Source organism: Staurois parvus, unplaced genomic scaffold, assembly GCF_062004578.1.
Source record: "Staurois parvus isolate SC_StPar_1 unplaced genomic scaffold, SC_StPar_1.0 ptg000474l, whole genome shotgun sequence".
In the NCBI taxonomy this organism is placed as follows: Eukaryota; Metazoa; Chordata; class Amphibia; order Anura; family Ranidae; genus Staurois; species Staurois parvus.
The window spans coordinates 98186-170274 of record NW_028318270.1 but is presented as its reverse complement, the minus strand read 5'-3'; the positions used below and the strand labels follow the sequence as shown (position 1 = coordinate 170274).

The 72089-nt window shown below is 43.4% G+C and overlaps 1 protein-coding gene across 1 annotated transcript; it reads right to left on the bottom strand.

Annotated features, from left to right (window-relative positions):
- Positions 1–38547: 38547 nt before the first annotated feature.
- PTGS2 (prostaglandin-endoperoxide synthase 2) lies at positions 38548–47406 on the bottom strand. The gene is made up of 10 exons (XM_089689414.1): positions 47204–47406; positions 46579–46695; positions 46348–46491; positions 45576–45719; positions 44559–44740; positions 44363–44446; positions 44010–44256; positions 42868–43154; positions 41926–42073; positions 38548–40545 (listed from the first exon to the last, which is right to left on the bottom strand). Exons 1-10 carry the CDS (start codon positions 47277–47279, stop codon positions 40142–40144), a joined length of 1833 nt encoding a protein of 610 aa, XP_089545540.1. The 5' UTR covers positions 47280–47406; the 3' UTR covers positions 38548–40141.
- Positions 47407–72089: the final 24683 nt, after the last annotated feature.

Here is a 72089-nt window from a genome sequence, read left to right as displayed (position 1 = left end):
TTGCTGAGCTTTGCTCTTTCACCTAGTACCAACATTTGGAAAGAGGAAGGAACAATGGGCTTATTGTACTAACCATCAGTAATGCATTCTGCACAGGCCCAGATCTAGGGGGGTGCTGGGGTGGCCTATATTTTAGTTGTGCCCCTCCAGACCTCTGAGAGGGCTTCCACAAATCCATGAAACCTGATAGGGACAGTTGATGTAAGGGGGCACTCTGATGGGGACAGTTGATGTAAAGGGGGCACTCTGAAGGGGGCAATTGATGTAAGGGGGCACTCTGATGAGGCAACTGATGTAAGGGGAATCTCTGATGGGGACAGTTGATGTAAAGGGGGCAATCTGATGTGGACATTTTATGTAAGGGGCACTCTGGTAAGGACACCTGATGTAGGGAGGGACTCTTATAGGAGCCTTGATGTAAGGAGAAACTCTGAGAAGACTTCCTGATATGAGGAAAGACTCTGTTAGAGACACCTGATATAAGAAGGCACAGGTTCACCCTAAACTAATGACAGCATTCCCAGTTCACTCCTGCACCACCTCTGCACTACCTGTCAGACATTATTTCCGGGTTATGACTCTGTGGTGCACAAGTGTACCAAGTGAACAGGGAATACTGGTTCCAAGCATCCCTGTCACACTGCTGACATTATGCCCCCTGACATTTTTTTTACTGCACCCCCAGATCAGATAGGCTAGATCTGGCCCTGATTCTGCACAGGTAAAATGACGACACAAGATATCACTAACATTTGATTCATTACAGAAAAACTTTTTATACATTAATAACATTTAGCATTTTGACATGTGCTTTATTAACAAAAACCTATACGGATAAGCTATAGATGGTGGTGTTGAAGACTATTTCACAAATGCTAGTTGGTTGGCAGTCTCTGGCTTTAATATATACTGCCTGAAAACAGATCAATAGGAATGCCAGCACAACCCAGATGTATTATAAATGCAGAAAGAGTTTTCTTTTTCAACGATATAATATAAAAATAAAATTCAATAATTCAAATCAATAATAAAAATGAAGTTCTGGGGTCACATGAGGTGGCAGACATGTGAACATTACAACACTATGGCTTGAAACCCAAATGAACCTTCTTTGATTATTACTTCAGTACAGTTGGGCTGCATATACAGTGATAAATATGCTTCTACTTTGGCTCCTATTTACAGAGTAAAAATTAACTTTAAAAAAGCAAAAATGACATTGCAGCCCTTTTTTTGGAGGGGTCATGAGAAATGGCCCTTACCAAATAGGATATTGCGCTAAACCTGTAGCTAATAAGAGAACTAGAACCTTCTTCAGTGGCAGAGTGGGTTTGATAATAAAGTTGGCAGTGCCTCCACCCAGGACAGGACCTCTGTGAACAGAGGGCGTTCCCTTCTTGGAAATTAACCAGTAATGTAATTATGTAAGTAATTGAGAGCAGAAGAATTACTGCAACCAGCATATGACATTAACCATTAGTATATAGGTGCAAACCGGTATGGAAATAATACAAGTTTCATATAGTAAAGGATTAAACACAGTACATACATTCAATGTGGAAACAAGTATTATCAGCAAAGGGCCTGGTAGGAGTCATGGTGGAATTATTTACTTATACCTGGGTACACATAGATATTAATAGAGATACCTCCAAATAAATGTTGCAGAAAAGTCCAATTGCAGGAGCCCCTGATGATATTCATGATTCAGTGTCTGTCTTTGTGTTGGAGAATTAAAGGCAAGATCTGCAGTGATGGGGATCTGTTGTCCAACCAGCCTGGAAGGCAGCTTGTCACACACAGAAACTGTGGTGTGGCAATGGAACGCAGAAGCAGCCTATCTATTATGTGCTTTAGTCCCTCCCTAGTAGTTTTTAATCTTATGTGTATCTGGACCTCTGACTTACAGAAGTGGCCATCGCATGCCATAACCTATGCTGTTTATCAAACACTAAGCTAAAAATTGCTATAGGATGCCAGACCAGACAGAGACTTTAGGAGGAGACTGTAGGCTAGCCTGTTTCGGAGAGACATGGACTTGAATCCAAAGTAAAATTACTCCAAAAATTCTCCCAGGCCAGGCACACACCTCCCAAAGATTAAAGGCCACTCAAATGCCAGAGCCCATAGTCAGTAGGCAAGAGGCTAGTCTGCAGTCTCCTCCAAAAGCCCCTGTCCTGGTTTGGTCTTTTAGAGACATGGTTAACTAAAATAACAAGATCTACATATAACTAAAATAACAGGAGCTGCATATAAATGCTATTACAATACACAGACTCACATACTAATGTAACTCGAAGGTGACCACTGCATACATACAGTAGCACAGACCTTGCTACTGTATCTGGCACTGTGCATGCGACGTAAAAACAACAGGACACACAGACTTGTTTGTCTGCCACAGTCAGAGGTCAGGCTCAGAGGTCAGTAGCTATACTAGTGGAAAGGCTTACACAGAAACTAGCAGGATATATACACAAGCAGATCTCCCTAGCAGATGATGCAGAATAACCAGAAGCATTGGGTCTAAGCACTAACTTGTCTTCAACAGAGCTCCTGATGGTGAAAATGGGTTTTGCTGCTAGTGCCGAGTCATGGTCTTCAGAATTGCCCCATCAGGAGGTGAGCAGGCTGGGAAGTGGTAGCAGAAGTAGCAGATGTAGCAAGTAGGGATCGAGCAGACGTGTAGTCAATAAGCAAGCCAAAGGTCGGTAACAAGTGGTTACAGGTTGAGATGAAGTGGAAGCATAGTCAAGGCACAAGCCAAAGGTTGGTAACAGGGGCAGACTGACAACTCATGGGGCCCCAGGGCAATAGGGGATCATAGGGCCCCTGTGTCCTTGCCCAAACTCAAAAAAGCCTATGAAAAAGGTACCAGGGGCATCTCATGGGGCCCCCTACTGACACCGGGCCCTCGGGCAGTGCCCGAGTTTCCAAATGGTCAGTCTGCCCCTGGTTGGTAATGAGTGGTAGTGAAGATACAGATGGAAGCAGGAGCGCAAGGAGCAATATATTAGCTGGAGAAGAGCACAATAATCTGCCAAACAAGAAATGCAAAGACATGGCTTAAATAGGAAGTTCATGGAAGGAGCAAAAAGTTCAAGGTTTACTACAAACAAGATAGAAGTTAAAGTTGTCCAAGGCATCAGGCAGGGAGCTGCCCAGCATCTCATGTGACTCAGGAAGAAGAGCTGTCGCTGTCACTAGGATTCAGATCAAGAAGTTGTGGGCAGATACAGTTAAACAGCTAAACTACAAAAACAATTACCCAACAGTCTCTGCTTCTGGTCTGGATAAAATACAGTAATAGAGCTCTGGATATGTGGTGTCAGCTCCACATCCACCTTATGGGGCTTTTAAGATAGGAAGTGCTAATACATAATTATAGCAGCTAACAATAGAGGCCAGCAGATCCCTACAACTTCTTTAGCACGCTGCCTGTGAATCAACAAGTCATAGAAAGTCTTAGCAAATTCAGAACTTCAGTTTTGCATCATGTTCCTGGACAGTACTGCAGAAAGTATTGCAGCCATGGGGTTATCATGGCAGCCAGGTAGCTAGTATTTGCCAATAAATAGGTAAGCAACAAAAGCCTCCACATTCACTCTCGATACAATTTTAACATCTGAACCAGTTTCCTTGCAATATTACTAGATCAATTCACAAAGCTGTTCAATGTGTGAACAGGATAATCGTACACATTAACATTGACGTAACCTTTTATAAGGTACATCCTGAAGATCTACAGTATGTGTTTAAATGTATTGTTAGAAAATGTTTTAAAATGTGGTTGCTTTCTTTGCAAGAACTAAATATAGGCCGATATCCCTCTAGCTAGAGCATCTTGAGCATGAGGGCCTGATGCTATGCTAAGGATGCCCAGTATGTGCATCAATATTGAGCTTCTGTTTGCAACTTAACTAGATAGGGAATCTTCTGAACATTAAGGCCTCATGCACTGGATGTTTGTAATGCTGCTCGTAGGGGCATCTGGTGTGTGTTTGTTATTTCTGCCTCTAAACGCCCCTGCATGTTAGCCTATGGGGTTAATTTACTAAAACTGGAGAGTGCAAAATCTGGTGCAGCTGTGCATGGTAGCCAATCAGTTTCTAACTTCAACTTGTTGAATTTGGTTTGACAAAAAAAATGGAAGCTGATTGGTTTCTATGCACAGCTGCACCAGATTTTGCACTCTCCAGTATTAAATCAATCCCTTTGTGTCCATGCACACATAGGTGTTTAGAGGTGTTTAGAGGCAGGGGCGTTTAGAGGCAGAAAAAAAAACACTGCCAGTGCATCCAGGAGCAGTGGCATTTTAGGCAGATAAAAATGCTCGAGGCATGTAAAATCATCTAAATGTGTGTAGATGGGTGTTAATGCCAGGTGCATTTAGTGCTTGAATGTTATAATAAATTATTATTCTGGCCAATGAACTGAAATAATGCCAAAGCACTTGATGTGTCTAAAGCGTACCTAAATGCATTATATAAATTTAGGTAAAGGCATCTAAGAGAGATGGATAAGCTTCCGGTGTGCATGAGGCCTAAATGTTTGATTTTTTCTTTTTCTTGTTCAAATTTTTATTGAAGGATTAACATACATGCCTTTGGGAAAAGTATATAGTTGCTACAAATGAATTGTATCTCCACACAGGGAGGATCATACATTGTCAAGTAGGAACATGACAGTGGCAATTACAGGTCTTGAATCAGAGGATGCCCAGGGGCACACAAAACAAAGTATAAGCTCCAGCTAATGAGCAAATGTATTGAACTAGAATGTAATAAAAGTGTATGAACCATAGTAGCCAGGTGTCTACCTCAGCCATAGCTTGAGGTTTTGGCAGACTACTAGGCACCAAGAGAGTGTACCGTAAGGGAAGAGGAAGAGAAGTAAGGGAAGAGGAATAAGGAAAACAAGAAAAAAAAAGAAGAGGGGAGTGGGGTGGGGTCCCAAGGGTTGTTGCAACAGGGGCGCCACAAGAATTTCCGAGAGGTAGTAAATGTCCATAGGAAAGAAATTGCTTATTCAGAGGTGCCAAACTTTAGTGTTGTTCCTGCTTCAATTCCGGAGGGTTGCTTCAAATTTGGCGTGAATTATTGCCTGTGTAATTTGAGGCTTCCTAGCAAGGATACAAAATGCAGGTATTTTTCATGATCATGCTATTGTCTGTTTAGCAGCAGCAGGGACTTGAAGGAGGAGTCAAAATGTGGAAGTGGCCAGCTCCAATGGATTATTATTTAACAATGCAATCCAAGGATCGGGCTGTATATCAGTATTAATGTGTGGAGATGACCACCTTGGCGTGGGGGTCTGATTTACATAACCGCACGAATATGCTTGTAGAGCCCAGGTTCAAGTGTATGTTTGGGGCATAAGAGTCTAATCTGGATATACCTAAAAAATTTCTAAGCTCGGGAATTTATAGTGCTCTTGTAGGTAGAAAAAGGACTTGAAACCAGCTCAGTTAACCATGTGGTGTATTCACATTAAACTCAGGCATGACCAGTGGTGAAAGGTGGAAGGCAATTCAAATGCCGGGTAAAATGCTGGATTGTGAAGGAAGGATAATAATGATTCAATTTACATTTTATCCTATGCTCATAAGCCAAGAGATGTTAGAAAAAGGGGTTCAAGTATGGTCTGTCTTGAGCAGGGAATCAAAGCAAGTTGTCCATAGTGTGAGGATTAGCATATACAGCTTCCAAGCTAACCAACAGGGGCACTTCTTGGGTTGCATGGCATTTGAAGAGAGGGGCCAATGGGCTGCTTGGTAATATTTTGCAAAATGTGGGAAGCCTAGGCCACTGCCTAATTTAGAAGGCAATAACACCAATTTTGGGAGGCAGGGATGGGTTGACCCTCAAATAAAACTGGAGACTTTGCACTGTAGAATACGAAGAAAATAAGAGGGAACTGTGGTCAGTAAAACTCTAAACTAAGTTAAGAATTTTTGGTGATAGGATCATCTTGGCTGCAGAGATTTTAACTAACCAAGAGATTTGGAGGGATGACCACTTGGACATGGGATAAGTGAATTGGCATTGGAGGGTGGTTTGCTCTGTGCAGAGAATCAGGGTGACTGTTGAGCTGGATGCTTAGGTATTTCATGCTCTGGTCTGACGAATGAAAAGGAAAAGACGCTCATAACACATGGCATTCTACAACGATTAGAGTGACATTTAACGTTCTGGACCTGGAGCTGTTAAGCTCCAATCCAGAGATTTGTGTGAAGTTATCCAGTAGAGAAAGTAGGTTTGGGGTGGAAATAAGTGGAGCTGTGAAAAGAGAAGAACATTATCCACAAACATACAAAGTTTATGGTGGATACCTGAAACCTCAATTAGATTTTATCATTTACCACCTTGCTTTACTTAAAAAGTGTTGAGAAAAAGTAATTGCCTCCAGGGAATTCCTATTCACATTGCAATGATGTTACAAAAAAAAAAAAATCTTTTGCGCTGAAAACAAGACTGAAAAAAAATTAGACAAATTTAGGTGCGCTTACCTTTTAAAAGTGCTAAATCAGTAATGTCCCTTTCTCTGTTTCAAAAGTAAAACATCAGGGGTCTGTTTAGATCCCTGATATTCCACCAAGGCCCCCCCAATGGGGCTCCTAAAAAATGTAAACTGACACCATCCACTGCCCTACTGACACCAATTTCTGCCCTACTGACACTGTCCACTGCTCTACTGACACTGTCCATGGCTCTACTGACACCGCCCTCTGCCCTGCTGACAAAGTCTACTGCCCTACTGACACCATTCACCGTCTTACTGACACAAACCTCTTCCGTACTGACACCATCCACTGCTCTACTGACTGACACTATCCACTGCTCTACTGACACTGTCTACTGTTCTACTAACACCGTTCACTCCCCTACTGACAATGTCCATGTTTTAATATATTTTAAAATGTTTGTTTACATTTATGTGTGTGTGTGTACACACACGTGCATGTGTGTTTGAGTTTTTGAGTGCACCCCCTAATGCAATTGACTGCACCAGATATGTGCAATTTGTTTTGTTTGGGTTTGTTTTTCGGTCGAAAATGTCATTTTTTCAGAGATTCAGTTGTATCTGAATTGGCGAATGAACATAGAAAGGAAAAATAAGTTATAATGAAAAATAACAAATGCATTTGTTTCATTTGGATGAAGTCACATTATTGAATTTGATAACATGCAAATACATTGTGGGTGCCCGCAGCGGCATTAACAACCATGACTCATCTGCTGTCAGCGGGATTCCCCGCTGACAGCAGAATGTAAACAAGCAAGTGCCGGCATTAAGAAAAACATTATGGGGTCCCCCCCCAATCCATACCAGGTTCTTTTGGTCTGGAATGGATTTTGAGGGGAACCTAATGCCAAAATAAAAAAATTGGTTTTGGGCCCCCCCAGAAGGCATATGAGAGCTTTATGTGAGCATTCAGCACTGCAGGCCAGGAAAGAGGGGGACGAGGGAGTGCCCTCAATATGGGGGGTTCTTTTGGGGACAGGGGCTCCCCCCAAAGCACCTTGTCCCCGGGCAGTGGTTATGAGGGTTTGCGGGTGGGGGACTTATCAGAATCTGGAAGCCTCCTTTAACAAGGACAGGACCAACCCCCAAAAATTCTTCAAATATATTAATAGTAAAAATGTTCGCTCCGAGCATGTAGGCCCTTTGCAAAATAATCTAGAGTGGTTGACTGGGGACAAGGAGAAGGCAAATTTATTAAACACCTTTTTCAGCTCTGTGTATACAAAGGAGCATGAGCGAGCTCTTGTCCATAATGGGCATGGTATTGACACAGCTCCAGATGATCCACATTGGCTCACCATTGATATGATCCAGATTTATTTAGACAGAATAAAGGTGAATAAAGCACCTGGACCGGATGGCATACACCCACGGGTCCTTAAAGAATTGAGCTCTGTCATTTCAAAGCCATTGTTTCTAATTTTTAGGGACTCTTTAATGACTGGCATAGTACCACTGGATTGGCGTAAGGCCAATGTGGCGCCTATATTTAAAAAGGGGTCAAAATCTTTACCAAGTGTTGGAAGGCAACACGTTTCTATATCAGACATTTATGGATTCTTAGTTATCTTGGATTGTAAAGAAAAGCAAGTATTTACGACAGGATGTGTGTAACAAAAGGCTGCATACCAAAATCCTTGTTCTGGGTGTTCATACATAGCCCCTAGCGGTAGGGCATGGAGATAACAGAGCCTCAGCTCAGACCCAAACCCCCCCCCGGGACATGCTTAATAAATGAACAGATTACATGGCTTCTAGCCAGAAGGAAGGACCCAGATGTGATTGACCACCGGGGTCCGAACATTGTTGGCAATACAGCAGTGCCCCCTGGTGGAGATGACCTACTTCCGGGAGGATGACTGGGGTAATTCTACACTTCCTGATCAATATGGAGGACAGCCCCTTATGAGTTATGGACATTTGCTCATTGGATGGAGAAGTACATCTGGTGGGTCAAGGGTGTGTGTGTGGGCAGTGCTTGAGAGGGTTTTAAATATAGTGTTGGCCATGCTTCTGTCTTTTTTTTTTCTCTCTCTCTGACGTGGGACTAGCTAAAGACACTTAGCTTTGAGGACGAACTTACGTAACGTATCATCTTTACTATTCCTATATATTCTGTAATATTGGTTTAGATTTCTCTGTTAGGGTTTTACTTTCTTTATATATAAATAAGACCTTGCTTCTTTGGGCATTGTGTTTGTTATTATAGCTAAAATTGCATTGTATTACGTCCTTCAATATTGTCAAAGCTTATATATTTACTAATTAATGATAGGAACATACAAATAGTACATACTTGTATAATAAATAGGGGGATTCCAGAAAACCAGCCCCTTTTATTTATTTCACCAAGTAATTATAGACCTGTTAGTTTAACATCTATAGTTGGAAAGATACTGGAGAGTCTAATAAAATACCACATAGATGAGTTCTTGCTGGAAAACAATATTTTAAGCAACAGACAGCATGGATTCATGAAAGACAGAAGTTGTCAAACAAATCTGATTTCTTTTTATGAGGAGGTGAGCAAAACCTTGGACAGAGGGGTGGTGGTGGACGTGGTATACTTGGATTTTACAAAAGTGTTTGACACAGTTCCCCACACATGGCTAATGTGTAAGGTAAAGTCTACAGGCTTGGAAAAATCTGTATGTAAATGGATAGAAAACTGGCTAAAAGATCGTATTCAAAGAGTAGTGGTTAATGATTCACACTCAGAATGGTCTAGGGTTGTCAGTGGTGTACCTAGTGGTGTATTTTGGTTTTGTGCTGCCCTAGGCAAAACTAATATCGGGCACCCCCCTATCTAAATTCATCCCACCCGTTCCTGTTTAAGATCTACCCATTCATATGTAAATTCCACCCTTCCTCTATAGGCTCCACCTCTTCCTATTAGAGCTCCACCTTTTATTGTATTCAATTATCGGTGTCATTTGGAGGAATAGTGCCCCATCATTAGTGTCGGTGGAAGAATAGTGCCCCATCATTGGTGTCAGTGGGAGGAATAGTGCCCCATCATTAGTGTCAGTGGAAGAATAGTGCCCCATCATTGGTGTCAGTGAGAGCAACAGTGCCCCATCATGGGTGTCAGTGGGAGAAATAGTGCCCTATCATTGGTGTCAGTGGAAGGAATAATGCCCCATCACTGGTGTCAGTGGGAGGAATAGTGCCCCATCATTGGTGTCAGTGGAAGGAATAATGCCCTATCATTGGTGTCAGTGGAAGGAATAATGCCCCATCATTGGTATCAGTGGAAGGAATAATGCCTCATTATTGGTGTCAGTGGGAGGAATAGTGCCCCATCACTGGTGCCAGTGGGAGGAATAGTGCCCCATCACTGGCGCCAGTGAGAGGAATAGTGCCCCATCACTGGTGTCAGTGGGAGGAATAGTGCCCCATCACTGGTGTCAGTGGGAGGAATTGTGTCCCATCATTGGTGTCAGTGGGAGGAATAGTGTCCCATCATTGATGTCAGTGGAAGGAGGAATAGTGTCCCATCATTGGTGTCAGTGGAAGGAGGAATAGTGCCCCATCATTGGTGTCAGTGGAAGGAATAGTGCCCCATCACTGGTATCAGTGGAAGGAATAGTGCCCCATCATTGTTGTCAGTGGGAGGAATAGTGCCTCATCACTGGTGTCAGTGTGAGGAATAGTGCCCCATCACTGGTGTCAGTGGGAGGAATAGTGCCCCATCATTGGTGTCAGTGGGAGGAATAGTGCCCCATCATTGGTGTCAGTGGGAAGAATAGTGCCCCATCATTGGAGTCAGTGGGAGGAATAGTGCCTCATCATTGATGTCAGTGGGAGGAATACTGCCCCATCACTGGTGTCAGTGGGAGGAATACTGCCCCATCACTGGTGTCAGTGGGAGGAATACTGCCCCATCACTGGTGTCAGTGGGAGGAATAGTGTCCCATTATTGGTGTCAGTGGGAGGAATAGTGCCCCATCATTGGTGTCAGTGGAGGGAATAGTGCCCCATTATTGGTGTCAGTGGGAGGAATTGGATCCCATCATTGGTGTCAGTGTAATGAGGAATAGTGCTCTATCATTGGTGTCAGTAGGAGGAATAGTGCCCCATCATTGGTGTAGGTGGGAGGAATAGTGCCCCATCATTGGTGTCAGTGACACCAATGATGGGGCACTATTCCTCCCACTGACACCAATGATGCTTACATTGCTGAACTCTGCTCCAGCCCGGCTCCCTCCCTCTTCCATCCACAGCCAGCATACCTGGCTACAGCAGCACCATCTGCTCTGCCCAGATCCTGGCCGAACACACTTACCTTACCGATCAGCTGTCTTCCTTCTCCAACCACTCTCCTTCTCTTCACCGGCTCCAGCTGGTCCCGCACTCTGATCAGCTTCTTCAATCTTCGCGCTGCCGCTCGGCTTCTGCTCTCCAAGATCTGCCTCCTCGCCGGTGATTGGCCGCCTATGTGCTTTTTCAGAGCTACAGATCTGGCAGCCAATCACCAGCGAGGAAGTAGAGCTTAGAGAGGGAGGGACAGGCTGCCATAGGCTGCACAGTGATCCTGGGGGTGTGGCGAGATGAGAGGGGCAGCATGTCATCCCGCCCACATCACGATCCAAGAAGATGAAGACACCGGACCGGACCCCTCCTTCAACATTGCCTCGTGGACCGGATCGAAGTGGGACATGGAGTCGCGGAGACAGGTAAGACACAGCAGCCCCTGTCCCTTTCCCACGAAAGTGTCCCTTCCATGGGAAAGGGGGAGGGGCGTCCCACCACCACGCCACCCCCCTGAAAAGTGCCACCCTAGGCAAACGCCTTGTTTGCCTCACAACAATGAGGCCCCTGGGTGTACCCCAATGTTCAGTGTTGGGACCCTTACTTTTTAATATATTTATAAACAATATAGAGTCTGCGATTAAGAATCCCATTTCAGTCTTTGCAGATGACACCAAGCTGTGCAGTGGAATAACGTCCTTACAGGATGTCTTCAACTTACAAGCCAACCTCAATGCACTGCTTAATTGGGCAACTATGTGGCAAATGAGGTTTAATGTTGATAAATGTACGGCTATGCACTTGGGGGGCTAAGAATATGCATGCATCATACATACTAGGGGTGGAGAAGGATCTGGGAGTTCTGGTAGATCAAAAGCTTAATAATGGCATGCAAAGCCAACCTGCGGTTTCTAAAGCGAGCAAAATCCTCTCTTGTATTAAAAGAGGTATAGACTCCAGAGAGAGATATCATATTACCCCGGTACAAATCATTAGTAATACCTCATTTGGAATCTGCAGTTCAGTTTTGGGCACCAATTCACAAAAAGGACATTGGGGAACTGGAGAAAGTACAGAGAAGGGCAACCAAACTGATAAGAGTCATGGAGGAGCTCAGCTATGAGGAAAGATTAGAGGGACTGAATTTATTCTTTCTTGAGAAGAGGAGATTAAGGGGGGATATGACCAACATGTATAAATACATCAGTGGTTCAGATAGTGAACTCGGTGTAGAGCTATTCACCCTGAGGTCAACACAGAGGACAAGGGGGCACTCTTTATGTCTGGAGGAAAACAGATTTAATCTCCAAATATGGAAAGGGTTCTTCACAGTAAGAGCTGTGAAAATGTGGAATAGATTCCCTCAAGAGTTGGTTCTGGCTAGCTCAGTAGATTGCTTTAAAAAAGGCCTGGATTATTTCCTATATACACAGAATATAACTGGTCACTAACATTTATATGTAAAGTTGATCCAGGAAATATCCGATTGCCTCTCGGGGATCAGGAAGGAATTTTTTCTCCTGCAGGAGCAAATTGGATCATGCTTTGCTGGGGTTTTTTTTTGCCTTCCTCTGGATCAACTGTGGGTATAGGATTATAACTGGATATGAACTGGATGGACTTTTGTCTTTTTTCAGGCAGACTAACTATGTAACTATGTAACAAGGGGGCTTCTCGAGTCCCGGCCCCCTCATGCGATTGAGTAATTCACCAAAAAAGTGTCAAAAGTACATAAAACCACAAATGCAGTCTTTGACAAGTCCTTCATTTTAAAAAAAACCCCAAAAAATAAATGTCTCATAAGGTAGATCCAACGTCCAACCCACATCGAAAAAAAAAAATCTGCCCGCTGAACATGACTTGTCCCGCCCAGGGAAACTTGCCAAATGACAGGTAGACATGGGGTTGGGGTCAACGGGTTTCCCAGAATAGGTTTCCATTTATTCAGGAGATTAGATGAGATGTACAGTCTAGGTGTAAGGCAAAAAGCATATTATGATGTATACAAACAACATATCATAGTAAAAAAACATATTAGTGCGCTAGGGCATCCCACCTAAGGGTAGGTCCTAGGTCACATTACGTGAAATACATACAGGTAATAAAATGTGTAGGGATGCTGGAATATCTACTCTATAATAATAATATCAGGCCCTGCTACCATAACATTGTCTACTGGCCAGACTCTAGGACACACCAATACATAATGGAGGAAAGCCATAAAGATATATAAAAGTAAGAATATGAAAGAGCAAACTGTAAATTCTACATGAGTGATATCATCAGCATTGAGGGGCAGTACCATCTCACTGACCAAATGTTTGTGCATATTTGCATGCTTTAAATACATTTTTGACTATGTATTAAGCAAGGTGCAGAAAATACATTGATTACAGAAATATTCATTTGTTTTTGGTCATTTGCCAGTCATTTCAAGGGGCCTCACTTTTATGAATACACAAAAATGTCCTATTTATGGCTTCAGGTACAAAATATTTCTTTGAAATCAGCCACTGCAAACATTGGATATCTTCCGTTGTCTTCTTTAGAACCCCTAACGCATGCATTAAACCTGACCACCTGGGTTTCTGCTGGCATCCTTATCATAGGCCACCTAATGGAACACTCAACAATGCGCTCATTTACGGTACTACAAAGCATCTGCTACCTTACCAACACTGATTTTTACCGATACCTTCGACTAAGGTCCATCCTTGAAACCCTCAGCAAATCTAAGCTCCGGATTCCATCAGACATCATAACCCACTTCAGCTCCACCACACAAAAAAGCAAAGGAATCTCATTCTCCTAGATTGTAAGCTCCAAGGAGCAGGGCCCTCCTATCCCTCTTGTATTGAACTGTATTGTTGCTGTATTCTCTCCCATTATATTGTAAAGCGCTGAGCAAACTGTTGGCGCTATATAAATCCTGTATAATAATAAGTCTTCTATCACCTCCTCCATTATAGCTCCTTCTTGGATAAAACTCCATCTATGATATCTGGGGAAACATCGCTATCTCAAAATTTCAAAACCCAATGGCAAAAAGCCTCCCAACTAATTCTGGACTCTTCAAGATGCATCACTCAGAGGGAATCCTCTTTAAAAATACTACACAAGTGGTACTACACTCCGATGAGACTCTCAAAAATCTTCCTGACTGTTGGAGAAACTGCGGAAACCTTACTACATATCTGGTGGTCTTGCCCCTTGATCATTAAGTTCTGGGAAGTATTCTCATTCATCTCAATTGTTTCCCAACACAATATAACCTGTGACCCTGACACAGCATTACTCCTACTGAGCCATGACCCCTGGGCCTCACAATCTTCCTCAAAGAGTTATAGCGTCATCCTGGAAAAGTCCTGACCCCCATGATTGGACACTATTCCTACAATACCTCAACACACAAACACAGTTTGAGCTAATGTTCTCAATCAAAATGGAAAACGCACCAAGTTCTGGAAGCAATGGCATCTTTGGTTGAACCACTCTTACTGCATAGCAAGAATTTGAAACTTTTCCATTTCCTTTTCCCCTTCTCACAGCAATAACTTAGGAATCCTGTATGTACACAGGTATCTTGTAGAGGTTGTAAGCTATATGTGTGGTTAGAATCTATAATATATTTTCAAGTTTCACCCTTCTCAATTATACCATCTCTAGTTAAGAATAATCGTCCTATTCTCTTTTTAGTTTCTGCTATGTTGAAATGCTATATGCTATACTTAACAACTCAACACATTTTGTTACTTATCTCAATCCCCTCATGTTTTGCATTGTATTGGTATTGTTCTGTCACATGTTCTGTCCCCCTTTGTAATGTACAGCGCTGAGCGAACTATTGGCGCTTTATAAATACTGTATAATAATAATAATAATTTTGTGCCTGTGGTATCCTACTCTTCCACACCTGTCATTTATGCATACGCATTGTTTTCTATTGTCTTTGAAAATCTTCAATAAAATTTATTATTAAAAAAAAATGTCCTATTTAAAACAAAAAAAAAACACAATGCAAGTCATGGGGGTGAACTAGAATGGGATTTCAACTTGAAAGCAGCATTAATCTACATAATCAGTCCTAAATGTTTATGATAATTGTGCAAATGTACTTATTAACCTTTGTTTTATCTGAGCATTGCTAATCAGCTTGTGTCAGAGGTGATCTGATTATAGTTGGGTGCCTTTTAATAGGCTTGCCCTCCCACACAATTCCCCAGCTCTAGCTTCCTAAAAACATGAAATACCAGAGCCCTCTAGTCATTTACATTCCTCCTAACCAAACTGAACCTATCAGTAATTGTAGGAGTCTGCAAGAAAGCATTCCTGTCATGTCACAAAATACAGCAATAGCATATATTTTTCAAATAAGCTGTGCCATTTATACCATCAGTCTGCTGACTTCAGTAGGAAAGATTTTCTTATGCAGGCCATAGATGGGTCAAAAATTGGCTGATTTCTCTGCCGAAAAAAAAAAATCGGCCGATTTTCGCACCGTTAATGGGTTAATTGGTCGGCCGTTTTTCTGGATTTTGGCACATTTTTTTGTTCGGTAAAGTTGGAAAAAAATCAGCCGATTTTGCCGATTGGCCGATTTTCGTGGCAATGATGGGCAAATCGGCCGATCTTTTTACAGATAAAAAATCTGCGCATGAGCCGTGACCTGCAAGAAAAAGAAAAAGAAGAAAAAGAATTATTATTATTATTATACAGTATTATTATTATACAGTATTTATATAGCGCTAAAAGGTTTGCTCAGCGCTGTACATTATAGTGGGGGACAGTACATGAGACAATACAGTAACAAAACACGAGGGGTTCAAGGGCCCTGCTCTTTCGAGCTTACAATCTAGGAGAATGGCCTGCATTGGTCTTTGCTACATCAGTAATCTGATCAATCTAACAGTAATATGGAAGTCACAAAGTGAGGCACTAGGTGGTGGTCTGTGTAGCTGCTGTAGAGGCATCAGGATTTACACTGTAACATAAAACAAAAAAGAAGTATATGCTAACCCTGGAAGCATTAGCCTCTCTGCAGAGGTGCAACTCACTATACAATTTTCTCACAATTTTCTGTCCAATTTCTGCCCAATTTCCATTAGATTTACCTTCAACTATGTAGTGCAAGAGCCTGCCTAATTGTATACAATTGAAAGTGTTGTTTAGATTTGACCTCCTATTATATGGTTTTTGGTAAATCTAAAGCAAAATTCTCAAGAAGAAAATTGTATAATGTATGGCCAGCCTTAGAACTAGAATTCTTTAATCAGCAGGCTGCAAGAGTTTTACTGATCGGCTGACGCAGCGGGGGGGGTGTTGGACCTCTACGGAGAGACAAATCCCTCCACGCAGGTCCTTCTCTGCAGCATGCTGGCAGGGGAGGGGCTTTTCTACTTAAGTTGTGGATGATTTTGAAAGAAAATGAAGTGGCAGTTCATTCCCAATGCAGTGCAATGCTTTTTTCTTGCATCAAAAATGCAGGCAATGCATTTTAACCCCTTCCATGATCCTCCCATGATCCTCTTCTGGTCACATGCAGATCTGGGCAAGCATAGAAGGCTGTATCTGGACACTAATAGGTTCATATTCATGGTTCAGGATCATCTTGAACTATACGACCCGCAGGACCCTCACTACAAAGACAATGCCCGGAAAGGCAACATACAAGGTGGCATCAAAACGTTTCTGGGCTAGTTTTGTAACAGGACAACAAATGGCAGCACATGGCTGCACACACAGTCACAGGGAGCACTGACCTTCATAAGTCAGTGTGCCAATAGATTTTTTTTTCCTGTGTATATCAGAAGCTGTGCAACTGGTGTTATTCTGACTACTTGCATTACCACAGGATTACTTTGGTAAAGAATTTTTCTCTGTAATCTCTCTGTAATTTCTCTGTGCATTATGATTGTCCCCTCCTCCCCAACTGCTCCACAGAAATCTTCGAGTTGTGTGCAGAGTGGAGAAAGTTTTACCCCTCCACACTGTCATGTTATCTGCAAAAGTGAAAGTAGCATTTTATATGCATTTTTGATTAACATGCCATGGGGGGGTTTTTTCATCATGTAGTTCTAAAGTGAAGAAAAATCCTCTTATGTATTCTATCAAACATAAAACGTAAAATATACAACAGGCTGTGACAACTTGGTAGTTGTTTAATGTAATGGTAGTGCAAACAGTGAGCACAGTCCACTGCAGTACTTCTTGTCAGGGTTTTTTTGCGCACGTTTAACACAAGACATCAGTTGCCCTTTCAGGGGTTCTACACTTGCACAACAAAAGTACTTCTGCCGCCTAATGACACAAAAAAGGCAAAAAAAACGATTTTGGAATGTATCAAGAAATGCATAAAAATGCATTAAAAAGTGAATGCAGAAAAGCATCTGGAACAGAACTGGAGGGTATTTTTGTCGTGTGAACTAACCCTAAAGGTTATCTAAAGCCAAGGACAGATATGTAATATCTGGCAGGTTATTAGTCCTTTGATGTTGTAGTTGCATTATTGTATTTTTTTTCAGGCTAAATACATTTTCTGCAAGAACAGAAACATACCTGTTGATCCTGCCAGAAATGAATCATCCTTGTCACTTCCTGTGCACTGAACTGACATGTGAAACAATATTATCATCATCCTCAGCAATCTTATGTGAGCTACAAACACCTCATTCTATGTATTGGAGATGAGGAGAGGGGAAGGTGTTAGTTTTCCAAATCAGGAAAGCAGCCTAGAATGACAACGCTGATTCTTCACAGCTACAGTTCAGGGAGTGGGTGTTGTCACCCTAGAAATCAGGATCACAGAGTGAAAAAAAGGAATAAACCTGAGAAAAAATACACAACCACATCTAAGGACTGTAAAGCTGTAATATATAATATTTTGTTTTGGGGTTTAGGTATACTTTAACTGTACGCCTTTGATTACCTTTTTGTATGTTGCACCATACCTTTTTATTTTATGTATTTAGCTGATTTGAACTTTTATTTTAGTTGAGCTGTACATTTCAAATGCATTTCAAATGTTAGTGTGCTGGCAAACAAAAGGGGACAGACATCTCTAAGAAACAGTGAAAATGACCCCAAATTAAAGTCTACCTATCTAAACTTTGTGGGCCCAATAAACTGTACATGGTCCAACCGTATGTTTTCACAGCACCCAGACAGCTAATGTAAACTAGCCATATGACTCTATAGCACTAGATAGACAAGCTGAAAATCACCACTACAGTAAAACAATACAGAACACAGCTATTTGCGATTAGCAGCCTCTCTTTCACTTAAGTCTAGGGTAGCTCTGGTCAAAGAGGTGAACAGCAGGAGGAAGTGCAACATTACTGGAATTGGAGTACTTTGGTAGCAATCAGAGAGGGACTCCCCACAGTATCTGGGTGTCCCATAGAAACTGCATGTTATTAGACTCTGGTCTGACTGTCTGCATGTCTGTTCTGACAGTGGAGGTCCTCTTACCTGGGTGCAGATTACTTGCTCAGCTACCTCTGCCTCATCAGGTGTGACCTCTCTGAGCTGCTGAGAGAGGGACCCAGGGAGTTGTGGAAAATATTTAAAGGAGCCTGAACAGGGGCGGACTGACCATTTGGAAACTCGGGCACTGCCCGAGGGCCCGAGGGCAGTAGGAGGCCCCATGAGATGCCCCTGGTACCTTTTTCATAGGCTTTTTTGAGTTTGGGCAAGGACACAGGGGCCCCATGATCCCCTATTGCCCGGGGGCCCCATGAGTTGTCAATCCGCCCCTGGGCCTGAATTTGCGCATGGTGAGTAAATGGGTACTCTGGTACACATGCCTCTCAACAGTCCTGGATTGTAACTTACTATTATTTATGGGTATAGTCCTAGGGTCCTGTGTATAAAGAAACCAAAGAATTACCTCCTGTGCTCAAGTGCGATGCTAAAAGGACTTGAAGAATTCTCTACTTTAATGGCTTCTTGGTATAGTGTGAAGCATCTTGCTGCCCCCTCAGGACTGTGGGTATCCTTTCAAATGCTAGAGAACAACAACAAAGAGAGGGAACACCAACCTAGAGCATTAACATAATACAAATTTATTCAGCATATATAAAAACAGTGAATGCTCACAAATGCATGACATTTATTTTATTTATTTTGGGTATTTCTATAGTGCTGTTAATTTATGCAGCACTTTACATATAGATATTGTATATTCACATCAGTCCCTAACCCTCAAGGAGTGTACAATTTAAGGTCCCTAACTTACATTCATACATACACATACGAGGGCCAATTTAGACAGGAGCCAATTACCTTACCAGCATGTCTTTGGAGTGTGGGAGGAAACTGGTATACCCGGAGAAAACCCACGCATGCACAGGGAGAACATGCAAACTCCAGGCAGGTGGTTCAGATTTGAACCAACGACCCTAGTACTGCCAGGTGGAAGTGCTAACCATTTAGCCACTGTGCTGCCCATGACATGCATGAGCGTATCAAGAACTGCAAATGAGACCACCTGCAGGTCCACAGTGCTCAACTGATGTTATGGGAAGACCTCATAGAGTCCAGAACAGCTTACAGGTCAAACCCTCTTCCTCAGAGCCAAAAACATGAATGATAGAACGCCGGCATTGATACCATACTATGTCATTAACCATAATGTCAAATCCCCCCCCCCCCCCGTCCATAAGGGAGGTGGAGACATAAATCACATGAACATATTGTTCCAGACTGTAGGAGTCACTTTAAACACAGGTCAAAATCAAAAGAAAATAGAATAAAAATAATATGCAAACATGGTGTCCTATGTAGATCCTCAAAGGGGTCACCTGCCCTGGGTGCAGCGGAGGGGGGGACGGGCGGTGCTGAAGGCTTGTCAGTGCCTCGTTCTGCAGCTGCCTGAATGACAGAGGTGACGCTGCCCTCACTCCTGTCATTCAGAATGAAGCACACTGCAGTGGTTGTGATAGCTGCTGGAGGGAGAATTCAGCTCTCTCCTCCCTCCAGTGAGCGAGAACAGACAGGGCGGCGCTCATGCTGGAAACTCTGAGAATGCGGCAGACTGGTTGTCTTCCTATATATCCTTGTCATGTGACATATCACATGACTGGAGTGGGGAACAAGAGGCAGCTGCAGCGCTGAGACCAAACTGTAAGCGCACAGAGGATTAATGGAGCAAGTTAGTCTCAGAGCACCCTTCTCCCTCTCAAAATCACCTCCTTATTACCTTACCACCCTCAGGGCTTGTTTATACTTGCAATTGGGGTATAGTTAAAAAACACATTTGAGATGCGTTTTTACCACCCCCCAGCTGCTCCTTCTTAGAGCCCTTTCATACTGCTGCGCTGCAGTTTGGCCACCATGTGGGTGCAGTGCAGTGTACTGCGGTTTTTAATGTGGATTACCCACGCTTTCCCATGGTCTTTCTATGATATCACACATTTTTGGTGCATTTTCTAATAGTGCTCCAAAAAAGCGCAATCTTATAGAAGTTTATGGGAAAGTGCAGGTAACCAGCATTAAAAACCACAGGGACACTGCACTGCACCCACGCTATTGCCAAAATTTCAGCGCTTCAGTGTGAAAGGGCTCTTTAGCTGCAAAGGCAATAGACATGGGTAAGCATATGCTGCAGCAAGAATAAATCACCCTGTTGCATTTGGCGAGTGGTACTGCCCACCAAACTCAACAGGGGGATTTATTCTTGCTGCAGCATATGCGTACCCATATGCAGTTAACTGAAGGGGGTTGCACTGCAACCACCCTGCAACCGCATACAATGCACACTGTTGGTGTGGGCTTTTAGCAGTTAAAATAGACAGCGAGTAGTCAATATAATGCCTCCTTACTGATTGTCAAATGTTCTGAGAAAAGCAACCCACTACAGATTGCTCTTCAAAGGGATAATGCTAGGGTAAACTAGTCTTCAGAGCCACACAGAGCCCCCTAGTTAAATGCACCTCACAGAGTCCCCTCCCTTCCAGCCTCCCTCCCCCATATATATCACTACCAAAGCACTCCTCCTCAGACTGACACTACGGGGGGCATTTTTCCTTTCAGTAGATCCACTAACACAGGAGTATTTTCCTTTCTATTGACACCACTGGCTCGGGACCTTATTTCTAACTGTGACACCACAGACGTAGTGGCATCTTTTTTTTTTTTTTTTTTCAGTGACAGCACCAATGCAGGAACATTTCTATCTTCCAGTGACACAACCAACATGGTCATTTTTTCCTCACACTGATGCTTGGGCTTTCTTTCTACATCACTATCAGCCCCACCTTTTACTGTGACATGTTCTGCTAATAAATTCAGATCTTACATATGTTTATGGCAGCACAGTGGCTAAATGGCTAGCCCTTCCACCTAGCAGTACTAGGGTTGTTGGTTCAAATCCTAACCACGGCACCACTTGCCTGGAGTTTGCATGTTCTCCCTGTGCCTGCGTGGGTTTCCTCCAGGTACTCCAGTTTCCTCCTACTCTCCAAAGACATGCTGGTAGGTTAATTGGCTCCTGTCTAAATTGGCCCTAATATGTGTATGTATGGATGTGATTTAGGGACCTTAGATTGTACGCTCCTTGAGGGTTAGGGACTGATGTGAATGTACAACATATATGTAAAGCGCTGCATAAATTGATGGCACTACATAAGTACCTGAAATAAATATGTTTTGGTTCACCGCGCTGCGTATGCCGATAGTAACCCCAGCCCCCCAATACTCCATTTGAGGCAAGAGGGGACGCAGTTTGACATCTTTGCCCTGGGCACTGGATGACCTTGTCCCGGCACGGCCTCTGACAGACCTGGTTGACTAACCATCACTACAAGCACAGATAAATACACAATTGTAAAACACCTTTAACCTGGCTGTGCGTTACTACCAGTAAATAGATTTGCACACGTTTTGTGGTAAATGCTCTTAATCTATTATTACGGTTTAGATTAAATGGCATATTGAATATAAATTAGCACAGAGCTGATAGATTATGGCACAGTGAGTCTGCTATACCGAGTAATAACTATGTTAAATTGGCAAAAATGAGATTTTATACCTCTAACTAGAATCAGAAGGGTAAGTTAGTAAATCAGCAAAAAACAATATAAGTAAGCGTTAAATGCAGTATAACTGATAACACTACAGTAGGTTAGAGTGCACACTTAGGGATTGGTAGGGATGCAGTGTCTCTTATGAGTTACCTATTTAACTAAAAAAGAAAAAAACCCACAGGCTTCAGGACAGCAACTGTTAGGGGCAGCCTTTAGTCCTGACTCTACAGCTAAACGTTAGGGCCCGTTGGTGAGCTTTGAGGCAATCAATAAGGCTTGCAGTCAGTACTAGGGCTGTGGGGTAGCTGATAGGTAGTTCCTAATGGCTCAGGTTCTAACAGTGGCTGTAAGTCCCTCTCATCAGAACCAGCGACACAGCAGCAGTGGTCTCTTCAGTTGGGTATCCTCTCACTGTTGGTTGCTCATGATGACTCTGGTAGGTAGCTTTGTCCCTCAGTACTCAGGTCACGCTCTGTACCCTCTGGCTGTCTCTTACATGGCTGTGGGCTCTGCTGACCAGGGTCTCTCTCCTTTAGGTGGAGTTTCTTTGACACGGTCCTGTCATACTCCTGTCACATCACTCTTCTGTCACACTCTGAGGAGACTCCTTTTTCCAGAAACATCTGCTTCTCTCCTCCTTACTGCTGATTTGGTCCACTGCTGTTGCTAGTAGAGAGGGGGAAAAGAGTCCACACACACAGTCCTCTCCTGTATTTAACCGCTTCCTGACCACCCTATAGCAGATATACTGCTACAGGGTGGCAGGGGTGCGCAAAATCACGTATATATACATGATTTTGTGTTTCCGGTTAGGGGGCGCGCAAGCCGTGTGTTGCACTCCCTACCCACACCTCCATTTGGTTGGCAATCACCAGGTCCCGGCTGGTGATTACTCACCTGCGCCTGGTGATTACTCACCTGCGCCTGGTGATTACCAAGCATCTCCGATGAGGAGGAGGACTGCTTTGTTTACTAACAGTCCTCCTCCCTGTCAGCTCGGGCACACTGCTGTGGATGGCTGTGCACAGCACAGCCATCCAGACCAATGTGATTACAGTAAAACCCACACACACCGCCCCCTATGTAAAACACTCCTTGCACACAATTAACCCTATGATCGCTCCTCATGTTAACCCCTTCCTGCCCAGTGCCATTACTACAGTGTCAGTGCTTTTTTTTAGCACTGATCACTGTATTGGTGTCACTGGGGATGTCAGTGACACCAAGTCAGTTCCCTCCAGTGTCAGACTGCCCGCCACAGTCTCGCTATAAGTTGCTGACCTGCCACCATTACTAGTAGAAAAAAAAATCCAGTATCTATACCACCATTTGTAAATGCTATAGCATTCACGAAAGCCAATTAATGTACACGTATTGGGATTTTTTTTTAGCAAAGACATGTAGCAGAATACATTTTGGTGTATATTTATGATGAAATTTCATTTTTTTTTATTTTTTTTACTGGACATGTTTAATAGCAAAAAGTAAAAAATATTGTTTTTTTCTCAAAATTGTTGATCTTTTTTTTTTCATAGCACAAAAATAAAAACCGCACAGGCAATCAAATACCACCAAAAGAAAGCTCAATTCGTGGGAAAAAAAGGACGTAAATTTCATTTGAGTGCAGCATTGCATGACCGTGCAATTGTCAGTTAAAGTAACGCAGCGCCGTAAAGCAAAAAATGGCCTGGTCAGAAAAGGGGGTAAATCCTCTGGAGGGCAAGTGGTTAATAAAACTGTACATTGGCCACAGCCCCAGGGGTATATTTACCGTGGAGCAAGCAAGGCGTTTGCCTTGGGTGGAATTTTTCAGGGGATGGCGCCACCCTCCAGAAGAAGGGACTGGCATTGAGTGAGCGCACTGGGGCGATTCATAATGACCTGTTCCCGCCCGGCCAATAGCAAAATGACGGCAGAGCGGGACTCTCGTTGATCTGAGTGGGCGTTATATGACATCCTCCCGGATCGCACCTTGTGCCTGCCCATGGGGCCGCACTGTGGGGAGATCTGTCAATAGCTGTGGACCTGCCGATGACAGATCTGTGTACTGGCTTGTTGTTAATACCATGTGACCAATCGCAGCAGGTCACATGACAATTGTAAACAGTGGATGGCTACCTTTCATGCTAATAAAAAATTTAAATTGGAAAAAAATTATATATATATATATATATACACACACACACATATATATGTATATATATTTTTATTTTTTTTCGGACTGTCAGTATCCCTGATCACCGCCACACCAGTTATATGACACAAAAAATGTTTTTCAATTTCTTCATTTTCAAAAACATTATGACAAAAAAATTACATCTTCAAAAAACTTGCCATGCTTCTTACTAATTCCCTTGGACTGCGTACTTTACAAAAAGGGGTAATTTGGGAGATATCTGTACTGTCCTGACATTTTTGAGCCTCAAGAAATTAGATTGGCTTCAGGATTGATTGATTTTCAGATATATACCATAGTTTGTGCAATAAGTACTGATTTGGGTTATTTTCACCGAGCAGAATACATATTGGCCTAAATTTAACAAGAACAATTATTTACCACAAAGAGCAGGTAAGTATGATGTATATGTTTTGTTTTTTTTTTATTAAGCCTTTACTATCACTTTAATACAAATCCTGACCATGGATTGGTTGAGACGCCAGTGTCCATTGGTTGCCAGCACATACAACAGCCTCATATGGGGGAGAGCGCCCAGCACTGGAGCGTGGAAAAAAAGCTGAGTGCAACAAGACAGCCTAAATCAGATTTAATAGTCCATTACCTCTACATAGTACCCTGCTGTAATAGAACTATCAACATTATCAGATAATTCCATGAATGCCTAACATACCTCATGCCAGTTCAGTTCTGTGACAATCTTGTGTGGTAAGCAGTTCATGCCTACATAAATTTACCCATATCACATCTAGAAACTTTACAAAAAATATGCATTACCCCATCCCATCTTTGCAAAGTGACTGGATAACATTAGAAGGTATTACTTAACTAAATCATTGGCTTCCCAGTAACTAAAGGGAAGATGTTTTCTTCAGGTAGCATGTTATAGCTACTAATTATGTGCTGTGTAGAAGAGAAGGATGTGTGACCTTCTGTTAGTTAAAACCTCTGGTGTAATTTTATAGGGCAAGTGTATTGTGCAGCTTGCCTGCCTACTATACAATAACCATGAAAGGCATTCTTCTCAGCCATTATTATTAGGGCAAAATGCAAGGGCAGCATTCAGTAAGGTAAGCTGTGCTGGAATTATCCATGGCAATTTATAATATACAGTATAGGTTAGTTATTATTATATAATATTCAGTATCCTGTGGACAGGTGTCTTTTATACAGGTAACAAAATGAGAGTAGCAGCACTCCCTTTAAGAGACTGCTTCTAATCTCAGCTTGTTACCTGTATGAAAAACACCTAGTAGCCAGAAATCCTGCTGAATGATAGGGGATCAAATACTTATTTCCCTCATGAACATGCAAATTTTTTGTTGCTATTCTGTCTCTCAGTGTTACAATACAGATACCATTCGATTTTTAGACTGATCATTTCTTTGTGAGTGGGCAAACATTCAAACTCAGAAGGGGATCAAATACTTATTTCCTTCACCGTATAGCCTAGAAAACCAGGACCATTAAGGGGTTCTGCTTTGCAGGCTTAAAGTCTGTTACGAGACAGTTTCAATTATATAAATTTCCAAAACCATCAGTCTATTCAAACAGACAATTTATACCCTTTACATAGTACCTACTTCTGTGTGCCATCAAACAAGTCTAAAGGGTTATATAAAGCTCTTTTGCTCTGGACTATGGATATCAAACTTTGCTCGCCATGTGCAAAAATCCAGATACTTCCCTATCTGTTCAAAGTGTACATATGCCCATATTCATTTGGAGATATGAAGCTGGAATTATGAACATTTCTTAAGCATAGATGGGTACATAAAGTTTCCTTCTTTTGCCTGTTTCTATAATACACTCAGGCAAGTTCTTTTTAAGAATCGGGGGGCAAAGTCACAGATGGGATGCTGTTTTTGCGAGAGTGCTGTTTTTGATGGAGTGCTACGAAGCAGTTGAACACAGCAGTCTAATCATGGCTAATCATGGCTTCCCTGCTTTTCACAGGTAAATTGCTGCTATCTGCTCTCTCCACTCCAAACTGCAACATAGACTCCTGCTATCTCTGGGTAAATTGCTGCTATCTGCTCTCTCCACTCTAAACTGCAACAACACATGGACTCCTGCTATCTCTGGGTAAATTGCTGCTATCTGCTCTCTCCACTCTAAACTGCAACAACACGTGGACTCCTGCTATCTCTGGGTAAATTGCTGCTATCTGCTCTCTCCACTCTAAACTGCAACAACGCATGGACTCCTGCTATCTCTGGGTACATTGCTGCAATCTGCTCTCTCCACTCTAAACTGCATCAATGCATAGACTCCAGCTATCTCTGGGTAAATTGCTGCTATCTGCTCTCTCCACTCTAAACTGCAACAACGCATGGGCTCCTGTTAATTTCAGAACATATAGTGTATATATATTTTTGTCTATGTTGATTAGTTCTCACCTCTAGTTGCACTCTTTTTATGACTGTGGCCTGTGTCTGGTCTGTGTTTGAGAAACATCCCCCCCTATTCATGTGATCTTTGTCAGTTCCTTATTAGGGCAGGGAAGAGTGCTCATTTGACCATCCCTATAAATTTAGATCAGCTCATGGGGGGTGGTCACAGATCGGAGGGCATAGTCACATAAGGGGTGCTGTTTTTGATGGAGTGCTAAGAAGCAGCTGAACAAAGCAGTTTAACTAAAGCAGGGCAACTCAAGCAGCAAGAAGATACAACAACAGCAAGAAACTCTACTGCTTGCTGGACAGACTGCAAGCAAACACCCTGGGAAACATCTTACAAGTCTGTGTCCCACTCCGTGTACCTTTTAATATGTCCCCTCTACTCCTCCTTTTCATATTACTATCCTGCGTTCAGAAAATCTCACTTCTTTACCCCTCTGCTTCACCCCAAAACTTGTACATCTCACCCTCACTGCTACCATCTCCCTACTACTGCTCTCATCACCTCCTGCTGATACTTCTCTCACCTGCTGACCCAAACACCAGGCCTGGAAGGCATGTACACTTGTGTACATCCCGCTCCCATCTTACTTTCCTCACCCTTCTTCTTCTCCTAACCTCTGGGGATATCTCTCCAAACCCTGGTCCTCCAGTATCTCACCCCCACACCAGGCATCCTCTTTCTTCCGGGAATAGCCGCAATCCCCTCAATTTAATGTCAGTCCCCGTGCTCCCAAAAACCACCCTCCCTTTTTCATGTGTACTCTGGAATGCCCGCTCTGTCTGTAATAAGCTCACCTCTGTCCATGACTTTTTTGTCTCCCGCTCCCTTAACCTACTAGCAATTACAGATACTTGGCTTCAAGCAGCAGATTCTTCTTCTCCTGCAGCACTTTCCTATGGAGGCCTTGTCTGTACCCACTCACCCAGACCCAGTGGTCGGAAAGGTGGTGGAATTGGTTTGCTTCAATCCCCACTGAGCACCTTTCAAGTCCTCCCTAACCCTCCCTCTCTATCCTTCTCTTCTTTCGAGACTCACTGCATCCGGCTGTTTTCTCCCATTTCTCTGAGGATTGCAGTGATCTATCGGCCTCCTGGATTGGTGTCCCGCTTTCTTGATGATTTCTCCGCCTGGCTATCCTACTTTCTCTCCTCTCAACTACCCACTATCATTCTCGGAGATTTTACCATCCCTATTAATGTCAACAACCCAACTACATCCCAACTCTTCAACTTAACCTCATCTTTTGCATTAGCACAGTGTATACAGTCCTCCACTCACTCTGATGGGAATACATTAGACCTTGTTTTCTCCGATCTTTGCACTCCCTACAACCTCACAAACACCCCCTTTCCTCTCTCTGATCACAATATTATCACCTTCACGGTGTCCTCGTCTTGAAACACCTATCCCTCCAAGCAGCAAACAATTACCCGCAGAAACCTTCACAACTTGAACCCTGCTCCTTTCCATTCTGCAACTGACCAACGCTGTGACAGAATCTCTCCGCTGTCCTGCCCTGACCTGGCCATTACTGTCTACAACAGTTTGCTTTCATCCACATTAGACTCACTTGCTCCTCTAACAACACAAAGCATCAGGCCCTGACCATTACAACCTTGGCAGACTGACAAGAAATCTTAAAGGACATAGCCATGCACTGGAGCGATTGTGGTGTAAAACCAAATCTCAACAAGCATTCACCCTATATAAATCTGCTTTCTTAACATACAATTCCTCCCTTCATACTGCCAAACAAGCCTACTTTGTCACTCTTATTAATACCTTATCATCCAGTCCTCGTTGTCTCTTCTCTACTTTTAACTCTCTACTTTCTCCACCTCCACCTCCACCCAGTACCTCACTCACTGCTCACGAGATTGCAAATCATTTAAAAAACAAGATTGACGCAATTCGCAGGGGCATTGCCACTGCACAGACATCCATCCCACTTAGCATACCTTATACTAAACCTCCCTCAACACTTTCCTCTTTTGACCTTGCTACTACCGAAGAGGTCACTAAGGTTTCTCAGAAGCCCATCTCACTACCTGCCCCCTGGATCCTGTCCCCTCACAACTACTATGGTCACCCTCTTCTTCCATCCCATGGTCCCTCACTCACATCTTCAATCTTTCCCTCTCTACTGGGGCATTCCTCTCCCCTCTAAAGCATGCACACATCAATCCCATACTTAAAAAGCCCTCCCTGGACCCCACCAACCTGAACAACTTAAGACCCATCTCCCTGCTGCCATTTACCTCTAAACTCCTAGAACGCTTAGTCTACAATCGCCTGAGCGCCTACCTCACTGACAACAACCGTCTTGACCCTCTACAGTCTGGCTTTTGCTCACCACATTCCACTGAAACTGCCCTACTAAAACTCACTAATAAAACATATAATTGAAAAACGAGCGCTAGATCTGTGTGGATAGAGCAGCTAGCATGAAAGGTGATAACCTCAAAACCTTCTGTGTGCAATATATGAAATAACATGCAGCGCTGAAATGGACAATAATATTCACAAAAATATATTCTGAAACCGTATCATGTAAGGATGTGCATAGCGTCTCTATGCCAAAGGAGAAATTGGTAATCAACGCTCCAGGAATGGTATAAATGTGTGACATGAGCGTGACAGTCTGTCCAAAAACCAGGGTGGCAATAGTGACATTGGTGGTAGATATAGGTGTAGATTGCACTAACCAGATAGCGCTATTAAAGTGCATATGAGTGATGAAAAACTGGTGATCTGCAGTTGGACCTCTGGAATTCGGATCGTCTATTGGGCAGGTATGCTGTAATTCCTGCTGCTGCCCTCTTGTATTGAACTGTATTGTTGCTGTATTGTCTCCCGTTATATTGTAAAGCGCTGAGCAGACTGTTGGCGCTATATAAATCCTGTAATATAATAATAATAAGAAGAATATATATGGTGTTCTGTAAATATACTGTATATTTACTTTGTTTATGATATTTAAAACTAAAAATATATATTTAGTGATGTAAATATAAAATATTCCAAATGAGTGTTAACTATTTACCAGCAAGTGGTTTGCTCTAGGTTTTATGCAGTGACTTTGTATTATGCTGTGAATAGTCTGTGTAATATGATCACCTGCTGTTCAGGTCACAACACACAAAGATGAAGGAGTTAGAAAAAAGAAAACATCCACACCACTTTCTTCTGCATGCTTCATGAAACCCTTATATTTTGTAGTTAGATAAAAGCATTTAAAAAGTAAAGCTGTAGTGCTGGGCTTTCTTATTAGAAAGACTAGCATGCTCTGCAACCTAGAAGGTATTGAAGATCATGTGTGCAAATGTACCATTTGAACCAAGTGCACACACCTGTTACTTATGGGTTTCATAAGCTCCCTTTTTAAAGTTTTTTTAATCGGATTTATATAATTCAGTTTTTTTCTTTTGAGTTAAAGTATTTTCTAGACAACAAAATTGTCTGGAGAGAAATACATCTGGCAAACTGTTAACAGGAACATAGAGGTACAGCTCAATAACTGACAAGAGATAAGACACAAATTCTCACAAACATAATAGATCAAGAAATAACTACTCTAACAGGGCAGTTCATTGAACCAAAAGACCAACAAAACTATATATTGTCAAATTTGTGTGTGGAATTGTCACGGAAACCCATTTTAAAGCTATCATTTTATGGGCCACATGTAAAGATCAGGGGATGTCCCTTTCCAAGTCTTTAAACTATAGGCAAAACTTTTTTTTACATTTTGAATTGAGTAAGGGAGGGTTATAACCCCTGTTAGTTTATTTTTGCCATCTGTGTCCAATTAGGGAGATTTCCCTTCACTTCCTGTCCCAAAACCAAAACAGAAAGTAAATCCCTGTAAATTAAAGAAATTCCTTGGAGATGCCCAGGTCACTAAAACTAGTGTCCCCATTGGAAAACTTATTTACATTAGTTAGTTTGCTTGATGTGCCGGATACAGAACATACAGGTGAAACTCGAAAAATTAGAATATCGTGCAAAAGTTCATTTATTTCAGTAATGCAATTTAAAAGGTGAAACTAATATATGAGATATACTCATTACATGCAAAGCAAGATAGTTCAAGCCATGATTTGTCATAATTGTGATGATTATGGCTTACAGCTCATGAAAACCCCAAATCCACAATCTCTGAAAATTAGAATATTACATGCAATCAATAAAACAAGGATTGTACATAGAACAATATCGGACCTCTGAAAAGTATAAGCATGCATAAGCATGAAGTGCTCCAAAATCTCCTGGTAGACGGCTGTGTTGACCCTGGACTTAATGAAGCACAGTGGACCAACACCAGCAGATGACATGGCTCCCCAAATCAACACAGACTGTGTAAACTTCACACTGGATTTCAAGCATCTTGCAGTGTGCGCCTCTTCATTCTTCCTCCATACTCTGGGTCCTTGGTTTCCAAATGAGATGCAAAAGTTGCTCTCATCAGAAAAGAGGTCTTTGGACCCCTGAGCAACAGACCAGGTCTGTTTTTCTTTAGCCCAGGTAAGACGCTTCTGACGTTGTTTGTTGTTCAGGAGCGGCTTGACAAGAGGAATACGACATTTAAAGCCCAAGTCCAGGATCCATCTGTGTGTGGTGGCTTTTGATGCACTGACTCCAGCCTCAGTCCACTCCTTGTGAAAGTCCCCAACACTTTTGAATGGCCTTTTCCTGACAATCCTCTCCAGGCTGCGGTCATCCCTGCTACTTTTGGACCTTTTTCTTCCACACTTTTCCCTTCCACATAACTTTCTATTAATGCGCTTTGATACAGCACTTTGGGAACATCCAACTTCTTTTGCAATTACCTTTTGAGGCTTTCCCTCCTTATGGAGGGTGTCAGTGATGGTTTTCTGCACAACTGTCAGGTCAGCAGTCTTTCCCATGATTGTGACTACTGAACCAGACAGAGACCATTTAAAGGCTCAGGAACCCTTTGCAGGTGTTATGGCTTAATTAGCTGATTAGAGTGGGACACTTTGAGCCTAGAATATTGCACCTTTTCACAATATTCTAATTTTCTGAGATTGTGGATTTGGGGTTTTTATGAGCTGTAAGCCATAATCAACACAATTATGACAAATCACGGCTTGAACTCTGTTGCTTTGCATCTAATGAGTCTATCTCATATATTAGGTTCACCTTTTAAGTTGCATTACTGAAATAAATGAACTTTTGCACGATATTCTAATTTTTCGAGTTTCACCTGTACAGGGCACAAAACGGAGTATTAGTCTAGCCTGTGATAGTAAGTTTTAAAAGAAGGGAAAAAACAAAAAGTAGGTATCTTGCTGAAAACAGACAATCGTTAGTTAGCCAAGTAATTTGGCTGTTGAGCTGCACTTGAAAAACTTAAAGTATAAGTAAAGGCTAATCCTTTTTTTAGTTTTAGACAGAGTGGAGAAGGATGAGAACACGTGTCAGTTTTTATTGCTCTACGTGCCGCTGTTACGAAGATTCAACCTCTCCATTTGTCCATTTTACCATTATCGCTAAAAGTGAAAGTAAAAGAAAATTCTAAATTTTGTGTTGTCTCCAGAACAGCAACAGAAGGGAAATGTTACAATGGGGACACTAGTTCTGGTGACCTGGGGGGCCCCAAGGGATTCCCTTAATTTCCAGGGATTTCCTCTGACTTTCTGTTTTGGCTATGGAACAGGAAGTAAAGGTAAATCCCCCAATGGACGCAGATGGCAAGGGGTTATAGGCCTCCCTTACTCTATCCAAAATGAAAAAAAGTATGTCTATATTTCTTATCTAAAATATGACTGAATGAAATTTGTTAATTACTATTCACACCCTATATCAGACTTTAACCATTTAAAGTGGTCCAGGCCAATTTTGTCACACTTGGAATGACAATTACTCAATTGCATGCAACACTGTATCCAAATGAAATTTGTATCATTTTTTTTCACACAAATAGAGCTTTCTCTAGGTGTTATTTAATCACCACTGGGTGTTTCATTTTTTGCTAAATAAACAAAATAAAAAGAATAAAATGTTTTAAAAAACATTTTTTTCTTTGTTTTTGTTATTAAATTTTGCAAATAAATATACTTCCTTCATAAGTTTAGGCCAAAATGTATTGTGCTACCTTTTTTTGGTAGAAATAACCCAAATCAGTGTATATTATCTAGTCTGTGTGAAAGATATAGAGTCCACAAACCATGGTATATATATCTGAAAATTGATCAGTCCTGATGACTACCTATATCGTTTCTTAGAGCCCTACAATGCCAGGACAGTACAAATACCCCCCACATAACCCCTTTTTTCGGAAAGTAGATAGTCTTAGGTATTTAATAAGAGGCATGATGAGTTTTTTGAACTTGTCATTTTTGCCAATTTTTGGGGGAAATTATGAAAGTATTTTTTTTTCACAAAGTTGTCATTTTAACAAGTTATTTATTTCACACAGCATAGGCATACTTGCAATTACACTCAAAAACACATTCTGCTACTCCTCCTGAGTAACTCCTCCCGCCATAGGAATACCACCAAACCTTTTCACAGTCTAGCCACACAGAGGTGCCCCACATCCAGTATGTGCAGATGGGTCAGTACTAGTGCCATGCATATACATGGTGAGCAAACAGAAAAAGCAGTGGCCCAGGCAGAAGGCAGGAATATGGTCCATAATAAGGTCACAGTCAGTACATACAGAAGGCAGAGACATGGTCAAAGGATTAGTCCAGACAGAAACATTAGGCTTAGGACTTTGGTTAGGTAAGACTGGACAAATGGCTTCTTCCCACTCAAATTTCTTCAGAGCCTCCAGTCTCCAGACCCTGATCTACGAATTACAAAACCCAAAGAAAACCAAAAACTTAGTTTTCTCCACTCTGAAACACTACTCTAGAACCCCTCACATATGTGAGACCCCTGTGTTGGGATACCATGAGCTGGCTGGCAATGTTTTGTGTGGGTAAACTGTGTGAAGAGGCTGAAAATTACTTACAGTTCACTGTAATGGCTCTCTCTCCTCACAGACAATGGTGATCAGGACTAGCTGGTATGGCAATCAGGACCCACTGGTGTAGTGGTGATGAGGACGTGGTGTGTTGGTGACCAGGACCCACTGGTATGGTGGTCAGGACACACTGGTATAGCAGTAATCAGGATGTAAAGTGGCAGTGATCAGGACCTGCTGATGTGGTGGTAAACAGGACCTGCTGGTGTGGCAGTGATCAGGACCTGCTGGTGTGGCAGTGATCAGGACTTGCTGGTATGGCGGTGATTAGGACCCACTGTTATGGTGGTGATCAGAACCCACTGGTATGGCAGTGATCAGTACCTGCTGGTGTGGTGATTAGGACCTGCTGGTGTGGCTGTTATCAGGACCCGCTGGTGTGGCGGTGATCAGGATATACTGGTATTGCTGTGATCAGGACCTGCTGGCATGGCAGTGATCAAAACCCAGTGGTATGGCAATCAGGACACACTGGTGTGGTAATGATGAGAACGTGGTTTCGCGGTGATCATGATGTACTGGTATGGTAATTAGGACCTCCTGGTATAGCGATAATCAGGGCGTAAAGTGGCGGTGACCAGGCATAGTGGTGATCAGGACCCGCTGGTATGACAGTGATCAGGACCCGCTGGTGTGGCAGTGATCAAGACCTGCTGTTTATGGCGGTGATCAGGACCTGCTAATATGACAGTGATGAGGACCCGCTGATGTGGCAGTGATCAGAACCCATTCACATGGGGGTGATCAGGGACTGCTGGTGTGGTGGTCAGGACCTGCTGGTATGGCTGGTAAAGCCAGCACCTCTAAAACAAATAGTATTGGATAACATGTTGTACATTATCTCCATGAAGCAGGCACTATCGCCCAGGTCACAGCATCTCTGAATGTCCAGACCCTCACTGGTTCAAATAACAGCAGCAGCAGTTGCAGGGTGACCAGCCACCCCCTGGGTGCAATTTTAATGAGAGTTTCTTGGTCATTTTCAGCATGCAGACAGCATGCTGACAGTGACAGCACCTGTACCTAACCAGCTCCCCATTGTTACAACTATAAAAAATATCCAGCCAAACAAATAGCTCTCACCACCCAACCAGTGGGATTTATTTACTAAAGCCGGAGAGTGCAAAATCAAGCTAACGTCTGCATAGAAACCAATCAGCTTCTAACCTCAGCTTGTTCAAATATGCTTTGGAAATAAAATATGGAAACTGATTGGTTTCTAAGCAGACGTGAGCCTGAGTTTTCACTCTCCAGCTTTAGTAAATAAACCCCAATATGTCATTGAGTGCTTACTGGCAGCATTTCAACCTTTCCTTGCTCCATGACCAGCAGTCTCCCCAATCTAGCAATCTTTCCTACAACAGGGTTCCAGCCACCTCCTCTTCATTTTGCTCATGCATATAATGGCCTCATCCAGTTTTAGAGGGAAATTCATACTTCGAGGGACAGCTGGAGGCCACCATGAATACAGTTTACTGATAGAAATGAATGGGGCCATTGTGCACATGTGCAGTTTAAGTTGACCTTTAGAACATCCCCTGCTCTAGGGGAGCATGGTTCTGTTGGCCATGTTCCCCTCTTGGGAAGGCATTCTCCAGAATGAGAAATCACAGAAAGAAATGGTGCACCGCTGGTGTTGATTAAACTAGCAGCTTTACAGCATTTAGAGAGAGTGCACCTATGTCATCATAATTAGAACAATTAGTGAGAAAGAACCTTTATTAGTGTTCACATTGAACTGTTTCTGCTTCAAGTAAAAGTTAAACTTTTTTCATATATCCAGTCTTGTGGATTATTTATTTCCAAGCACCATGAAAGATCTCGTGTACAAGGATTGAAAGGTACTAGGAGAGAGAGAGCTGTAAAAGTGATATCTTTGAGTATTATAATTGAGCGGTGTAGAGACTTTTCTGTTTGGATGTAAGAGATAATAGTGCAGAATTAAATTGGAAGCTAATGAAAGCCCTGTCCATTACAGTCATTCTGTAAAATGTGAGTGAATTTGGACTTCTCTGAGTTCTCCGAGTCCTTGACAGTCTCACAGTGAAAATAAATTCACCAAAATCACTTCACCAATTCCTAATGCATAGACCTAGTGAACAAATATTTGCTAATCCAGTCATTGTTTCAACCTTTCAAATGTTTATGAATACTTTTAAGCTCATGTGAGTCACGCAAACATTAAAGTGGGGACGGGTTGAGAAGAGATGTTTTTAATTCTGTCTATGGCTTCATAAGAGAGGAGTTCTTTCAGTAATGATGTCCGCAAAGATATGAGGTGAGAAGGGGTATGTCCAATAAAAACACTTGAAAGAAATGGAAATCATGTTTTCTCCTTCCCAAGGACACAGACAGCAAAACAACTGACAACAGTTCTAAGTCCTCACAACTTTATTCAAAACTGAAAAAAATGATAGCTCATACAGCTAGACTGTAACTATACAATACAGTATATACTATTGTGCATTCTAACAAGCAATTTCCTTTCTATGAATAGGCCTAAGCACGGGCGGACTGACAATTCATGGGGCCCCCGGGCAGTAGGGGATCATGGGGCCCTTGTGTCCTTGCCCAAACTCAAAAAAGCCTATGAAAAAGGTACCAGGGGCATCTCATGGGGCCCCCTACTGACCCTGGGCCCTCGGGCAGTGCCTGAGTTTCCAAATGGTCAGTCCGCCCCTGGGCCTAAGTTGCAGGATGCACAATTTTTTCAGTTACCTTTGTCTCTATTATATTTATTAACCACTTGCTAACCGCACACTACAGTTTTACTGCTATAGTAAGGGCCGGCTGCACAGAATCACGTATGTATACGTGATTCTGCTCTTCAGGGTAGGGGAGGGCCTGCGCGCACGCTGGCCAACCCGGCAGGGCTGTCACTGGCTCCCTTACACGTCAATCACTAGGTCCTGGTCAATGGTTTGTGGCCGGGACGAGCTGATCAGTGGAGCAAATGACAGAAGAGGGATCTACAGTATGTATGTAAACAACACAAAGCTCTCTCCTGACAGCAGGGATGTGCCGGTTTTTGCCTCCCTGCAAAGCATGGAATAAACACTGCCACATCCCTTAATAAAACAACACACAGTGCACAACAATAAGACTCCATGTACACTGGAACATTTTTCTACTGGCATCACAAAAACTAACCATGGCAAAAAGGCATGTAAACACAGTACCACATTTAGCCATGTTTAGCCACGTTTAGCACTTGGGTGTACTTGTTACTGAAATCAATAAACACCCAAGCGCTAAACGCGATTAGGGCTTCGGCGTGTTTACATGCGTTGTTGCCACGTTTTGCATTTTTCTTCTCCTGAACTCAATTCTTCTGCATTCAGGAGAGGGACGTTTAACTGCCCCTAAACTCTACTGCTGTTAAACTCTGATAAAATTATTTTATTAGATTTTGTTGGAACCAACAAAATGTTTCCAAAAATGGTCTCTCTATCTTATACCAAGATGGAGACAGCCCAAGAGAACCACCACAGCTAAAGCTCCCACTTGCAGATGAGAGACCATTTGTGGAAGCATTTTGTTGGTTCCACACTTTGATTCCTCATACAGGGGAAGCTCATCAGTGATCGAGTCCAGATGTCTGGGTTGATCTAAATGCTTGATAGACGGGTGTTATCAATTCCCTATTGACCTCCATTAGAGAATGTTATCATTCCTTCACTCAGTTGGACCACTGAGGGATCTGTTTGCATAGACGATGCCTGGAATTAACCATAAAGGATCCTTTGAATTTCTGTTTCTATGAATGGCGATAATACTGTTCATGGCATCTCACCTTTCTCCCTGAAGAAGATTCAAATTATAAATTCAGTGAATTGAAACGTGTTGGGGGGTTTTCTCTTTGGTGATATATAGCCTAATCATCGTCATCCACATCAAAATTATCTTTTGTGTCTATGTTTTTTTCATTGATGTACTATGTTCAATACATTTGTATTTTATATATATATATATATATATATATATATATGATCTTTTTTTCTTTTGTAGTTTTGGTGCTTAAAAAGTCAGTTTTTCTTCTCTGTATGTTTTTATAGCTCTTTTATTAGATTGAGTTCAGGGGCTTTGGCAAAAAAAAATGCCGAAAGCTCCTGACAGCGGAGTTCCAGGTGTTTAATTATTTTTTTTCTAAAGGCACCCACGTGAGATTGGCAGCTTAGGCAATGCAAGTTGAGATCACCTGTACTTGTAATCCTTTGCTTTCCTTATAAAAAATAAAATTACTTACTGCACCCTCATATTGTGAACGATGCCATCTTAAGTGTGGACACCTGAAGACCGGTCAGACATTCTTCTGGGAAATTGCTCATGCAGCTGGCTACCCAGCATGCACTTCCCGTTTACTAAATATATTTACTAAAATATTTGCATTTCTAATTGTTCTGTGTACTGTGGGAGACCAGATATTGTGATTGCAGGGCCCTGGGTTTAGTAACACTTTTAACATTTGTTTCTATTATATTTATTAAAGTGACTTTTGGCTGCCTGTTTTACAATGTTAGGGGCCACAGTATGTGTACAAAATGACCAGTAGAATGGTGATAGTAGCTAGCTCTGCATGCTGTGCTGTATGAGTAATAGGAACATGGGCTAGTATCTGCTGCTAATGGCCCAGGCTAATTTATGGAAGGAAGAGGGGGTTAGATTGAATCTCTTACCAAAATATGGGAATATCGTTTACAAAGTTTTAGTGGTGTGTTGTAAACTTTCCTTTCTGTTGGTAGACTGAATGTCTAATATGAAGCATTGTCTACCCAACTTGTCAATGAGACGTTTGACTTTGGGAACAAGTTGTCATTATGTATATAAAGTATGAAAGTATCAAAAAATTAGCATGCTTGCATTTTTAATCAGAAGCCATCCCTGATATCTTCACATACATACCTCCTTGACTTGTTTTGAATATGCAACCTCCAAGGCTACTCTTCATATCTTTTTAGCAATAATAGTGAATCACTGTCCCAGAACACGTGTGTACATATGGGTGTCCTTATATGAATAGGTTCATTCTAGGCTAATGACCTATTAGTTCAGCAAGGATAAGGGTGATAGCCACATTAGCATGCACCTTAAAAACATGTCAGCAATGAGACCTCCTATATCAGTATCCTGGCATATTCTTAACGCTAATAAGGACATGATATAAAACAAACAGACAATGAAAATGTAATAATACAATTTATTTTAAATTGTAATAAATAAATTACAAAAATAAATGTAAAAAAGTACTTCAAAACATTAAAATAACTTAGTATAAATAACATAACCTTAAAAGTTCAAATTTCATAACAATATGAGTTCTACTCTCCTTTGGCATGTATAAAATATTCAGAGTCCCAGCTCTGCTAACTTAGAAATATAATGTGGGTACCTTCAACACAGACATTTAAAATCCTGGCTTAAATGTGTTGGGATATACCCATAAAGGCTGTTATTTTTGCATCATATAGGCTTTAGGTTCAGTGCAAATTCCATAAATATTTTATATCTCAAATAATATAAATAAATAATTGTTAACATTTCAACCCATTTTAGTTTACATAAATACAGTATTAAGGCATGTTTTGACAAGGACAGGTATAACACACAGAACACACAGTTTATTGGTTACAAGGGCAAGTAAGTAGTTCCAGCTATATAATGGCATTGGACCATTATAAATGGGTATGGTATACAAGCCCTGGAAACAACCAGTTATCATTTCTTTCAACACAACTTTGGAATATGCCCTTATTGACATCAAACGTGAATAACAAGCAACAAGAAAAAAAACGATGATGCTTTTAATGGCATATCACTCAAAAGATATGTTTTGCTACATTCAATCAGTTGTAAAAAAATAATTTTGATAGGTATTGCTATATGATTTGATTCTATATAAAAGCCCTATGTGAGTTCAAGTAATAGTTAAATCACTTATACATTTAGACTGCATTCATCCTACCTCATCTGATGTATAAAAAGGAATAGACAAGTACATCATACAGTGTCATGTTGGGCAACTTGAAATCCTGAGCAGCAATAACAATTCAAGTAGTGTAGCAGCATAAAGTGTCAAAATCACCCTATGACTGAAGTTTCCCATACATCCCAACATCAACATTTACAGCTTGTGTCATTAAACATATATATGACTGGGCTATAGTTAACACCAAGATGAAAACTGTTTAGGTGCACAGTAACCAAGACATAGAAATGTCTTTTCTCAACAGTCTAATTTCATGAAACCATTGTAAGCTCATACTTCATTGACTGATATGGTTGAAAACACATCTGTGTGCTCAAATGCTTGTGTTATAAGGACTTCTTTTAACAACATGCAAAAAAATGCATGTACAAGCAACCAATCAGAAACCAGCTTACAGCAGTTTAGTGAAACCATGCTAATAAATAATGATGCTTTTCAATTTTTACTAGCTCATTGTATGCCATTAATAAAGCCCATTGACGTCAGAATGTATCCACCATCTCTTATTTCCTGCCAGAAGGTATTATAGTTGGGCTACCACAAATTATCTATTTAGACAAGCAGGAAAAACAGGAAAGGGGTAACACATCAAAATATTTGCCCAGCAGTTCAAGTTTGCAGCAATATCAATACATAATATTAAAAACAAATAAAAGTAAAAACTGTTAACCACCTAGGCAGAATATTTAAAATAATAGATAATGCTTTAGGAACAGAGTTTCTGTACATCGGTAACAAGCTTCATTTGATGGCCTAATTTCTTGGGAATCTTCAGCAGTGTTTTATTACAGCTCTGAGGAGTGTTCTTTCAGTAGTAAAGTTGGGTTAACATCATCCAGTGCAGAGTTAGAACTTGTGTTCATTCTTGTTTCAGCAGTCTTGCTTTTAAATATATTAAACGCAGTAAAGGGACATTCTTTAACATTGTTGCAGATGAGTTTTTGTAAAGAGGCACTATTTACAATATCAAAGCCCACTCTTCCACCAAATGTACTTGGTTTCCAGTATTCAGGAGCGCAAATTGGGTTACCCATAAGGCCTTTCAATGAAAATGGAGCACCAATTTCAACCATGGTCTCTCCAAAAATGGCCCCAGGACGGGGTTGTTCCACCAAAAGACCAGTGTAGAATTCTACAGCATCAACGTCTCCATAGAGTTCTTCAAGTTCTGCAGCCAGTTCTTTTTCTCCTATAAAACATAAAACAAAAAACTTTTAAAAAAAAATCATATAAATATTAATAAATTGGACTTAAATTCCAGAGTAAGGCTTTGATAAAACCTGACTCCTGCCAAGATTATTTTTTCAGTTTGTGCAAGAGTTAGAGCTTCAGTTGTATTTGTATTGCTGTCTATGTCCCCATTTTGGAAAAGGTTCCCCTTTCTATCTGAGAGGTGTCAGCAGAACAAACACCTTTTTTTGCCATATCCAAAACTGGTTTTCACTGGAGCTGAACGTAAGCCCTTGTCCACAGTAAATAGAACTACTCAGAGTATTATATTTTGCCCTAAAGCAGCTTTCTGTCCATAGTCTTGTTAATCTGGTTTTTCACCAAAACTACAGTTAGAATAGACCATATATTCACAAAAGATGCAACATAATCTTTGTCATTGTTCCTTATAAATCGCACAGCATTTGTCTTACTGAAAGGATGTACTCTACACAAACATGATGTGAAAGGGACACTAATCCCAAGGTGCCTCCCATGACGTAGTCACTGATAATAATCCCAAACATGATTTGAGAGGTTACCATATATAAGGCATGTAACAACATATCTGTGTTCCCTAGTCCAGTTTATTGCTTTATCTAACAGCCATTGAAGGCTGTGGGGTATTCAAGAGAGGTTGTCACCATGACGTCAGGCACTTATCTCAATATTACTTTCACCTCCAGTATACTGACTTTTCATCTCCAAATCTCTCTCTGTATGCTAAAGTATCTGTAGCTTGTGGATCAGAAGTATTTTCAATTGATCTTCAGGTTTCGAATCAAGCTAACAAACCACTGCTAAAGTATTATCTTCTAAAACAGTTGCCTCACATTCACATTCTTATAGCACCAAGGATTTTGGAATAAATCTTTAAGCATGTGGGAATGAAACTGATGGAAAATGTATATTTGCAAGTCAGGGTGTTGCAATATTTTGTGCATTACAGCATCATTTTCCCTTTTACTTGGGCTTATATGGTTTTACATTTGTAACTGTGTAGTTATCTATGGGTTTGTATGGTCTTGGGATAAGTTATTGCTCATTCATTGTTTTCAAGGAAATTTAGATCTGAATGTATTCCTTGAAATGACGGCAAAGTATGAGCCAGTTTTACATACAGAAGAATAGCAGAGACAAATGATTGGTAAACACAATGTTAATTTGTACAGAAGCTGTACTTTGTAATCTCTTATGTGCGTCTATTTATTGTTTTCCCTACATGCTGTCACTTGTTAACAATTATGTTTGATAAGAACTTGCACTCCTTGTAACTTTTCAAAATAACACAAATTCAACTACACATTTAACCCTATTTACTGAATTTCTTTAGCAGCAATAACTGAAGAACATGTCATACCTGTCAGCTCTTCAAACGATTTAAAAGGCTTTAGAGTAAACCGCTTTCTGTATTCATTGAGTGACTGGTATTTCATCTCTCGGCTTTGCTGTATGGAAGCCATGGCTACTCTGGAAATTGCTGCAGGGAAGTTTCTGCCTCCAGCCACCTATAAGCAGGGAAAAAAAAAGTAAGGTCAGGGATCAAATTAAAGCCAAGACTTAAGCAAGGCAGATTTTCAATATTTGTAAGTAATACTTCTGAATAAAAGTGTTATCTAGCACTAATCAGACTTTTATTTCTATATAATAAAATATATGTGCTCTATTATGTTTGAGATTATGCCATTTAATTCTATTTCAGTATCCTTAAACTAACCCTAAACCAATGATACCAAAGTTGGATGGAAAGTCAACTGGACAATTTTGACGTTTTCATCTATTTTATTACTATTTGCTTTCTACATATCTACATATCAGAGATAACCAGGAGATATGATTATAGCTAATGCTTCTATCGGTGTGTGTGTGTGTATTTCTTAGGAATTCCATTGTCACAGAATTTCCTAAGAGGCAACCTGGAATGTCTGCTGGTTTGATGCTTTAATGGTTCTAAAAGCCAGCAGGTGGAGGTGGGTCTTCGAGTCATGTGACCGCTGTGATTAGCTGTCACAGCGGTCACATTATCAGAAAACTCCCAACTGCAAGTATGCATGGGGATCTTACCGATCACCACTAGCTACCATGCTGGGAGCTTGTAGGAAGCACGCTCTCAGCACAGTAAGTAATTTTAACAGGGCTGCATATATTTAAGGCCCACAAGCCAAGCGGCCGCATGTATGAATGCGGCTGGTGTCAAGAGGTTAAATGTTCAGATCATAATGTAGCAGTAGACTTGACAGTATTTTCATCAAAACTTGTCCCATAACCCTCAAGCTACTAACAAGAACTGAAAAAATCTTACCCTTCCTGCCTGTTGTTTGGTAAATGATTCAACCATGTGGGATATTCCATGTTCCAACATCACACTATTGTTATACAGGAACTGTTGATAGCTGTACTCTTGGCCATTTATCTGGAAAGCATCTGGCAAAAGAGGGTGCCAATGATAAAGTGTGTTGAACTCAGCAGCAATTCGATTCTGGTACTGGAATCTCTGGTTGAACAACAACTCTGGGTCAAATTTAAGTTTAAAATGATAACCACTCAGGTGCTGCACATAATCTTCAATGACAATTTTGATGGTTTCACCTAGAAAAAAAATAATTGTGTTACTAGGAGTAGATATAGAGAGGCAGGTATTAAGACTTCAGAACACAGGTTCAAAAGTGAGAAAATGATTTGCCTTTAAAGAATAAGCTGACCATATTTCAAGAACAAGTTGAAAACTGCCTATGTAGCATCAATGTCTCCCAGCTGTGTTGCTTACTGCACATCTGTATGGCCCATTTGTAGCAAGTGAAGCTTAATTAGCTCACACAATTATCTGGATATTACAATACAAAAAAATATACAGTATAGTCCAATTTAAACTTAAAAAATGACAATATAATTGCTACTGCTATTGTTATTAGTACAACTAACCACTAAATATAAAAATATATTTTATTGTAGAATATCTCCCTGATTAAAGTTACACTGTAAATTTAGTGTTTCTTTACCAAAAAGCCTTAAAACATTTTATATTCAGTTGGTATGAAAGTCCAACCTCTACGGTGAACATTAAGACATAGACTAAGAAGAGACAACCCTTCCAAAAGTTCCATTTCAGTCTTGGGGTCTAGGTAACTTGCTAATTTCTTGGATTTCTTGGCCCAGGAGTTGTGTACCTGCCAATATTTGGGGCATTTCCAATTCTCTAAAATATACAATAAAAAACCCAACATAGAAAGTGGGAAGCCCTCAACGCTTTGTGCTTTTTTTTAGATGTAAGAACTCATGAGATCTTGCTACTATAGTCCCATTAAGAAAAACAAGCAGCTTGTTTAAATATCCAGTATCAAGCTGATATCTCCATTGTGGTACCAAATTAAGAAGTTAAATATGCGTCCCTTGTTCCTATTTTTTTCTGAAAAAAAAATTATTTCTGTATCAAAGTGTACTCACCAATCAAAATAAGTTTTGCAGTCTGATATATACGTTCATCATCCCACTCAGGGTGCTCCTGCATCAGTATATCACAGACTCTGTTGTGTTCCCTTAGCCATATGGTAGCATACATCATCAACCCTGGTACAAGGCCAAAAACCTCCTGTCCAACTGCAAAACGAAGATGTTCTGGCACATGTGGAGGGTAAAGCATTTCAACTTCTGTGTCATTCATTGTTGGAGGGTACATCTCGCCATCAATAATCTATTGAAATAAAAAAAAATGTATATTAATTCATTATGTCTGTCAGATAATACCTTGTTAGTGCCCTACATAATTATATCTCCAAGTAATGAAGAACCATATATACCTGGAATTTTAATTTTCCATTCTTTTTTAGACGTAATTTGTGCTGTCTGTCCAAAGATTCCCCATAGACGTGGTTTAAATCAACCTATTTAAATAATACAAAGCACATATTAAGATCCATACATATCTGGAGAGATTCAAGTAAATTAAACATTATTTTATAAATGTAATACAATGGAGCAGGTATTTGATCTTACCCCATGCCCAAGTGCTTTAGTGAAGGCAGCTCCTCTTTTGACATCAGTCTTAAAGAATTGGTGTGTAAAGTGTTGGGCAAAGAATGCAAACATCACATTAGTTCCTTGTGGGTCAGGAATGAACTTTCTTCTAACTAACAATTTTTCTACAACCTGTTTGACACTTGGCAGTTCTTTCTTTCCTATAATGAAAGGAGTAGAAATGTGTTACAGATAAATAATAAGCATTACCAACAGTTTTTTTTATTTGAATAACTAAACAGTTACTGTCTATCTAATGGGAACCTCAAAATCCTTCATTATTGTGTATTCATCAACTTTAGCAGAAAGTTATAGCTTTGGACCATGCCTACAGCAACAATGAGCATACAGAACTGTAAACTTTCAAATGTCACATGGAAACTATTCATCATGAAAGTCTATCTAAAGCCAACATTTTCTTATTTTGGATGAAAAAGAGTGGCTTTTTCTGTGTGTCCCATTGGGGGGGATTTCCCATTACTTCTTGTCATATAGACACCACAGGAAGTGAGGATATATCTCTCCAAAATTAGGTCCAATCCTCTTTGAAAGTTTTCACTGGCACAAGTATACCCACTGGAAGATTTCTCCACTATTCCGCTTCCGATTGCTGGAAATTTTGGCTTTTTTCTCACTTATAGTCTTAGTGACAATAGTTACTAGGACGACCAGAGAGGGTACATTTCCCTGTCAGGAACACAGACAGCAATACAAACCTAATAGGCATTCTAATCCTTGCCTACTTTATCCAAAACAACTAAAAACAAAGTTTTGGCTTCAGATATACTTTAGCTTTCATGCATGCTGTGTGCCTACAGTTACCTTCTTATCTACTGCAAATATCAAACTGTGGTTTGCTATTGTCTGCTTATACCTCCATTACATGCTGTATTCCAGATGTACATGCTGTGGCTCACTAGTAGGCTTTCTTTAGTTTTCTGGACAAACAAAATTTCATACTAAGTATACTGAACCGATATTCTATAAATGTTTTACCTTTCACACCCATTGGGGTTGGGCAATCTTCTTCCACTGGTGGCAGTGCTCGAGTGTAGTATGAAACATTGGAATATGCTTCCCAGTTTTTGTAGGCATAATGGCTGTTGTATGTAGGAGGACTGTCGATCAGATGAGAGCGTGCTATATAGGAAAATAAGGAGGAATTTTATAAAGAATTCCAAATATATAGTACAAGTAAATTTAAATCCATATGTATAATTATCATGCTCATCGTGATTTCTGTTTTGAAATTTGGTCGTGAGGTCTATAAAAGCTGAAAGCCAACTCCAAGTTTTGGGTTACTGCTGGTTTCTTATATACCTCACAAATTTCTGTTGCAACCTTTTTTAGGTAGTTTTTATGCCCAACTAAAGCACAAGACCAAAATTAAGTGTATACGACTAATGAATATATATAACTTAAAATGATTTGATAACCAACATGATTTTACATTTTACTGTTTGCTAAAGTCATTTGAAAACATCATCCTATAAACACCACTGCAGACCATAATTGAGTCTTTTAGTGGCCCAAGCTATTCCCTTTACCAGAAAATTACATATCATTTTAAACAAGGCTACCAATTATTATACTCCTTTGGCATGCTATCATTTATTACAGTACATAGCCTGGCACAATTTCCTCTGCCTATCACTCTATAAATTCCTTCTAGATGTCACAATATATAAGGCAGACTGGAATTTCCCATGAAATGTTTCTCATAATATGGAATGTAACATTGATAAGAACACCTACATAAGGTACTTACATGTTAACACATAACGCATGATTGCATCTCGTAGAAAGGAGATGTTATTGATTATATTCCAAACGCCTTTAAAGTGAGTTAAGATGTAGTGCACAGTATTGGGTGAAGGCTTTAAGGTAACTCTCAGCCACGTTGAAAATTCAGCTGTTGAAAGCAGAAAGAAGACCCTTTAGCATCTGATTAAGCAATGACATTAATGTCATATAAAGGAGGATATTTTGAAACACTTACGTGTGGTACAGTTTTCTCCATAGTATCCTGTCCTTGTGCAATCACACTCATAGTGGTCAAAGCCAACAGTCATGCATACCCCCCGGTTCTGACATGGGTTAGAGCAGCATGGACTTGCTAGAAAAGAACACCAATGTATTAGTTTATACACTGGGCTAGAAAAGAACACCAATTGTTTAACTTTTTTTTATAGACTAAACTGGTCAAAAAAAAATAATTATATATATATATATATATAGAATATAATATTAATATTTTTATTAACTTTATTCCAAACTGAACTGGTAAAAAAAATATGAAATAGCTATAATAGGATGAATAAATATAGTCAAACTAAAATTCTTAAAATGTAATAATAATAATCAATAACAAATATATATATTTAAACAGAACGGTAAAAAAATCATATATATATATAGCATAATATACATAGATAGATTCAGACTGAACTGTAAAAAAATATTTTATGCATATATATATGCAAACTAAACTGGATAACTTAATAGCAATACAAATCACAAAAAAAACTTGTTTTTGCTATTAATCCTAAAGGTAATGAAAAGGCTAAAGAAAGCTTTAGGTTTCTATAAAGTGGTAGATTTGGGGAAGATTCAGCTTTCCATACCTGCAATAGTGGAAGCCAGCAGGGAGCAGCAGAAGATTCCGAGAAGAGTCATTGTAGCAGAAGGTGAAGAGTGCATTGCTCCGTCCCCAGGAATGATGAATCAATAGTCTGTGCTGGAGGTAGTAGCAGACGTCTAGTGCTGGATCCCGGCTCCTCCTGAACTCTGCACGTGTGTAGTGAAGCTGAGTGCCCTTGTCTCGCCTTATATTCTTACAATAAAGCGCTGCTGACGCAATCCAGAGTCCACTCCCAAAGTGAGGCAGCCCAGAATGTGGAAAGGAATCTCCTCTCCATCACGTCCTCATTGGTCGCTAGAGGGCGCTACGCACAGGCAGACTCCTTGCATGTCTTGTAATACAACAATCAAACATCTGTAGCTTCCTTAGTTGTAATTGCAAAATGCACCGAGCCCTTTGTAGCTGCTTATTGTAAGCTGATCATATGCAGCCTCATATTTGTTCATTTATTACAGGTACTTATATAGTGCTGTCAATTTACACAGCGCTTTATATATATATATTCACATCAGTCCCTATCCCTCAAGGGGTGTACAATCTAAAGTGCCTAACTCACATTCATTCCTACACATACTAGGGACAATTTAGCATGTCTTTGGAGTGTGGGAGGAAACTGAAGTACCTGGAGGAAACCCACCCAGGCACAGGGAAACATGCACACTCCAGCCAGATTGGTTGAAATTCGAACCAATGACCCTAATACTGCCAGGTGGAAGTGCTAACCACTTAGCCACTGTGCTGTGTTCATGCTGCAAGCTTGTCTTCTGTTTATCCTGACCATGGAAAGATTGTCATGGGAGATGGATTTTTCATTTGCCCTTATATTACAACCAGTTTTTTGTTTTTTTTTCCAAAAAATTATTTATTAGAGGAAAAAAGGGCATATCAAGGCATATACAACTACGGATCGCAGTCCAAGCATAGACACAGTAGACAGTCTCCCGTATCGCAGATGGGTCATAGTTGTAGACTACAGTGCAATCAGATTAGGACAATACAATAGGACAAGTGCATATTACATATCTGCAGATATAAAGAGTATACTAGACGAGGTAATATACATAATAATGGATACTGACCCATGTAATAGTGAGCTCTTATGTTGAGGGAGTATAAAGTGTTGGGTAAGGGTAGCCTTGAAAGGCGTGTATGTCCTGTGTTGTGCATCTGGATTAAGAATATGTGAGTTACATTGAAGTAGTTGTGCCTCTAAGAGAATAAATGCTATATTCTGTTGGGGCTAAGTGAATGATGAGAGTGTATACAAAAAGAAGAATAAAGATAAGTCTGAAAAAATAGGACAGAGAAAGGAGTGTGGAGTGGTGTAGTGTGGGGGGGAGCGAAGAGAGAACCCCCCCCCCCAAAAAAAACAAACCCCAAATGGGGAAGGGGGAAGAGGTAAGGGGAGAATAGATAATTGTGGATAAATAGATCATATCCTTATGTAGGAGCCGAGCCAGGAAAGTCTTCATTTATTTTTATTTATTACACATAATAAATACTAATAAATATTTTGAAAGATTAATAACTGTAATATGGCACTACAATAACAAATATAATCATTGTCTGTATTGAATTCCTGTCACTTAGTCGCTATTATAAGTTACTGATAAAATTAAAGAAAAGAACATAGAAGAAAAGCGACTCTTCATTCACATGAAGCTACAAAAAAGTAATGTTCCCCTCTCTACTATAATTCATATAGATAAATATAGAGTAGCATATATTTAGAATACTTGTGCTGTATATAAATATATTATATATAACAACATAATATTTATATATTAATGTAATACATACACTCATATAGAAAAATTGCCAAAAGTATTGGGACACCTGCCCTAACACGCACATGAAATTTAAAGGCATCCCAGTCTTAGTCCGTAGGGTTCAATATTGAGTTGGCCCACCCTTTACAGCTATGACAGCTTCAACTCTTCTGGGAAGGCTGTCCACAAGGTTTAGGAGTGTGTCTATGGGAATGTTAGACTATTCCTCTAGAAGTGCATTTGTGAGGTCAGGCACAGATGTCGGATGAGAAGACCTGGCTCACAGTTTCCACTCTAATTCATCCCAAAGGTGTTCTATCGGGTTGAGGTCAGGACTCTGTGCAGGCCAGTCAAGTTCCTCCACCCCAAACTTGCTCATCCGTGTCTTTATGGACCTTGCTTTGTGCACTGGTGTCATCCCCAAACTGTTCCCACAAAGTTGGGACTATGAAATTGTCCAAAATGTCTTGGTATGCTGACTCCTTAAACATTCCGTTCACTGGAACTAAGGGGCCAAGCCCAACCCCTGAAAAACAACTGCACATCATAATCCTCCCTCCACCAAACTTTACACTTGGCACAGTGCAGTCAGGCAAATACCGTTCTCCTGGCAAATGCCAAACCATCCATCAGATTGTCAGACAGAGAAGAGTGATTTGTCACTCCAGAGAACACATCTCCACTGCTCTAGAGTCTAGTGGTGGTGTGTCTTACACCACGGCATCCAAGATCTTTAGCTATTGACTCTGCAGACAGTTGGCGACTTCTGTGCACTGAGCGCTTCAGCATGTGCTGACCCCGCTATACCATTTTACGTGGTCTACCACTTCGTGGCTGCATTGCTGTTGTTATCAGTTGATTCCACTTTATTATAATACCACTAACAGTTGACCATGGAATATTTAGTAGCAAGGACATTTCACGGATGGACTTATTGCACAGGTATCAACCTATCACGGTACCACGCTTAAATTTACTGAGCTCCTGAGAGCGAAACATTATTTCACAAATGTTTGTAGAAGCAGTCTGCATGCCTAGGTGCTTGATTTTATACACCTGTGACCATGGAGATGATTGGAACACCTGAATCCAATGATTTGGAGGGGTGTCCCATTACGTTTGGCAATATAGTGTGTGTGTGTATATATATAGATATATATATTACTGTCATATTCAGATAGAATACTATAATACTGATATATAAAAATAATACGTATTTATAAATATAATAATTATATATACTACTTACATATTAGATAGATAGATAGATAGATAGATAGATAGATAGATAGATAGGATAGACAGATAAATATCACATACAGAAAAAACAGAGATCAGTATTCTAGCACATCTATATTCCTGCCAATGTGTAGCAACATAATAACCCTATAATAATCACTGTCAATAAGCACAATTTTTAGTTATAATGTATAACTTTCTACTTTGTGACATTATTATACGTGTAACTGAATTTCCTACACAATTTGAATTGGTCACAAGAGAGGCAATGGAGTTGATTTATTAAAGGCAAACAGACTGTTCACTTTGCAAATGAATTATCACTGCGTAATGGAATGTTCCTTTAGCTTAGTGAATGTGGAAAAATCCATCTCGTAAAGAATACCCAATCATGTGCAAGGAAAAATTTAAAAAAAAGTATTTTAGCTTGCACGTGATTTAATGATATAAGCCAGCAGAGCTTCATTAAAGGAAAATTCCCTTGTAAAGTGAACAGCCAATTTGCCTTTAGGAATTCACCCCCAAGGCGTATGTATTACAATTAGTAGCTCCACACAGCAATTATGTTTTTCCATTATTATGATTCCATAACATTTTTCATTTGAAGTAGCCTTGCAAGTTAGTTTTATGGAATTATGCAAAACCTATTTGGAATCCATCCGCTGTGGTAGCTAAGCAGCCTTATACAGAGGCTTCTGTTTCCTTGTGATGTGTTCAGGTGGTGTGAGAAGACATATGAGTATTGGCTTTACGTGCTGACGGTTGTGGAAGGAAGTCCTGGCCATATATGGCTGATTGCACAACCTCTGTGTTCACACATGAGAAAGTCAGTCAGTCATTCTCAGCAGAGTGCTGAAAGAGAAATGGTCTTCACATGTTTCTGAATGCAGAGATTTTTTTAACAATCAATTCCAGTTAAACAGCATATTTTTCTTTGTGGAACTTGCTTTCCCAGTCATATAGAGGTACTTAAAACGTATAATGAGCTTATCGGGGCAAAATATGGGCTTAGGGCAGTTTGTTCTAAGGTTACAGACACTAATGGCAGGAAGTTTCCCATAAAATGAAGCTAGAGCTGATTGTAGCCATACTAGTGCTCTTGTAGAATAAAAAAATAAAGAAACCGTTTGTGCAGCTATTATACACCTCTCCCTGTAACACAGAACCAGCTGCAACAAATGTGATTCACACACCCAAAACTAAAAATCAAACAATACATAGTGCAGCGCTCCAATTCTCTCTATACATGCTATTATCACTACAGTCCCAAATTACAATCCTTACTTATATAAATAAACAGAATAATCCTCACCTTTGGCACACTATATAAAAAAAACACTATATACACTGCAAAAAAAAAATTAAATTAACATTTTGAAAACACATCAGATCTCAATGGGGGAAAATTTCATGATGGATATATATACTGATATGGACTGGGAAATGTGTAAGGAATGCAAAGATGCCCCATCGTTTCATGGAAATAAAAATTAACCTACAGAGGATTGAATTCAAAGACACCCCGAAAATCAAAGTGAAAACATGATGCAGCAGGCTAGTCCATTTTGCTGCAATTTCATTGCAGCAACGCAAAATGGCACTCAGTAGTTAGTATGGCCCCCACGTGCTTGTATGCATGCCTGACAACATCGAGGTATGTTCCTAGTGAACAAAACAAACAAGAGAAACCAGGGAAAGAGATCCACTGGCATAGGGGCTCCAATGAGAACAACCGCGGTTGAATGAAAAGCCAATTTTATTACAAAAATATTAAAAATATTGAACAAAAATAGAATGAAAATGCCTGACACCCTCACCACACACAGACAATAAAAACTGGAAAACATAGAAGAAAGTAGGCCACGCTCCAAGATCCCGGCACCCCTGGCATGCACCTGGAGAATGAAGAGACAAAGTTGATGGACCTGGATAGAGGTGGTAAAAAGTGACAGATGGGAAAGATAATTCAATAATATAGTAATTAGCACAATGATGTATCATCCTGGTATCAACATTAGTTAGCATCTAAAAGACAATATAGGTGAATTAAACCATATATGATGGCATGGAAAGTCCTCCATCATCACAGATGCTATATTAATTATCTGGAGAGGCAAGGAGTAAAATGCTTCAATATATTGCAATGATCAGGCAGTAAATGATCAGACTACATTTGCATAGTAGTCATTGAAATGATGAAGGTCAAAGTTCAGCATAGAGACCACTAATGTGCTAGAATTATAGCAAATGATAAGTCCTAGTGAGACGACAGATGGTGTCCTGGGGTATTTCCTCTCAGATTTGGACCAGGGCATCACTGAGCTCCTGGAAAGTCTGAGGTGCAACCTGGCGGCATTGGATGGACCGAAACATGATATCCCAGAGGTGTTCTATTGGATTTAGGTCAGGTGAGCGTGGGGGCCATTCAGTGGTATCAATTCCTTCATCTTCCAGGATCTACCTGCATACTGCTGCCACACGAGGCCGGGCATTGTCGTGCACCAGGAGGAACCCAAGACCCACTGCACCAACATAAGGTCTGACAATGGGTCCAAAGATATCATCGTACGTCGCTCTGGCTGTACTAACACGGGTGCACAGAGAATTTAAAAAAAAAAAATGTATGTTTTTTTTTTAACTACTTGCTAAACACTTACCCGCATTTTGCGGGCGAGCAGCAGCTCTTGGCAAAGCAATGTAATCTTGCGTCGCTTCCTGTTTTGGGGTGTGAATGTGCCTACACCCCCGCTGCCCCCCAGGTCAGTCAGCAATAACCTCAACCAAACGTTTCCTGTAGTTGCAGATCAGACCTGCACAACGATCTGGAGTAATTTTGGACCACTCCTCTTCACAAAACTGTTTCAGTGGCAACATCTAATGTTTGTGTAGTATTATGTTCAGCAGACTGTGTTCTTCTATTGTTGTGACTTAGATGACGTTCAGAGGACATTTTATGCCCAATTCATGCAAAACCCCACGTAATCCCAAGGGGTTCACATACTTTTTCTTGCAACTGTATATATCCAAAATGGACCATCAATGTACTGGTATGTTGCTGGATTTGAGTGGTTATACAGGGATGATGCCTGCAGCTACAGTTTTTTTCTGGTATAGTTTTTTTCAGCTGGCGGTCAGCTTTCATGTAAAAGCAATCCTAGCAGCCAATTAGCTGCTGAATTGTTTTTACAAGCAGCAGGAAGGGACATCCCCCCCCCTCCTGCTGCCTTCTACAGTTTTCATGGACTCTCCCGTTCCACAGAGGAATCCGAAAATGCAGCTGGCAGTTCCGCTGGCTGACCATAGAGCTGATCAGAGACCAGAATGGCTCCAATCATCTCTACAGTCTAAGAAATCTGAAGCTACGAGCATTTCATCACTTCAGTTTCGCAGGATATAAACAGCACCATTTGTAAATTGGGAAAGCGTCTGATCACACCAATGTTGGTGAGATCAGATGATGTAAGGACAGAGAAGATATCTAGAGTCTAATAGACCCCAGATTTCTCAAAAAAGAATACCTGTCAATGCCTATTGCAGTCAGAGGGGATATTTACATTCCCTGTGATAGCAATCAAAGTGATTGAAAAAAAAAAAGGGACAGTGTAAAAAAAATTTTAAAAATCAAAATAACTAGGAAAAAGAACACCCTCACCCCTCAGCGCACCTGCGTGCACAAGCGTTGACCCCGTGTCAGGGATCCCCTCGATCCCTGCCGCGATGGTCCCGGCGCAGGCGCACTGCTCCGCCCTGTACACGGGCACTAGGTCCGGGCCGGCCGCGGCGTTCGAGTTCGCGCATGCGCAGTAGAAGCCGCGGCCGCCCGCTGGGCACCAATGGCAGCGCAGGGCGGGATATTTAAAGGTCCCTGAGCTGTCATTTCGTTGCCTTCTGGTCTTACCTGCTTCCTGTGATTCTGTACCTGTGCCTTGTAAGTTTATTGACCCGGATTGTTCTTGACCTGCTGATTTCTCCTGCCCAGACCTTTGCTTGCCTGACCTCTCTCCCTGGATGCCCCTCATTAGATCTGACCTCCTGTTGCTGACCTGGCGTGTGACCCGACGATTCTCTGCCTGCTCCCTTGTACCTTACAGTCCTCTACGTTACCAACTCGGCCTGTCTGACTTCGCACCTGCTCAGCCATCCATCCATCCATCCCATCGGGGTCACCCGACCTCCTCACATCTGGCTCTCCCTGGTTGGAGCCCCTGGCGAACACCCCTACCACTGACAGGTGTGCTCAGTAGTGGCGACCTGGTCTCGGGGTACTACAAGTCCATCCCCACCATCAGGGGCCCTGGTGAACAAGTACCCTGGGGCTTAGACTCCGCGGTCTGGGCACGCCTGACCAGTGGAGTGCTAGTGGTGCCGCTCGGCGGTCCCTCACAGTACCAGAAGGCCATGACTGAGCCTCGAGGAGGACCCTCCCCGTTGGACGAGGTTTGCAGGCACCTGGCTACCCTGACGCAAGCAGTAAACACATTACAGGACAGATGTTTGCAGATCGAGAATCGGTTTCAGGCCTGCACCATATCTGCTCCTGTTTCACAGGCCCCGGCTCCTGCACCGCCGGTCGCAACAGCCCACGGGCCGGCTCCTGGGCCTTCCACATCACTCCCTATGGCGGAACCCCGAGTACCCTTTCCCGAGCGCTTCCATGGGGATCGCACACGCTTTCGGTCATTCCGTGACTCCTGTCTGCTCTACTTTGAACTGCAACCACGGATCTTTTTGACAGAATCGGTGAAAGTGGGGTTTGTTATCTCCCTGTTGCAGGGTGAACCCCAAGACTGGGCCCACCGACTAAGGGGAAATAATGATCCTCATCTGGTTACGGTTGACAACTTCTTTAACGCTATGGCCATCTTATACGATGACCCACAACGGGCGGCCTCGGCCGAGGCCACATTATACGCACTCCGACAAGGTCGGCGGGCGGCTGAGGAATACGCCTCTGACTTTAGGCGCTGGATGGGTGACACTCGTTGGAACGAGTTCGCACTTTTGCACCAGTTCCGTATGGGCCTTTCTGAGGCTCTGAAAGACGAGCTCGCCCGGGTGGAGGTGCCCGAGACATTAGAGGACTTGATTGCACTCACCATTAAAATTGACCGTAGGCTACGGGAGCGCAGATTGGAGAGGTCTGGTCAGGGTCGCGGAAATACCTGGGGGTCTTTCCAAGGATCCAGTCAACATACTAGGCCAAACATCCAGAACCTGCCGCCTGAAGATGCTCCCGAACCCATGCAGCTAGGCCTGGCACGGCCTAAACTATCGCCAGAGGAACGCCAGCGCAGACGCTCCCAGAATCGGATCACATGGTACGTTCCTGCCCGCAGAAACTGAGTAAGTTCACCTCATCTTCTTTATCTATTGGCAATATGAATCCGTCCCAATACTTAGTTGTTCCCCTCTCCTTTCAGCTTTCAGAAAGGTGACGGCCATAGTTGATTCGGGGGCATGCAGCTGTTTTGTGGATATCAATTTTGCTCACCAGCAGGGTATCCCCCTCCGCCCAAAGGAGAAGGGGTTTCACATCTTTTTGGCTGATGGCTCCCGGATAAAGTCAGGGGTGGTTAACCAGGAGACCCCTTCCATTGTGACTTCTATTGCCGGTCAGCACTGGGAACTCCTCCGCCTGGATGCTATTGCATCACCCCTTTTCCCAGTCATTCTGGGGCTCCCATGGTTGCGGGCCCATAACCCCCAAATTGACTGGGAAACTGGGGTTGTCTCGTTCCCTTCCCCATACTGTCGGGAACTGTGTCCAACTTCGGGCCCGGAGGTCCCCCAGGTCCTCCTGTGCTCTGAAGGGGATGCCAGCCTAAAACAAGTGATTCCTGCAGCCTATCATAAGTTTCTTGATGTGTTCAGTGAACGGGGAGAAGATGCTCTACCCCCCCACCGCCCATATGACTGTCCTATTGATCTGTTACCCGGTTCTGAAATTCCTTTCAGGCGAATTTTTCCCCTTTCTGAGCTAGAATTGGGGGCCCTGAAGGATTATATTGAGGACAGCCTCCGGAAGGGATTCATCCGTCCCTCCACTTCCCCAGCAGGTGCAGGGATCTTCTTTGTAGAAAAGAAGGACAAGACTTTGAGGCCATGTATTGACTATCGGGAGCTGAATAGGGTCACAATTAAAAATCGTTACCCATTACCACTGGTACCTGAATTATTCCAGAGCTTAAAAGCTGCAGTAGTATTTACCAAGCTGGACTTAAGGGGAGCCTACAACTTGGTTCGCATAAGGGAGGGGGATGAGTGGAAAACGACCTTCCGCACCCGTTTCGGCCATTTCGAATACCTGGTCATGCCTTTCGGTTTGTGCAATGCGCCGGCCACCTTCCAGCACTTTGTAAACGACATCTTTAGGGACTTCCTGGACATCTTTGTCATCGTCTACTTAGACGACATTTTGATTTTCTCATCCTCCCTGGGGGAGCACAGGGTACATGTAACAAAGGTGTTGGGGCGGTTGCGGCAGCACGGGTTGTACGCTAAAGCAGAGAAATGTTGCTTTGAACAGGCTAGTGTTACATTTCTGGGTCTGATTATCTCCACCACGGGGGTCGCAATGGACCCTCAGAAGGTCTCTGCGATCCTTGATTGGCCTGAACCCACGGACAGGAAAAGCGTCCAACGTTTTATTGGGTTCGCAAACTTCTACCGGAAGTTCATCAAGAACTTCTCGGGTCTGGTCTCCCCCATCACTCAGTTAACCAAGCTTGGGACGCGATTCAGATGGACGCCAGAGGCACAGGAAGCTTTTGAAGCACTAAAGAAGTTATTTACCTCGGCACCCATTCTGGGTCATCCCGACACCTCCCTGCCCTACATCTTAGAAGTAGATGCGTCAGAAAACGCGGTTGGCTCCATCCTTTCCCAGCGAAAGGGCGCCAAGGAATTACTTCACCCAGTAGCATTTTTCTCACGGAAACTTACCCCTGCGGAGAGGAACTACGACATTGGGGATCGAGAACTACTGGCTATCAAGACCGCATTAGAAGAATGGAGGTACCTGCTGGAAGGTGCCTCCCATCCCATCCTGATATTCACAGACCACAAGAACCTGGAATATCTGAGGACGGCCAAACGTCTGCGCCCACGACAAGCAAGATGGGCATTGTTTTTCTCGAGGTTCCAGTTCCACATCACATACAGGCCCGGTTCAAAGAACACGAAGCCAGACACGTTGTCGCGCATGTACGAGGACACCAAGGAGATCCCAGTACCCGACACTATTCTTCCTGCAGGAAACTTCTTGGCTCTTCAGACGAACCTTCGCTCCGAGATCCTGAGAGCGTCCACAGCGATGTCTACCTCTGATGGGGCGCCCCTCCGGAACAAGGAGGGACTCCTATGGAGGGAGGACCGGATTGTGGTGCCGGAGGATGCCCGAACCTTAGTCTTGGGACATTGCCATGACCACCCAATGGCAGGACATTTTGGCCCGGTCAAGACCCTGGAACTTCTCCGACGTTCCTTCTGGTGGCCGGACATGGCCAAGGATTGTAAAAGTTACGTGGGCTCCTGTGCCATCTGCCAGCGGAACAAGCCTTCAAGAAATAAGGCGTGGGGCCTGCTACGTCCATTACCCATCCCTGAACGGCCCTGGCAGAAAATCTCTATGGACTTTATAGTCGAGCTTCCACCTTCACTGGACCACACAGCAATTCTCGTGGTCGTGGACCGCTTATCCAAGATGGCCCATTTCATTCCTTTACGGAAGACTCCATCAGCAGCCGAGACGGCGCAAGTTTTTATTCGAGAGGTCGTTAGACTGCATGGGGTTCCCGAAGACATCGTCTCGGACCGAGGGGTGCAGTTTACCTCGAGATTTTGGAGGGCATTGTGCAAAGCCCTGGATATCAAGCTATCCCTTTCCTCGGCATTTCACCCTCAGACTAATGGTCAGACCGAAAGGACCAATCAGACCCTAGAGCAATACCTGCGATGCTACACATCATTCTCTCAGGACGACTGGGTGCCACTTCTCCCTTTGGCGGAATTCGCGTACAACAACGCTTGCCATTCAGCAACTGGGCAGTCCCCGTTCTTCTCCAACTATGGGTTTCATCCTGTCTTCCTCCCGGATTTAGTCCCGGAATGCCCAATTCCAGCGACACAGGATGCACTAGCCTTCTTCACTTCAAACAATAAAAAACTACAGGAAGCCATCCGTCAAGCCCAAGAAGACTACAAGAGGGCTTTTAATAGGAAGCGAAGAGGGGATCTGGTGTTGCAGCCCGGAGAGAAGGTTTGGCTGGCTACGTCGAACTTGAAGATGCTCTTACCGTCAAAAAAGTTGGGACCTAAATTTATAGGCCCTTTTTGCATCAAATGGATGGTCAATGAAGTGGCCTATGAACTTGTTCTCCCTGAGACACTCAAGATCCACCCTGTCTTCCACGTGTCCCTGTTGAAGCCGGTAGTCCCTGATGCCTTCCCGGAACGGGAATCCAGGCCCCCGGAGGCCGTAACGGTTGAAGAGGAAGAAGAATTTGAGGTGGAGGCAATCCTGAAGTGCCGACGAAGGGGGGGCCAGACCCAATTTCTCATCAAGTGGAAGGGCTACGGCCCTGAGGACAATTCGTGGGAACCAGCCCATAATGTCCATGCACCTAGACTTGTCCGGAGGTTTCTTTGTGATCACCCGTGGTGGAGAGATCGGGTGGGCATCCGGAGGTTGCCCGTGGGGGGGGGGCAATGTCAGGGATCCCCTCGATCCCTGCCGTGATGGTCCCGGCGCAGGCGCACTGCTCCGCCCTGTACACGGGCACTAGGTCCGGGCCGGCCGCAGCGTTCGAGTTCGCGCATGCGCAGTAGAAGACGCGGCCGCCCGCTGGGCACCAATGGCAGCGCAGGGCGGGATATTTAAAGGTCCCTGAGCTGTCATTTCATTGCCTTCTGGTCTTACCTGCTTCCTGTGATTCTGTACCTGTGCCTTGTAAGTTTATTGACCCGGATTGTTCTTGACCTGCTGATTTCTCCTGCCCAGACCCTTGCTTGCCTGACCTCTCTCCCTGGATGCCCCTCATTAGATCTGACCTCCTGTTGCTGACCTGGCGTGTGACCCGACGATTCTCTGCCTGCTCCCTTGTACCTTACCGTCCTCTACGTTACCAACTCGGCCTGTCTGACTTCGCACTTGCTCAGCCATCCATCCCTTCGGGGTCACCCGACCTCCTCACATCTGGCTCTCCCTGGTTGGAGCCCCTGGCGAACACCCCTACCACTGACAGGTGTGCTCAGTAGTGGCGACCTGGTCTCGGGGTACTACAAGTCCATCCCCACCATCAGGGGCCCTGGTGAACAAGTACCCTGGGGCTTAGACTCTGCGCTCTGGGCACGCCTGACCAGTGGAGTGCTAGTGGTGCCGCTTGGCGGTCCCTCACACCCCGTGTCGGTATGTAACAGCAGTTGCACCATGCATGTGAGGCATCGCTGCGAATGTCAGATTGAGGGAAGTAATTCTAGCACCAGACCTCCTGTATAAATATAAATTGGTGACCTGTAACGGCTTTTAAAGTGTCACTTGTTGATAATAAAAATGTATGTACTTTGTTGCCATTGCACTGACGTGCAAAGTTTTGCATTTGAAAAATTGCTGCGCAAATACTGTGTGACGTAAAAAATATTCTCCAGGGCCTCTGCTTTAAAAAAATATACCATATGTTCCGGCGTATAAGACGACTGGGCGTATAAGACGACCCCCTACTTTTCCTGTTAAAATATAGGGTTTGGGCTATACAAGTGTCAGCATGCCGTATACCGGCGTTTAAGATGACCCCCGACTTTTGAGAAGATTTTCATGGGTTAAAAAGCCGTCTTATACGCCGGAAAATACGGTATAAGGTTTGGGGGTTCAAATTAGTTTTCTAGCAAAAAAACCCCACAAATATTTCATGTGAACAAAAAGTGTCAAAAAAGGCTTGGTCTTTAAGAGTGGGTGGTATGTGGCATAAGCTTCTAATGTTGGCCCTGAAATGCCAGGATAGTAGAAGCACCCCCTCCAAATGACCCCTTTTTGGAAAGTAGACACTCCAACGTATTTGCTAAGAGGCATGGTGAGTATTTTGCAGTTCTCATTTGTTGCCACATGGACACACATTTCGTTTGGGTACAACATTGCACGACTGCGTAAATCCTCTGGAGTGGCTAATTTTTTTGAGCAGTGTGTATTTATATATATATGTAGTGTAGGAGTGAAAGAACACGCACATACGTCCTGACATCGCAGGGAACAGAACCCAGAAGACAGATGCCGGCATCGGCCGGAGGACATTGCCAGGGACACTGCAGGAGGGACATCGCGGAAGTGCAGGACAAGGTAAGTGAAGAAGAGATCCCGGAGCAACGCTGCAAGATAATCCTGAGTGTAGCTCAGTGTTACCGCTTGTGGTGCTGAAACTTTACCCCGAGCTACACTCGGGAATACCTCCAGGGAGTTTAAAAAAGGCCTGGATTCTTTCTTAGGTACACACAATATACCGTAACTGGATACTAACATTTATAGGTAAAGTTGATCCAGGGAATATCTGATTGCCTCTCGGGGGATCAGGAAGGATTTTTTTCCCCTGCAGGAGCAAATTAGATCATGCTTTGCTGGGTTTTTTTGCATTTTTCTGGATCAACTGTGTATATAGGGTTAGAACTTTTTTTTTTATTTTAATGGTTGAACTGGATGGACTTTTGTCTTTTTTCAGCCAGACTAACTATTAGAGATGAGCGAAGTATTCAAAAATTCGATTCGACTGATTCGGCGAATTCGTGGAAAAATTTCGATTCGAGTCGAATATATTCGCTGTGAATTTAACTTAAAAAAGGGTGTTTCTAGGCTTCAGAGAGACTTAATATTAGTGCAGAACACTGTACCTTTAATTTAAATGCCCTTGGAGTCTGCTGGGGAAGAGAAATAATACTGTCAGTCAGTATGACATGCAGATGAGTGCCGTCGATCTTAGAATCACCGCACACTTCATTCATTTGGGCAGTCACGGGGCCAAAACCAGAGTGTGGAGCCACAGTGTGGCGGTGGAGGCAGCAGCAATGGGAGGCCATACAGCACCCTATGACAAAAATGGAAACCACCAGCAGTGTGAGGAGACCTGAAAGTGGCACATGGCAGAGTGTGGCGATAGAGACAGCAGCAATGGGAGGCCGTACAGGGACCCATGACACACTCTGGACCTGGCAGCAGCATGAGGAGGCGGTACAGGGGCCCATGACAGATTACGGGCCTGGCAGCAGCATGAGGAGTCGGTACGGGGGCCCATGGCAGATTACGGGCCTGGCAGCAGCAATGGGAGGCCGTACAGGGACCCATGACACACTCTGGACCTGGCAGCAGCATGGGGAGGCGGTACAGGGGCCCATGACAGATTATGGGCCTGGCAGCAGCATGAGGAGTCGGTACGGGGGCCCATGACACACTCTAGACCTGGCAGCAGCATGAGGAGGCGGTACAGGGGCGCATGACAGATTACGAGCCTGGCAGCAGCAACTTGGACAGGAGGACGTTCAGCTTCTGCACCGTCGGGTGCGTGCTCGCAAACTGTTGTCTCTTGGAAACGGATTCCAAGAAAGACTGCTGACGGAATCCGTGAAGAGGAGTAGCAGGAGAAGGAGCATCTGAACGAGCGGAATATGCCAACAAGCGACAACAGGGGCCCATGACAGATTACGGGCCTGACAGCAGCATGAGGAGTCGGTACGGGGGCCCATGGCAGATTAGGGGCCTGGCAGCAGCTATGGGAGGCCCGTAATCTGCCAGCACCCTATGACAAAAAATGGAACCCACCAGCAGTGTGAGGAGACCTGAAAGTGGCACATGGCAGAGTGTGGCGATGGAGACAGCAGCAATGGGAGGCCGTACAGGGACCCATGAGAGACTCTGGACCTGGCAGCAGCATGAGGAGGCGGTATAGGGGCCCATGGCAGATTAGGGGCCTGGCAGCAGCTATGGGAGGCCCGTAATCTGCCAGCACCCTATGACAAAAAATGGAACACACCATCAGTGTGAGGAGACCTGAAAGTGGCACATGGCAGAGTGTGGCGATGGAGACAGCAGCAATGGGAGGCCGTACAGGGACCCATGAGAGACTCTGGACTTGGCAGCAGCATGAGGAGGCGGTATAGGGGCCCATGGCAGATTAGGGGCCTGGCAGCAGCTATGGGAGGCCCGTAATCTGCCAGCACCCTATGACAAAAAATGGAACACACCAGCAGTGTGAGGAGACCTGAAAGTGGCACATGTTTGGGGCATGATTCATGGCGGATTTAGTCAGTTGTGTCAGGAACTGGTGGTTTGAAATCCAGACTAATCCACGCCTGATTCATTTTCACAAACGTGAGTCTCTCCACACTTTGGGTGGACAGTCGTGTCCTCCGCAGAGTTGCAATACCTCCTGCCGCACTAAACACGCGCTCCGATGCCACGCTACTGGCCGGGCATGACAGCCTTTCAAGGGCAAATTCAGCTAGTTGGGGCCAAAGGTCAAGTTTCGTTGCCCAGTAGTCAAGGGGATTGTCTACCTCGGTTGGCAGGGTGCTGTCCAAGTAGGCCTAAGCCTGTTGTTTGAGGTCCTGCTCCAGGTCCACCTGATGCTGCTGCGGCTGGTTAGTAGTTTCCTCACTGCGCTGGTGAAGAAAGCTACTCATCATCGACTGCAGACTGAGGCAGCCGCTGCTGGTGGAGCTGCCACTGCTCCTACCACCCCACCCCTCCCCTGCTGCCATGGCAGCGGAACGCGAGCGCACAGGGCCCACAGTGTCTGAGGATGGACGTTGGCGCACAAAGGCATAGACCAACTGACTACATAGGTGGTTTTTATAGTACGTTATTTTGGCCTCCCTCTCAGCAGGTGTGAAAAAGGCCACCATTTTTGAACCGTAGCGAGGGTCCAACAAGGTGGACAGCCAAAAGTCATCCCTCTGTCTGATGGTTATTATTCGGCTGTCGCTACGCAAGCAAGCGAGCATGCTATGGGCCATTTGTGCCAAGGAATGCGAGGGACTCCCTGCCTCCATCTCCACAGCATACTGCCACGGTGCGTCTGGGTCCTCTGTCTCCTCTTCCTCCTCCTCTACCAGATGCTCCTGCTCCTCCACTCCTGTCCGCTGAGTGGAAAAACCACCCATTTCACTCAATAATTCCTGAGCACCAATGTCCTCCTCTACCTCCTCCTCTTCTTCCTGTCCTGCCCCCACAGGGGTCATGTGGCGTTGAGATCTGTGCGCCACGTCTACCGCACCCTGACCAGCCATTGTTAACAGCATTTGTTCCAGGACGTGCAACAGAGGAATGACGTCGTTCATCCCATAGTCCTGCTGACTCACGAATAGCGTGGCCTCCTCAAAGGGCCTGAGCAAGCGGCAGGTGTCACGCATGAGCTGCCAATGGCTGACATCAAAGTTACACAGGGGAGTACCTTTATCTGCTTGTAACATCAGGAAATCGGTGATGGCCTTTCGCTGTTCGTAAAGGCGGTCTAACATGTGTAGGGTTGAATTCCACCTTGTTGCAACGTCGCAGATCAGGCGATGCTGTGGAATTCCGTTCTGCCGCTGCAGCTCAAGGAGGATGTGCTTTGCGGTGTAGGAATGGCTGAAATGCATGCAAAGTTTACGTGACATTTTAAGGATGTCTTGCAGTGGGATGGTGGATTTTAGGAACCGCTTGACAACCAGATTGAACACGTGAGCCATGCATGGCGCATGGCACAACCTTCCTTGACGCAGAGCAGACACCATGTTCTTTCCGTTGTCGGTCAACATGGTTCCGATTTTGAGTTTGCGCGGAGACAGCCATCTGTCGATTTCTCTGTTCATTACACTGAGAAGTTCCTCCCCTGTGTGACTACGTTCGCCAAGGCATACCAGGTGCAGCACAGCGTGACACCGTTGCGCCCTGCACATGTGATATGCCGGTCGGGTAATGGGACTTGGCACGGAGGTGGCGGCTGAGGACACGGCGGAAGAAGAGGTGGTAGAGGCGGACATCTTTGCCGGACCAAGGACGTGCAAACGTGGAGGCAAAAGCGGCGTGACCTGTCCAAGTTGCTGGTGCGGCTGTGACAGCACCACGTTCACCCAGTGGGCCATAAATGACATGTACTGTCCCTGACCGTAGTTACAGCTCCACACGTCGGCGCTGCCGTGCACTTTGGCAGAGACCGACATGCTCAAAGACTGGCCCACCATGTCTTCTACATGTGAATGCAGGGCTGGCACTGCCTTTTTGGCGAAGAAATGACGGCTTGGCACTCTCCACCGCGGCGCGGCACAAGCCATCATTTCTCGGAAAGGTGCTGAGTCCACCACTTGGAAAGGGAGGGACTGCAGCACCAGCAACTTGGACAGGAGGACGTTCAGCTTTTGCACCGTCGGGTGCGTGCTCGCAAACTGTTGTCTCTTGGAAACGGATTCCAAGAAAGACTGCTGACGGAATCCGTGAAGAGGAGTAGCAGGAGAAGGAGCATCTGAACGAGCGGAAGATGCCAACGAGCGACAACTCCCCTCAGCAGAGGTGTTGGAGCCTTGACTGGCTGATGGAGGGCGATTGACGTCGGGTGACGGAGCAAGTAACGGAGCGGGTGATGGAGCGGGGGCTGGGGCGGGCAGAACCGCCGTATCTTTATCACGGTTTTCCCAGGCCACCAAATGGCGACGCTGCATATGCTGCCGCAACGCTGTAGTCCCAACATGGGCCCCCTGGCCACGCTTGACTTTCTGGCCACATAGTCGACATACGGCTACGTTTACTTCCTCGGGCGGCTTGACAAAAAATTGCCACACCGCCGAGTAGGAAACTTTGCCCCCGATACTCCTCACTGGCTGACTGCTGCTTCCTCCGTGCACACCGGCACCACTACTGGCCGTGGTGGTAGGCTGCAGTGGAGCTGGTGCTCTACTCTGTGGCCGTTTGGCTCCACTGACACTGCTGCGACCCTGCTGCTGTCTCCTGGGCAACCCACCGACTGTTTCGCTCGCTGCCAAGCTGCCACCCTCTTCTCCTGATGATGCGGAAGAAATTGCCTGATGACGACGAGGCTGCCAAGTGCGATCAACCTCCTCATCATCAAGTAGGGTCTCCGCCTCACTACTAGCCCCCTCGACTGCGTCTGGGTCAGGAGACAGACCTGTCTCTAGACCGGCTACCGAGCCACTCTCCTCGCCACTACTTCTTCGCCTGGCTGGTGAAAAGGCGGATGTCTCCCCCCGTTCCTGACCGCCCTCTGTTAGCTCTTCCTCACTGTACAGTGGGGCTGAGCCCACAGCATGTGATACTTCGCTTGGTGAGGGAACACCAAAGGACAGGGGCAGGTAGAGGACACGTGATTTCAGTGGGCTTGGTCCCGGGCCATGCCAACTAACGGTTGTGTCTGACGTACCCACCGACCGTTGGCTGTAGGTGTCAGAGGTGACCTGGGAAGAGGAAGACGACCGAGCCAACCAATCGACGACGGCAGGGTTGTCGGTGGAGACACGACCGCTGGATGACACTGGGAGCACTGGCCTCTGGCTGCGAATAGTGCTGCCTCGACCCCTTCCTCTGCTGCCACGTCTGCTCGCTCCTAAAACATTGCCTCCTCTGCCACTCCTCTGCATGTTGTCTGACATACTCTTTAATTCAACGATTCTGTGTCCCTGAGTAACAATTCTGTGTCCCTGAGTAACAATTCTGTGTCTGTCCCTGAGTAACAATTCTGTGGCCCTAAGTAACGGTTCTGTGGCCCTCAGTAACAATTCTGTGTCCCTCAGTAACAATTCTGTGTCTGTCCCTGAGTAACAATTCTGTGGCCCTAAGTAACGGTTCTGTGGCCCTCAGTAACAATTCTGTGTCCCTGATTAACTTTTATGTGGCCCTAAGTAACGGTTCTGTGGCCCTCAGTAACAATTCTGTGTCCCTGAGTAACAATTCTGTGTCTGTCCGAGTAACAATTCTGTGGCCCTAAGTAACAGTTCTGTGGCCCTCAGTAACAATTCTGTGTCCCTGAGTAACCTTTTTGTGGCCCTAAGTAACAGTTCTGTGGCCCTCAGTAACAATTCTGTGTCCCTGAGTAACAATTCTGTGGCCCTAAGTAACAGTTCTGTGGCCCTCAGTAACAATTCTGTGTCCCTGAGTAACAATTCTGTGGCCCTAAGTAACGGTTCTGTGGCCCTCAGTAACAATTCTGTGTCTGTCCGAGTAACAATTCTGTGGCCCTAAGTAACAGTTCTGTGGCCCTCAGTAACAATTCAGTGTCCCTGAGTAACAATTCTGTGGCCCTGAGTAACGGTTCTGTGGCCCTCAGTAACAATTCTGTGTCCCTGAGTAACAATTCTGTGGCCCTAAGTAACGGTTCTGTGGCCCTCAGTAACAATTCTGTGTCCCTGAGTAACAATTCTGTGTCTGTCCGAGTAACAATTCTGTGGCCCTAAGTAACAGTTCTGTGGCCCTCAGTAACAATTCTGTGTCCCTAAGTAACAAATCTGTGGCCCTAAGTAACGGTTCTGTGGCCCTCAGTAACAATTCTGTGTCCCTAAGTAACAATTCTGTGGCCCTAAGTAACGGTTCTGTGGCCCTCAGTAACAATTCTGTGTCCCTAAGTAACAATTCTGTGGCCCTAAGTAACTGTTCTGTGGCCCTCAGTAACAATTCTGTGTCCCTCAGTAACAATTCTGTGTCCCTCAGTAACAATTCTGTGTCCCTCAGTAACAATTCTGTGTCTGTCCCTGATTAACATTTACGTAGCCCTAAGTAACGGTTCTGTGGCCCTCAGTAACAATTCTGTGTCCCTGATTAACGTTTCTGTGGCCCTAAGTAACGGTTCTGTGGCCCTCAGTAACAATTCTGTGTCCCTCAAGAAACAATTCTGTGTCTGTCCATGAGTAACAATTCTGTGGCCCTAAGTAACGGTTCTGTGGCCCTCAGTAACAATTCTGTGTCCCTGATTAACGTTTATGTGGCCCTAAGTAACGGTTCTGTGGCCCTCAGTAACAATTCTGTGTCCCTGATTAATGTTTCTGTGGCCCTAAGTAACGGTTCTGTGGCCCTCAGTAACAATTCTGTGTCCCTCAGTAACAATTCTGTGTCTGTCCCTGAGTAACAATTCTGTGGCCCTAAGTAACGGTTCTGTGGCCCTCAGTAACAATTCTGTGTCCCTGATTAACTTTTATGTGGCCCTAAGTAACGGTTCTGTGGCCCTCAGTAACAATTCTGTGTCCCTGAGTAACAATTCTGTGTCTGTCCGAGTAACAATTCTGTGGCCCTAAGTAACAGTTCTGTGGCCCTCAGTAACAATTCTGTGTCCCTAAGTAACAAATCTGTGGCCCTAAGTAACGGTTCTGTGGCCCTCAGTAACAATTCTGTGTCCCTAAGTAACAATTCTGTGGCCCTAAGTAACGGTTCTGTGGCCCTCAGTAACAATTCTGTGTCCCTAAGTAACAATTCTGTGGCCCTAAGTAACTGTTCTGTGGCCCTCAGTAACAATTCTGTGTCCCTCAGTAACAATTCTGTGTCCCTCAGTAACAATTCTGTGTCTGTCCCTGATTAACATTTACGTGGCCCTAAGTAACGGTTCTGTGGCCCTCAGTAACAATTCTGTGTCCCTGATTAACGTTTCTGTGGCCCTAAGTAACGGTTCTGTGGCCCTCAGTAACAATTCTGTGTCCCTCAAGAAACAATTCTGTGTCTGTCCATGAGTAACAATTCTGTGGCCCTAAGTAACGGTTCTGTGGCCCTCAGTAACAATTCTGTGTCCCTGATTAACGTTTATGTGGCCCTAAGTAACGGTTCTGTGGCCCTCAGTAACAATTCTGTGTCCCTGATTAACGTTTCTGTGGCCCTAAGTAACGGTTCTGTGGCCCTCAGTAACAATTCTGTGTCTGTCCCTGAGTAACAATTCTGTGGCCCTAAGTAACGGTTCTGTGGCCCTCAGTAACAATTCTGTGTCCCTGATTAACTTTTATGTGGCCCTAAGTAACGGTTCTGTGGCCCTCAGTAACAATTCTGTGTCCCTGATTAACGTTTCTGTGGCCCTCAGTAACAATTCTGTGTCCCTCAGTAACAATTCTGTGTCTGTCCCTGAGTAACAATTCTGTGGCCCTAAGTAACGGTTCTGTGGCCCTCAGTAACAATTCTGTGTCCCTGAGTAACAATTCTGTGGCCCTAAGTAACGGTTCTGTGGCCCTCAGTAACAATTCTGTGTCCCTGAGTAACAATTCTGTGGCCCTAAGTAACGGTTGTGGCCCTCAGTAACAATTCTGTGTCCCTCAGTAACAATTCTGTGTCTGTCCCTGAGTAACAATTATGTGGCCCTAAGTAACGGTTTTGTGGCCCTCAGTAACAATTCTGTGTCCCTGAGTAACGTTTCTGTGGCCCTAAGTAACAGTTCTGTGGCCCTCAGTAACAATTCTGTGGCTGTCCCTGAGTAACAATTCTGTGGCCCTAACTAACGTTTCTGTGGCCCTAAGTAACAATTCTCTGGCACTCAGTAACAATTCTGTCTGTCCCTGAGTAACAATTCTGTGGCCCTAACTAACGTTTCTGTGGCCCTAAGTAACAATTCTCTGGCACTCAGTAACAATTCTGTCTGTCCCTGAGTAACAATTCTGTGGCCCTAAGTAACAATTCTGTGGCCCTCAGTAACAATTCTGTGTCTGTCCCTGAGTAACAATTCTGTGGCCCTAACGTTTCTGTGGCCCTAAGTAACAGTTCTGTGTCTGTCCCTGAGTAACAATTCTGTGGCCCTAACTAACGTTTCTGTGGCCCTCAGTAACAGTTCTGTGGCCCTCAGTAACAATTCTGTGTCTGTCCCTGAGTAACAATTCTGTGGCCCTAACTAACGTTTCTGTGGCCCTAAGTAACAATTCTCTGGCACTCAGTAACAATTCTGTCTGTCCCTGAGTAACAATTCTGTGGCCCTAATAACGTTTCTGTGGCCCTAAGTAACAGTTCTGTGGCCCTCAGTAACAATTCTGTGTCTGTCCCTGAGTAACAATTCTGTGGCCCTAACTAACGTTTCTGTGGCCCTAAGTAACAATTCTCTGGCACTCAGTAACAATTCTGTCTGTCCCTGAGTAACAATTCTGTGGCCCTAACTAGCGTTTCTTTGGCCCTAAGTAACGATTCTGTGGCCCTCATTAACAATTCTGTGTCCCTGAGTAATGCTTCTCTGTCCCTAAGTAACGTTTCTCTGTCCCCAAGTAACGTTTCTGTGGCCCTAACTCTGTCCCTAATACAGAGCGGTCTGCCTCTCTTGAATGACTGGAGGCAAATGAAGAATTCTAAAATGGCCGCTATTTATAGCTCGACCATTACACAGTGCTGGCTGCCTGGCTGCTGATTGGCTAATGCGATCACATGTCATTAAGGAATGCATTATGGGTCAGCGCGCCTTGTCTGCGCGCCTTCCCAGACATCCCCGCTCCGTCGCCGCACATGTCCGCCGCCATTTTAGGAAAAATTTCGATTCGCGCATCCGAAGTAGGCTATTTTTCGGATTCGGCGCGAATCGAAAATTTTCCAATATTCGACTCGAATTCCACTTCGCCTACTTCGATTCGCTCATCTCTACTAACTATGTAACTTCGTGTAACATCTCCCAATGCATGCAGCAATACTGAGTGGGTAATACAGAGCCTGTACCCCCACTCTACCAGCACGGGCAAATGTGTCCCCTCACTCACAGTGACACTATGAGACTTCTCCCTGACACATAGGGGGGGATTTTCTAAAACTGGAACATTTAGAATCTGGAGCAGCTGTACTTGGTAACCAATCAGCTTCTAACATCAGCTTGTTCAGTTAAGCTTTAACAAAAAAAAACTGGAAATTGATGAGTTTCTATGCAGGGCTGCCCCAGATTTTGTACTCTCCAATTTTAGTAAATCAACCCCTTAAAGATCATTTCTTCACACCTTCCCGGGCTTCTTCATTCTTGGGGCCTCCCACTCGCTCACTTGCCCCTGGTACTACCTTCTTCCCCATGAAATAATCATATGTTAATTAGGTGAAAAAGTTTCTAAGTGGATAGTCCATTTTAAAAGCACAAATCTATATCCCTGGAACACCAGCTGGGTTCTCACAAGGGGTGGCAAAGCAGCAAAGTGGAGATTACATCCCCAACAGCACTCTCCTTTTTTACCCAGTAAAAGCAACAGGATCTTTTATCTAGTTTCCCTTTTTATATGTGTTGTCCAGCAGAGGGCACTATTCCTCAAAAAAGCCTGGGAAAGTATGGCTAGCAGAGTTAACCCTTGCCTACCAAACAGCACCTCTTCTGCTGGGCAACATTAACTAAGCAGTGCAATTTACACAGCAGAAAATACCCTTAACTAGGAAATTATTAACGCAGGCAACACAGTAAGTCTAGGTTCACACCTATGTGTTTTCTGCTGCGTTTTGCAGACATGCACAGCAGTCCATTTAACATGATTTCCTATGAGACAGGTTCACATCTCCACGTTTTCGTGCATTTTTTGGACAGGGGCTTTTTTAAACACAAAACGTTGCATTTTTGGTTTTGTAGACTTCAAAGGAGATGCTGCAGAAAAGCATGTAGTATGCTTTAGATGCGCTTCTGATGCGTCTTGGACGTGTTTTTGATAAGTTTTGCATTTTATTCTGCCCAGCAACAAGTTGAAAAAAGAAAATAAACCGTGAAACGCATCAGTAACACAGCAAATACGCACGTGCAAAAACACACCACAAAAAGCACTGCAGAAACAGATCAAACGCAACCTTAACAACCCATTTCTAAATGCATCCAAATGTCATTATATTTTTTTCAGACTCATCCATGTTCGTGACTATGTCCATTAGAAAATTCAGATACATCCGAATCTCCAAAAATGGAAAATGTTCTGAATGAAAATGTGTGAACATGTGTGGTCACTGATTAGGTGGCACAGATAGGCAGCACTGATGGACATTGATAGGCTGCACTGATGAGGTGGCACTGAAAAGGCGGCACTGGTGGGCATTGATGAGGAGGCACTGATGATGCTGCACTGATATGCAGCACTGATGGGCACTGATAGGCGGCACTGATAGGTGGCACTGATGGGCAACACTGATGGGCGGCGCTGACTGGTGGCACTGACTGGCAATACTGATTGACGGCACTGACTGGCAGCACTGCTGGGCACTGATGGGCGGCACTGCTGAGAACTGACGGGCGCAACTGCTGGGCAGCACTGATGGGTGGCACTGCTGGGCACTGATTGGTGGCACTGATGGGTGAAACTACTGGGCACTGGGGGGAGGCAGTGTTGGGCACTGGTGGGTGGCAGTGCTGGGCATTGGTGGGTGGCACTGCTGGGCACTGATCATCAGTGCCCTGATGATGAGTGCCGATCTGCTCTGTGACAGCTGCTGGTTATCGGCTGTACTTTCCTCACGCTGTGACAGCTTGAGGAAAGTGCAGCCAATAACTGGCAGCTGCATTTACTCGGTGATCTGCTGTGTCATTGGACACAGCTGAATACTGGATAAAAGGCCGCTGTGATTGGACTTTTACCTCATCATGTGATCAGTTGTGTCCATAGGACACAGCGATCATAGAGATCCCCAGCTGGGCGCATTCTGATAGGATTTCATATTACGCCCTCCCAGAACTGGACTACCGCTCTGTAGCCATCATTCGGCTATAGCGCAGTTGGTAAGTGGTTAACAAGCTAAAGTTAGAAGATGATTGGCTACTATGCACAGCTGCACCAGATTCTCCACTTTTAGTAAATCTTCTCACTGGTTCTGTTGCATTTTTAGAATGCTGATCCTAAGGGAATGAAAATGTAGAGGTTGGAAAAAATGCTGTGGGACTAATTTTAAGAGGGAAATCTCAAAAAGGGAGACATTCTGGATTCATAAATTCAATA

What these genes read in the sequence shown, in the direction of transcription:
- PTGS2 (XM_089689414.1), bottom strand. Translation starts at nt 47,279, where the DNA reads ATGCACTCTTCACCTTCTGCTACAATGACTCTTCTCGGAATCTTCTGC. An exon ending in TGCAAAACTTATTTTGATTG is followed by an intron (nt 43,155 to 44,009) that starts GTGAGTACACTT and finishes TTTTTTTTCTAG; the next exon opens with GTGAAACCATCAAAATTGTC. An exon ending in ATCGTTTGAAGAGCTGACAG is followed by an intron (nt 40,546 to 41,925) that starts GTATGACATGTT and finishes TATGTTTTATAG; the next exon opens with GAGAAAAAGAACTGGCTGCA.